The sequence below is a fragment of the Triticum aestivum genome, chromosome 4A (assembly GCF_018294505.1).
Source record: "Triticum aestivum cultivar Chinese Spring chromosome 4A, IWGSC CS RefSeq v2.1, whole genome shotgun sequence".
Taxonomy (NCBI): Eukaryota; Viridiplantae; Streptophyta; class Magnoliopsida; order Poales; family Poaceae; genus Triticum; species Triticum aestivum.
This window is the reverse complement of record NC_057803.1, coordinates 369681141-369753229: the sequence shown is the minus strand read 5'-3', so window position 1 is coordinate 369753229 and position 72089 is coordinate 369681141.

Genomic DNA, 72089 nt, shown 5'->3' with positions numbered 1-72089 from the left:
GTATCTCCGCCAACAGCCCCGGTCCTTCCTCTCGAGGGATACACTTCAATTTCACACCGTTCGGCCTCTTTCTGTACAGGACGTCATCGACGAACTGGTACATAGTAGAGCGACAGGCTACTTTTTCCGCTTCTTCCTGCTCCTCAGGAAGTTCCCCTGTTTGGAGGAATCAGACAGTATGCTGTGCCCACGCTGGAGCCTGGGGCTCGACGGCGAGGACTAAAGGCATTTCCTCCTCTATTGGAGCGGCTATCTCCATGGTAAGAGCTTGATGCTCTGTCGGAGCTAGCCGTCCAGCGGCGGGCTCAATGTCTCCGGCAACATCCTTGCCGGCGGCTTCGGGGAGCTCGGCGGGAAAGTACTTGCCGGATCCCTAATTTTCTCCTCTTGTTATGCTCTGTTGATGGATCAACGGATGGCTGAGTTAGCCTAAGCACAAAGGTACCTGGTTCCACAGGTAGCTTGAGGGCAGCACGTTTCGACAGGTAATCGGCGATATCATCCTCCGCTCGGGGAACGTATTCTGCCTGTATACCGTCAAAACGCTCTTCCAGCTTTCTCACTTCATCAACGTAGGCCTTCATCAACGGGCTCTGGTAATCCTTGTTGACTTGCTTGATGACAAGTTGCGAGTCTCCTCTAACGACTAGTTTCTTGATTTCGAGGTCCGCCGCGATACTAAGACCGGCAAGCAGCCCTTCGTACTCAGCCGTATTGTTTGTTGACACCTCCCTGGGGAAGTGCATCTGAATCACGTTCTTGAGGTGCTCTCCGGTGGGCACGACAAGCAGTACGCCAGCCCCGGCGCCCTGTCAGGAGAAAGCTCCATCAAAGTACATGATCCAGTCGCAACTTGCCTTCTTGCCGAGGAGAGCAGTCTCTTGGGTTTCTTCGTCAGGCGTCGCGGTCCATGCTGCAACGAACTCCGCCAGGACTCGGCTTTGAATCCTCGAGGTACTCTCAAACTTGAGGCCAAAGCCAGACAGTTCCAGTGCCCACTCTACGATCCTTCCCGTTGCGTCTGGATTGTGCAACATCCGTCGCAGAGGGAGGCCAGTGACGACAGTGATTTTGTGCGCCTGGAAGTAGTGACGCAGCTTCCTCGAGGCCATAAGAAGGCCGAAGAGCAGTTTCTGCACACCGGAGTACCTCGATCTAGCCCCCTGCAGGAGGGAACTAACAAAGTAGACCGGGTGCTGCATCATTTTCTTCATCGGCGGCACTTCAATTGGCTGCTTCGTCTCGGCATCGGTGGCATCAGGCTCCGTCGCTGCTATTACCTCATCATCAATTTCTCTCTGCGCCACTAGTGTGGCGCTGACCACCTGGTTCGTTTCCACCAGGTACAGTAGCAACGGTTCATGTGGCCTAGGCACAACTAGTATTGGCGCAGAGGAGAGGTACCTCTTCAAATCTTGCAATGCTGCTTTGGCTTCTGGCGTCCACTCCATCGGGCCCGCCTTTTTCGAAATTTCGAAAAAGGGAAGGGCGCGCTCGGCGGACTTGGAAATGAACTTGCTCATGGCGGCAACGCAACCAGCAAGCCGACGCACATCTTTGACTCGCTTGGGCGCTTCAATCTGCTCTATAGCTTTGATCTTGTCCGGATTGGCCTCTATCCCACGCTGTGACACAAAGAACCCGAGAAGCTTGCCCGATGGGACGCCGAAGACGCACTTCTCAGGGTTCAGCTTGAGATTGATCTTGTGTAGGTTTGCAAATGTTTCTTGTAAATCTGATATGAGGGTTGCCCTGTTCTTGGTTTGGACCACTATATCATCCATATAAGCTTCCATATTTCTATGGAGCTGCCCTTGCAAACGTTGAACCAGCACTCTTCAACCCGAAAGGCATCCGTATAAAGCAATATGTACCACATGGGGTGATGAATGTCGTTTTCTCTTCATCTTCCCTTGTCATGAAGATCTGGTGGTAGCCGGAGTAGGCATCAAGGAATGACAACAGATCACACCCAGCTGTGGAGTCAACAATCTGGTCGATGCGCGGCAACGGGAAGGGGTCTTTGGGACAAGCCTTATTAATATCTATGTAATCAATACACAGCCTCCACTTCCCATTAGCCTTGCGCACTACCACCAGATTGGCCAACGACGTTGGATGGAGCACTCCTCTTACCAAACCCGCTTCTTCCAGTTTCCAGATCTCTTCTGTGATGAACTCTTGTCATTCCAAAGCTTGCTTTCTGACCTTCTGCTTGACGGGCCGCGCATGAGGACAGACAGCAAGGTGGTGCTCAATCACCTCCCTGGGAATGCCGGGGATGTCGGATGCTTGCCATGCAAACACATCGACATTCGCCCGCGGGAAGGTGACGAGCGCGTCTTCCTATTTGTCATCAAGGGTGGAGCTTATGGTAAAAGCTCCTCACGTGCCGTCCTCCTTGACAGAAACCTTCTTGGTTCCCGGTGATGTGGCCCTGGACTTCTTGTTTCTGTCGGCGGAGCTCTCTGGCACGTCCTTGACGGGAGAGCTACACTCCGAAGAGGTGCGCTTGCCGGAGTGGGTGCCTGAGGTCTCACCGGTCTTCTTCTTTTGCCTTCCCGGGGCTCCAGTGGCAGGAGCAAGTGCCTTAGTAGTGGCGGCTGCTGCAACTGCTTGTTGGTAGAGTTCGTCAGCGCAAATTAGTGCATCCTTCTTGTCTGATGGGACGGTGATGATCGTCACAGGCCCCGACATCCTTAGGATGTTCTAGGCGTAATGTGATGCCGCCATGAACTTGGCCAGCACTGGGCGGCCAAGGATCCCGTTGTAAGGCAAGGGGATCTTGGCAACGTCGAACACAATCCTTTCTGTCCTGTAGTTCAGATCACTCCCAAAAGTCACGGGCAACGTGACCTTTCCCTTTGGTTGACTTCTTACCGGGTTGACCCCCTGAAACGTGCCCGTCTCTTTGAGGTCTTCATCAGGAATCTGCAATTTCTCGATCACGGCAGGCGAGATTAAGTTCAGACTGGCCCGCCATCGACTAGCATCTTTGTCACCTTGAGGTTGCGTATTGTTGGTGAAACCAACAATGGCAAGCACCCGACTGCAGTAGTGCGATCAGGGTGATCCTCAGTGTCAAAAATGATAGGTGTGCTGGACCACTTCAGCGGCCTTTGGGCATCAAACGATGGTTCCGCCGCTGTAATATCACACGCCCACTGTTTAAGCTGGTGGTGAGAGGTATGCAGCAAGGTGCCACCATCGACGCACATGGCCTCTGTAGCTTTCTGAAATTCATGGTCACTAGACTCATCGTCCTCTTCGTGATCATCGTCTTCTGGCTTTTTGTCACGGCCCCGGGCGGGCCTCTCCCACTGTTTATCTTTGCCGCGACGGCCAGCCTGGCCGTCACGCTTCTTGTCGGACCCCTCAGCACCGTCCTGGCCTTTCTCCTTGTCCCGACTCTCATATTCAGCCCTTTGCTTCTCAGCAAGGAGCTCAACCCGTCGGCAGTGCTGGCAAGTCACTTTACCCGTACTGTAATGCATGATCCCGTGATCAACCACTTGGTCACATTGATCTCATTATGATGATGCATTACCGAGTGGGCCCAGAGATACCTCTCCGTCATACAGAGTGACAAATCCCAGTCTCGATTCGTGCCAACCCAACAGACACTTTCGGAGATACCCATAGTGTACCTTTATAGTCACCCAGTTACGTTATGACGTTTGGCACACCCAAAGCACTCCTACGGTATCCGGGAGTTGCATAATCTCATGGTCTAAGGAAATGATACTTGACACCCGGAAAAGTTATAGCAAATGAACTACACGATCTTTGAGCTATGCTTAGGATTGGGTCTTGTCCATCACATCATTCTCCTAATGATGTGATCCCGTTATCAATGACATCCAATGTCCATAGTTAGGAAACCATGACTATCTTTTGATCAACGAGCAAGTCAACTAGCGGCTCACTAGGGACGTGTTGTGGTCTATGTATTCACACATGTATTATGATTTCCGGATAACACAATTATAGCATGAACAATAGACAATTATCATGAACAAAGAAATATAATAATAACCATTTTATTATAGCCTCTAGGGCATATTTCCAACATTCTCCCACTTGCACTAGAGATAATAATCTAGTTACATTGTGATGAATCGAACACCCATGCAGTTCTGGTGTTGATCATGTTTTGCTCTAGGAGAGGTTTAGTCAACGGATCTGCCACATTCAGGTCCGTATGTACTTTACAAATATCTATGTCTCCATTTTGAACACTTTCACGAATTGAGTTGAAGCGACGCTTGATATGCCTGGTCTTCCTGTGAAACCTGGGCTCCTTGGCAAGGGCAATAGCTCTAGTGTTGTCACAGAAGAGAGTCATCGGGCCCGACGCATTGGGAATGACTCCTAGGTCGGTAATGAACTCCTTCACCCAGATTGCTTCTTGTGCTGCCTCCGAGGCTGCCATGTACTCCGCTTCACATGTAGATCCCGCCACAACGCTTTGCTTGCAACTGCACCAGCTTACTGCCCCACCATTCAAAATATACACGTATCCGGTTTGTGACTTAGAGTCATCCAGATCTGTGTCGAAGCTAGCATCGACGTAACCCTTTACGACGAGCTCTTCGTCACCTCCATAAACGAGAAACATATCCTTAGTCCTCTTCAGGTACTTCAGGATATTTTTGACCGCTGTCCAGTGTTCCATGCCGGGATTACTTTGGTACCTTCCTACCAAACTTACAGCAAGGTTTACATCAGGTCTGGTACACAGCATAGCATACATGATAGACCCTATGGCCAAGGCATAGGGGACGACACTCATATTTTCTCTATCTTCTGTCGTGGTCGGGCATTGAGCCGTGCTCAATCTCGTACCTTGCAATACAGGCAAGAATCCCTTCTTTGACTGATCAATATTGAACTTCTTCAATATATTGTCAAGGTACGTACTCTGTGAAAGACCAATGAGGCGTCTCGATCTATCTCTATAGATCTTGATGCCTAATATGTAAGCAGCTTCTCCAAGATCCTGCATTGAAAAACACTTGTTCAAGTAGGCCTTTATGATTTCCAAGAATTCTATATCATTTCCCATCAACAATATGTCATCCACATACAATATGAGAAATGCTACATAGCTCCCACTCACTTTCTTGTAAATGCAGGCTTCTCCATAAGTCTGCGTAAACCCAAACTCTATGATCCTCTCATTAAAACGAATGTTCCAACTCCGAGATGCTTGCACCAGCCCATAGATCGAGCGTTGGAGCTTGCACACCTTGTCAGCATTCTTAGGATCGACAAAACCTTTCGGCTGCATCATATACAATTCTTCCTTAAGGAAACCATTAAGGAATGCCGTTTTGACGTCCATTTGCCATATCTCATAATCATAGAATGCGGCAATTGCTAACATGATTTGGACAGACATCAGCTTCGCTACGGGTGAGAAAGTCTCATCGTAGTCAACCCCTTGAACTTGTCGATAACCCTTAGCGACAAGCCGAGCTTTATAGATGGTTACATTACCATCTGCGTCTGTCTTCTTCTTAAAGATCCATTTATTTTCTATGGCTCGCCGATCATCGGGCAAGTCAGTCAAAGTCCATACTTCGTTTTCATACATGGATCCTATCTCGGATTTCATGGCTTCCAGCCATTTGTCGGAATCTGGGCCCGCCATCGCTTCCTCATAGTTTGAAGGTTCACCGTTGTCTAACAACATGATTTCCAGGACAGGGTTGCCGTACCGCTCTGGTGTGGAACGTGTCCTTGTGGACCTACGAAGTTCAGTAGAAACTTGATCTGAAGTTTCACGATCATCATCATTAACTTCCTCTCTAGTCGGTGCAAGCACCTCAGGAACATTTTCTTGAGCTGTGCCACTTACCGGTTCAAGAGGTAATACTTCATCGAGTTCTACTTTCTTCCCACTTACTTCTTTCGAGAGAAACTCTTTCTCTAGAAAGGATCCATTCTTGGCAACAAAGATCTTGCCTTCGGATCTGAGGTAGAAGGTATACCCAATAGTTTCTTTAGGGTATCCTATGAAGACGCATTTTTCCGATTTGGGTTCGAGCTTCTCAGGTTGAAGTTTCTTCATATAAGCATCGCATCCCCAATCTTTTAGAAATGACAGCTTAGGTTTCTTCCCAAACCATAATTCATACGGTGTCGTCTCAACGGATTTCGATGGAGCCCTATTTAAAGTGAATGCGACAGTCTCTAAAGCATAGCCCCAAAATGACAGCGGTAGATCGGTAAGAGACATCATAGATCGCACCATATCCAATAGAGTGCGATTACGACGTTCGGACACACCATTACGCTGAGGTGTTCCAGGCGGCGTGAGTTGTGAAACTATTCCACATTTCCTTAAGTGTGTGCCAAATTCGTGACTCAAGTATTCTCCCCCACGATCTGATCGCAAGAACTTGATTTTTCTATCATGTTGATTCTCAACCTCACTCTGAAATTCCTTGAACTTTTCAAAGGTCTCAGACTTGTGTTTCATTAAGTAGACATACCCATATCTACTCAAGTCATCAGTGAGGGTGGGAACATAACGATAGCCACCGCGAGCCTCGACACTCATTGGACCGCACATATCAGTATGTATGATTTCCAATAAGTTGGTTGCTCGCTCCATTGTTCCTGTGAACGGAGTCTTGGTCATTTTATCCATGAGGCATGGTTTGCACGTGTCAAATGATTCGTAATCAAGAGACTCCAAAAGTCCATCCGCATGGAGCTTCTTCATGCGTTTGACACCTACGTGACCAAGGCGGCAGTGCCACAAGTATGTGGGACTATCATTATCAACCTTACATCTTTTGGTATTCACACTATGAATATGTGTAAGATTACGCTCGAGATTCATTAAGAATAAACCATTCACCAGCGGAGCATGACCATAAAACATATCTCTCATATAAATAGAACAACCATTATTCTCGGATTTAAATGAGTAGCCATCTCGAATCAAACGAGATCCTGATACAATGTTCATGCTCAAAGCTGGCACTAAATAACAATTATTGAGGTTTAAAACTAATCCCATAGGTAAATGTAGAGGTAGTGTGCCGACGACGATCACATCGACCTTCGAACCATTCCCGACGCGCATCGTCACCACCTCCTTCACCAATCTCCACTTATTCCGTAGCTCCTGCTTTGAGTTACAAATGTGAGCAACTGCACCGGTGTCAAATACCCAGGAGCAACTACGAGTACTGGTAAGGTACACATCAATTACATGTATATCACATATACCTTTAGTGTTGCCGGCCTTCTTGTCCGCTAAGTATTTCGGGCAGTTCCACTTCCAGTGACCACTTCCCTTGCAATAAAAACACTCAGTCTCAGGCTTGGGTCCATTCTTTGACTTCTTCCCGGCAGCTTGCTTACCGGGCGCGGAAACTCCATTGCCTTCCTTCTTGAAGTTCTTTTTACCCTTGCCTTTTTTGAACTTAGTGGTTTTATTCACCATCAACACTTGATGTTCCTTTTTGATTTCCACCTCTGCTGATTTCAGCATTGAATATACCTCAGGAATGGTCTTTTCCATCCCCTGCATATTGAAGTTCATCACAAAGCTCTTGTAGCTCGGTGGAAGCGACTAAAGGATTCCGTCAATGACCGCGTCATCCGGGAGATTAACTCACAGGTGAGTCAAGCGGTTATGCAACCCAGACATTTTGAGTATGTGCTCACTGACAGAACTATTTTCCTCCATCTTACAACTGAAGAACTTGTCGGAGACTTCATATCTCTCGACCCGGGCATGAGCTTGGAAAACCATTTTTAGCTCTTCGAACATCTCATATGCTCTGTGTCTCTCAAAACGCTTTTGGAGCCCCAGTTCTAAGCTGTAAAGCATGCCGCACTGAACGAGGGAGTAATCATCAGCACGGGACTGCCAAGCGTTCATAACGTCTTGGTTCTCTGGGATGGGTGCGTCACCTAGCGGTGCTTCTAGGACATAATCTTTCTTGGCAACTATTAGGATGATCCTCAGGTTCCGAACCCAGTCTGTATAGTTGCTTCCATCATCTTTCAGCTTGGTTTTCTCTAGGAACGCGTTGAAGTTGAGGGCAACATTAGCGTGGGCCATTTGATCTACAAGACATAGTGTAAAGATTTTAGACTAAGTTCATGATAATTAAGTTCATCTAATCAAATTATTCAATGAACTCCCACTCAGATAGACATCCCTCTAGTCATCTAAGTGAAACATGATCCGAGTCAACTAGGCCGTGTCCGATCATCACGTGAGACGGACTAGTCAACATCGGTGAACATCTTCATGTTGATCGTATCTTCTATACGACTCATGCTCGACCTTTCGGCCTTCCGTGTTCCGAGGCCATGTCTGTACATGCTAGGCTCGTCAAGTCAACCTAAGTGTATTGCGTGTGTAAATCTGGCTTACACCCGTTGTATTGGAACGTTAGAATCTATCACAACCGATCATCATGTGATGCTTCGAAACAATGAACCTTCGCAAAGGAGCACAATTAGGGGGAACACTTTCTTGAAATTATAACGAGGGATCATCTTATTTAAGCTACCGTCGTTCTAAGCAAATAAGATGTAAAACATGATAAACATCACATGCAATCAAATAGTGACATGATATGGCCAATATCATTTGCTCCTTTTGATCTCCATCTTCGGGGCTCCATGATCATCGTTGTCACCGGCATGACACCATGATCTCCATCATCGTGTCTTCTTGAAGTTGTCTCGTCATCTATTACTTCTACTACTATGGCTAATGCTTTAGAAATAAAGTAAAGTAATTACATGACGTTTATGTTGACACGCAGGTCATAAATAAATTAAGACAACTCCTATGGCTCCTGCCGGTTGTCATACTCATCGACATGCAAGTCGTGATTCCTATTACAAGAACATGATCAATCTCATACATCACATCCTTTTAGCCATATCACATCACACGGCACATGCTGCAAAAACAAGTTAGACATCCTCTAATTGTTGTTGCAAGTTTTTACGTGGCTGCTATAGGTTTCTAGCAAGAACGTTTCTTACCTACGCTAAAACCACAACGTGATATGCCAATTTCTATTTACCCTTCATAAGGACCCTTTTCATCGAATCCGATCCGACTAAAGCAGGAGAGACAGACACCCGCTAGCCACCTTATGCAACTAGTGCATGTCAGTCGGTGGAACTAGTCTCACATAAGCGTACGTGTAAGGTCGGTTCGGGCCGCTTCATCCCACGATGCCGCCGAATCAAGATAAGACTAGTAGTGGCAAGTAAATTGACAATATCGACGCCCACAACTACTTTGTGTTCTACTCGGGCATAGAAACTATCCATAGACCTAGCTCATGATGCCACTGTTGGGGAACATAGCGGAATTTTAAAATTTTCTATGCATCACCAAGATCAATCTATGGAGTCACCTAGCAACGAGGGAGTGGGGAGTGCCTCTACATACCCTTGTAGATCGCGAGCGGAAGTGTTCAAGAGAACGGGGTTGATGGAGTCGTACTCGTCGTGATCCAAATCACCGATGACCTAGCGCCGAACAGACGGCACCTCCGCGTTCAACACACGTACGGTTGGGAAGACGTCTCCTCCAACTTGATCCAGCAAGGGGGAAGGAGAGGTTGATGGAGATCCAGCAGCACGACGGCGTGGTGGTGGAAGCTACGGTGATCTCGGCAGGGCTTCGCCAAGATCAGGGAGAGGGAGAAGTGTCACGGGAGGGAGAGGGAGGCGCCAGGGGCTAGGGTGCAGCTGCCCTCCCTACCCCCCACTATATATAGGACCCCTAGGGGGGCGCCGGCCCTAGGAGATGCAATCTCCAAGCGGGACGGTGGCCAAGGGGGGTGGAGTGCCCCCCAAGCCAAGTGGGGCGCCCCCACCCCTAGGGTTTTCAACCCTAGGTGCAGGGGGAGGCCCAAGGGGGGCACACCAGCCCACTAGGGGCTGGTTCCCCTCCCACTTCAGCCCATGGGGCCCTCCGGGATAGGTGGCCCCACCCGGTGGACCCCGGGGACCCTTTCGGTGGTCCCGGTACAATACCTATTACCCCGAAACTTTCCTGATGGCCGAAACTTGACTTCCTATATATAAATCTTCACCTCCGGACCATTCTGGAACTCCTCGTGACGTCTGAGATCTCATCCGGGACTCCGAACAACTTTCGGGTTACCGTATACTAATATCTCAACAACCCTAGCGTCACCGAACCTTAAGTGTGTAGACCCTACGGGTTCGGGAGACACGCAGACATGATCGAGATGACTCTTCGGTCAATAACCAACAGCGGGATCTAGATACCCATGTTGGCTCCCTCATGCTCCTCGATGATCTCATCGGATAAACCACGATGTCGAGGATTCAATCAATCCCGTATACAATTCCCTTTGTCAATCGGTACGTTACTTGCCCGAGACTCGATCGTCGGTATCCCAATACCTCGTTCAATCTCGTTGCCGGCAAGTCACTTTACTCGTACCGTAATGCATCATCCCGTGATCAACCACTTTGTCACATTGAGCTCATTATGATGATGCATTACCGAGTGGGCCCAGAGATACATCTCCGTCATACGGAGTGACAAATCCCAGTCTCGATTCGTGCCAACCCAATAGACACTTTTGGAGATACCCGTAGTGTACCTTTATAGTCACCCAGTTACGTTGTGATGTTTGGCACACCCAAAGCACTCCTACGGTATCCGGGAGTTACATTATCTCATGGTCTAAGGAAATGATACTTGACATTCGGAAAAGCTATAGCAAACGAACTACATGATCTTTGAGCTATGCTTAGGATTGGGTCTTGTCCATCACATCATTCTCCTAATGATGTGATCCCGTTATCAATGACATCCAATGTCCATAGTCAGGAAACCATGACTCAATGAGCTAGTCAACTAGAGGCTCACTAGGGACGTGTTGTGGTCTGTGTATTCACACATGTATTATGATTTCCGGATAACACAATTATAGCATGAACAATAGACAATTATCATGAACAAAGACATATAATAATAACCATTTTATTATTGCCTCTAGGGCATATTTCCAACAATGAGATGCATGACAAAGGCAACAACACACAAAGACAAAAACCCGACACCGATGAAATAAAATAACTTAGCGCCAGAAACGGCAAGAGTTGGAGTACAGATAAGGTAAATTACATCCGGGATGTTACATGGGCCAACCCAGCCATTGCGCCCCATGGAGCCGCTGGCCCTCAAGCGCCTCCACCGCATCACCATGTCATCCAAACGGCTGGTTCGCAACAGCGCGGGTGCGACGCGGGTGTGATGCAGTCGCCGCCGGCACAATTAGAAGTCGGGAAACGATGCGGTGTACATCGTCATCACCAATGCCAAGCACTGCTATGGAGGCCATGGCGCTGGCCCATCTACTGTTGAGGTTCCCATTGGTAGCTGATCAGATGGATGAGTGGAGAGCCACAATTCAGAGTCTGATTGGCTTCGCCGAGGCTCGGGGCTCGCAGCAAGCTGGCTCGCCGCGGCCTCCCCAGACAACGACGGCAACTCGTGTTACTGGCCATGCGCAAGGGGCCACCCTCACGGTGCAGTCCCCGCCACGGCAGACAGCATGGGAGCCACGAAATCAAGAACTCGACGACGTCCCGATGGCTTCTTCCAACCCTCGAGCACGTCAAATCCAACGGTGAGCCCCAGAAATTAGGCGGAGGGAAGGCACATGCGTCATTGTCGAGCGACGCCGTGATGACCACTGCCGGACTAATGGGTGCGATGGCCCTGACATTGACGAGCCCGCGCTCGAGGATGGCGGGTGTCTACCTTTCGACGTTGGGTGCCTTGCCTTCACTCGTGAGTTGCGGCAAGTCCGTTGGCCGTCCGCTCGCACGTTCAAGCCATAGATACCTAAGAAGTATGATGGGAGGCTGAACCCGGCGGAGTTCTTGAGCATCTACACTATCGTTGTTCAAGCTGCCGGGAGAAGAGATGAGAAGGTGTTCGCCAACTACTTCCCTTTAGCACTCAAGTCCAATGTGAGGTCTTGGCTGATGCACTTTCCGGAGAACTCCATTTCGACATGAGCTGACCTGTGTTATGAGTTCCTTGGCGCCTTCATGAGCGGCCATACTACAACAACAACCTACATATAGCAACAGATGCTTGGCAACGAAATAATTATGCGTTGGTCAAGCCCACCTTGCCATGCCTAACTATTTACCCACGAACTCCCTTCACAAAAATTGCTTGTAGCCACGAACCGATTGTCGGGGGTTTGGTGCGACATATGCCAACGGATGGCTTATCATGGTGGGGGCGAGTAGAACGTCGCCGGTGCCTGGAAACGGGATGAGGCGAAGGCATGCACGCCGGCGAATCTTACCCAGCTTCAGGGCTCTTCGGGGAGATAATACCTCTACTGCTGCTCTGCGGGGTCTCCGCATGGTCACTATGGCAAAGCGTTTACACGGTTGCTCCTTGAGTTGTTTCTTGGAGGTAGGAGAGGGCAAGGCTAGCTCTCTCCCTTCTATATGATCTAGCCTAGAGGTAATGGGTTCCAACCCTTTGCATGGGTGCCCTGTGGGGTTTATATAGGCCTACCCCCCAGGGGTACAATGGTAATCCGGCTGGACGCGGGCCCAGCTGTCAGCGCCTCTGGACTCCGTCTTCTCTGCCGACCGGTGGGGCCCGCCGGCTGGCGTGCCCTGCTGACTGGCCTGGTACGGAGCCGACAGGCCGTGTCTGCTGCGGGCGGGTCTTGTCGGCTGCTGATTACTGTAGTCGTGCTTCTGATGACGCGGGCTTGATCATGAGGTCGTGGCAACAGCCCCGCCGCCTGGCGGGCGATCACTATTGCCACTCCCCATCACATCTTGATTAATGGCGCGTTGGCCCCGGGGGAGGGCTTGGCCGACTTCCTCGGGCCGACTCCCGACGGGTCCGACTGGTGGTCCTCTTGCCGTCTCCTGAGGTCTCACCGACTGGTGGGACCTGCTGCCTCTAGGCCGTACGGACAAGCCGTCGTGGGTGCAGGATTCGGTCCTGCGGTGCTGATGTCAAGGTTGGCATGGCAACAGTGCCATGCTGCACGGAGATCTTCCGGGGTACGACGTGCTGTAGCTATGCCTGCCCTTGGTAAGAGGCAGGAGCGGGCTTCATTATTGCCACTCCCCCGTCCTATCCCACTTGATGAGGTCGTGGGGGGTGTTGGAGTTGCAGGCCGACTCCCCGAAGCCAGCTTCTCTGGAAGTCGTCAGTCAGGAGTCGGCTCTCCCTGAAGTCGTCCCTGGGACTCGGCCGTGAGTGGTCAGTCGGCCACCTTTGTCGTTGGCTTCTTGAAGGCGGATCTTTGTCCTGGGATCTTAAGGGGCGCAACCTGCCCCGATGTCTTGAAAGGTTCTGGGCCTCGGGTTGGCCTACCCGTGGCCCATTACTCCGACAGTAGTCCCCGAAGCTGGTTAGACGCCGCGGACGATCGGCCGAGAAGCCTCGGCAGTTTCTCTTTCCGGGTGCTCAACACATGGTCTTTGGTTGACCTCTGCCAGGCCGACTAGGAGGATTCGGACTCGCTCAATTCGGACTCACTTAATTCCGACTCGCACAATATTCCGAACGTCACGGCGGGATCCAAGTGGTGTGCTAACTAAGCCTCCAGGCCGCCGCCCGTCCTAGGCCTGTCACGCGATGGCATGTGGCTGGGCCGTCCTGCCAGCCTACGTGCGCGATGGGACAGGCCCATAGGCGGGGCCCGCCACTACCGCGCCTCGGCGCCCGAGCGGATCCGCTACGGCCCTGGCGGACGGTTGGGATTCCCGTGGAGTTACTGCACGCAGTAACTTTATCGTGGAACGTGGGGGTCGTGGGGCCGTGGGCGCAGTAAATCCCCACGACGCCCCCTCGGCTTCGCAGCCCACAAGGCTATAAGTAGGGGGAAGAGGGGGGCACGCGCGCCCCTACTTCCCACTACTCCTCGCTCTCTTCTTTCTCATTGCTCTTCGCTCTCCTCCTTCTTCTTTTTTGCTCTGCTGCGCGCCCAAGCTCCGGCAAACGCCGCGGCGACAGCTCGCGATGAGTTCTTCCTCCACCGTCGCGCCTCCCCCGGTGCGCTCCGACACTTGGGACGGTTCCGAAGTCCACGACGACCACATTGAGTTCCTTTGCCGGACTCGTCGGCTCCCCGGCGAGGATCACGTGCGGGTGCGCCTCACGTCGAAGGGGGAGATTCCCCCCACGCCGCAGGAGGGCGAGCGGGTCATCTTCCGCTCGCACTGCCTGCGCGGGTTGGGGCTGCCGGCGAGCAGTTTCTTTCGATCTTTCCTGGAGTTCTACGGCCTCCAGCCGCACCACCTCACCCCCACAACAGTGGTGTTGCTGTCCGCCTTCGTGGCCTTGTGCGAAGGCTTCCTCGGAGTCCTCCCCACCCTCAAGCTCTAGGGGGAATTCTTCTTCTCCAAGCTCGGCACCCAGGCCGCGGGCGTGCCGGCTCAATGTGGCGATTTCATCGCCGTGCGAAGGTCAGGAGCCGACAACCCCTTCCCCTCCATCTCGCTGATAAAGTCGGTGAAGATGTGGCAGAGATCCTACTTTTACGTCAGGAGCGTCTCCGCAAGGGGGGACTGGGTCAACTTGCCGGCTTTCAAAGACGGCCCGCCGGCTGGGCGACTGCCCAACTGGTCGTACCGGGCCAAGTCGCTGACGCCTGCGGGAGCCGGCGCCATCGCGCGACTACGAGTGCTGACACAGTCGGAGGGTCTGACTCCTTCGTGGCGCACCGAGTTCTCCCACTCCAAGGCTGCCCCCATATGATATTCCAGATGAGCGGGCACCGCGACCCGAGTCGGATGTGCACCAAGGACATGCCTCACGAAGAGGTGGTCTTCATGGTGAACTACCTCTCGGACAGCAAGCTCCTGGAGGATTGGCGGTTCGGCAAGGAGCCGTATTCCCGCGCCAACCCCCCGCCTATGGTGAGTCGCCTTTCCTTTCTTTCTTTGGATTGTCTTCTTTCTTGCCGAGTTTTGTTTTGACCAGTCGGCTTTGGTTAGAATCCCCTCCTCCATTCACCAGCCGGCACCTCGGGGCCAGCCCGCGAGTTCCTCGCCGACCGGGCGGAGAGCAACATCGACGACCCCGATTTGGGGGCCGCAGCTCTGGAGGACGACGCCGAGGGAGGAGGAGGAACAACAGGCGACTTCAGGCCTTCGCCCACTTTCGCCGACTGGCCTGACGACGACGCCGAGGGGGAAGTCGCCCCCCGCCATCGGCCAGGAGCCAGCCAGCCTGGTGCGGGCTCTTCTGCCGCGCCGGGTGCTCCAGGCGGCGGGAAGAAGCGCAGGGCCGTGCCGACCTTGTTCGGCAGTCGGCCGAAGAAACCCAAGGGTTCGGCTGTGGCGACCCGATGGGACGAGGCGGCCGCGAAGGCCATCCGCTTCCGTAAGGAAGTGAAGAAGCCGCCATTGGTCTCCGCGTGAGTATTCTGTCTTAATGCTTTGTTCTTTCTTTATGACTTTGTTTGAGTCTTTGCTTGCCCCCCTTGCTTCAGGGCTCCCCTCTCTCTTGAGAGGGTCACCACTGCCATTGTCATGGGGTCAGCAGAGACGTCCGCCACTACTCGGCAGATTGACCCCGCTGCTGACCTCTGGGAGGCGACAGAGCAGAATGTTCAGGAGAAGCGCAATGAAGAAGAGGCCGTTCACCTGGAGAAGGCGGAAGCCGACAGGGAGGAGGCCTCCGCCAAGAAAAACCTGGCGGAGGCCGAAGCCGCTGCCGCAACGAAGCGGCTGGCGGAGGAAGCCGCACGCCGCCAATCGGCAGTGTTCGTCACCCCGTTGAACTCCGCGCCACCGCCTCCGAAGCTCACGGGGCAGACTGGAGAAGCCCGCGGGGAGAACCCCGTCGTGGAGAGGGAGGGCGGCGACCCCTCTACGCCGGATGTGAACGTCCCGCCGCCGCCTCCGCCGCCTTCCGAAGGTGCGCAGGGCGAGCAGCCGGCGGACCCTCCGGTGCCGCCGACCGAAGACGAGGCCGTGGCGAGGCTACTCCTCCAGGTCGGCTCACCAACGCGCTGCCGTCTGGAGAAGGCGACTTCGGCACCCCGCCCCCTAGAAGCCAGTACTGCCAGCTCGGCGATCCCAGACGCCGAAGTGACGAGCGCCGCACCCATTGGGTGGGTGCGAGGAGGCGGCACAGGGCCGCTGAACCAGGCGCTCCTGGACGTCCAGGCGAAGCTTCGTGCTGAGGGCGACGCTCTCCAAAGTTGCACCAAGGCATTCCTAGCGTCACGGGCAGCCGTCCGGGTATGTTTTTTCCCTTGTTTTTTGTTTTCTTGTTCCTCTCTGTGGGGGCGAGCCAGCGCACCCAATGGGTGTAGTCCCCGAGTTTCGGGCTGGCTGCTGAGCAGGCGGCCCGGAAATCCAATTGATGAACTATGGGTATTGACTTTTTGTCTGAAATGCTTGACACGGGATTACCACAACCTCCGCGTCACTGCCTTCAACCATAACGTTGAAGAGTTGTGCAAGCGGGCCACCGATCTGTCAGAGAGCCGGAGTAAGTCCTTTTTTCCTTCTTCGCGGGGGCGCGCTGGCGCACCCGTGGGCTGTAGTCCCTGAGATTCGGACCGTGATGGCCCCTTCTCGGCGGAGTCCGGGAAGTGGACACGGTGTTGGAGTTATGCTTGCGCAGGTTGTTCCTTTAGACTCTCGCTCGCGCTTTGCCTCCTCTTCTCGCTCTCTTTTGCGTATAAGTTAGCCACCATATATGCTAGTCGCTTGCTGCAGCTCCACATATATTTGCCTTACCCTTCCTATAAGCTTAAATAGTCTTGATCGCGAGGGTGCGAGATTGCTGAGTCCCTGTGGCTCACAGATACTATAACTCCAGATGCAGGTCTAGATGATTCCGCTCCAGGTGACGAGTACGAGCTCAAGTGGGAGTTCGACGAAGACTCTCAACGATACTACGTTTCCTTTCTCGATGATCAGTAGTGGTGCCCAGTTGGGGGTGATTGGGACCGTTGTCGCGTGTTGGGTTCTCTTTTATTTTGGCGCCGTAGTCGGGCCATGAGTGTGTTGGATGATGTAATGTTATTTATGTTCTTGATTGACGTGGCGAGTGTAAGCCAACTATGTTATCTCCCCTTTATTGTTCATATTACATGGGATGTTGTGAAGATTGCCTAACTTGCGACATATGCCTTCAATGCGATTATGTCTCTAAGTCGTGCCTCGACACGTGGGAGCTATAGTCACATCGAGGGTGTTATACCCCCGTTCCCAGAACGCTGACAGTAGCCCCCGAGCCCAAGGCGCACCCGGACTTGGCTGTGCAGGGAGGCGAAAGGGCAAGAACGAAGCGCCGCGGGCCCTAACAGCCTGCGGCCTTGGGCGCCGCGTGGCGGTTGATTGGACGTGGGCGTCTCCACTTCCCCACGACGCCTCGGCAACTGCACGGAATGGACAAGTCCCTGCATGCAAAGCAGGTCATGATTACCTGCGATCATGGGGGCCGACGGTTGGCCCTTGCCGGCTATAAGTACGGAGCGGCGCGCGCCCTTCCAGTTCATCCCCCCTTGCTTCTCCTTCTTCTTCATGGCTCCGTCGAGGAGGTTCTCGGCCGCAGAGAAGGGGAAGGCTCGCCAGGTTGAGCCTACCTCTCCCCTGCCCAAGCGCGTCCGAGGGCGCCCTCCCAAACATCCTGTGGCCTCCACGGCAGCTCCCCGCGGCCGTGGAGATGATTTCCTGCACGGTGACGGGCGGACTGCTGTGGCTGGGGGCGCGCTTTGGTCGCGCGTTCCCCTAGGCCGCACTTTCGCGCTGCAGAGGTGCTGCCGGAGTTCGTTGTGTGGTCGGCTAAGCCGACTAGCACCCGGCTTAAACTTCCTCGCTTCCTCCTCGGCGAGTTCCCGGCCGGCGCCCCGGGCGGCCTCTGGCTTCAGGCAGACGGCTGCTGCAGCCGGGCCTCATGGGCTTCACTCGAGGTCTCCGCTGCCGGGAGCCTGGCCTTGACCCGCGGTTGGCAGACGTTTGCCCGCGCGCGTGGCCTGAGCCGTCGGTGCACCCTGCACTTCAAGTTTGACGGCGATGCCACCCTCTATGTGAGGGTGTTTGGGGAAGATGGTCGCCGCGCAGGGTGCTGCCCTGAGGACGACGACCATGGCCGGGGACCCAGCCCCGGCGATGATGGAGAGGACAGCGCTCACGTGATTGGCGGCGCTCAGGGTTCCCCAAGCTTCACCAGTTCTTCTTCAGGCGGCGACTCTTCTAGCGGTGGCCGCGGTCAGCCTCCACACTGTCGTACCTGCTTGGGAGGTGGTAGCGCGTCTGCCTGCCATCGCGCCTCAGTGAAGCGCGAGAGGGAGTCTGCCTGAGCCCCGGAGGCAGCTCGAGTCTTCCCTGCAGGCTGGTGTGTGGCGAGCTGCGCCTGATTTGTTCTTTCTTTTCCTTTTTCCTGCGTAAAAAGACAGTAGCGTGGAGCCCCGCGGGGGCGTGTTTGGGTTATTGATGTTAATCATCGCTTTGCTTTCGTTATCGTGCCTTCCGGCTACGTGCCCGCGCGTGGATAGTTCCCGGTCCCAGTCGTGGGGGGCGACCGACCCAGGCCATGTGTTCGTGTCGCGGTGCCCGTGGGGCACGGACTGGAGGGGTGCTCCTGTAATGGACCCAAGTCGCGAAACCTTTGAACGACTAGGACGGAAACACTCACGAGGGCGCTCGGCTGCCCCCCTCGCGAGGCCTTGCATAAGAGAAATCGAGACAGGAGAGTGAAAAGTCGAAGAACCACAAGTCAAAGACGGCAACAGCTTCAATAAAACTTCGAATGAGAATGAACAAGCCAACTGCGGAAAGCAAATGAAAAAGCCGTGTCCGGCACCTAATCTAGTCTTCGACGTCTTCTCACCAGCGCGGAGCTAAGTGCTGCCACTGGGCGTGGGAGGGAGCCCCAGGGCCTGAGGTCGACGCTCCTGAGACTTCGGGGCGTGTACAGCCCCAACTCATTATTACGTGAGAGTGTCACGGGCGGCGAGCTTCACAGGCGTTGGCCTTCTTCACAGGCTCTGGGCCTTTCTTGGGGGGAGCAGGCTTCACGGGCATTTGCCCTCTTCACAGGCTCCGGGCCTTTTCCCAAACGCGACAGCTTCACAGGCATTCGCCTTCTTCACAGGCTCTGGGCCTTTTCCAAAAAAGATAATCTTCACAGGCATTCGCCTTCTTCATAGGCTCTGGGCCTTTTCCAAAAAGGATAATCTTCACAAGCATTCACCTTCTTCACAGGCTCTGGGCCTTTTCCAAAAAGGGTAATCTTCACAGGCTCTAGGCCTTTTCCAAAAAGGATAATCTTCACAGGCATTCGCCTTCTTCACAGGCTCTGGGCCTTTTCCAAAAAGGATAATATTCACAGGCGTTCGCCTTCTTCACAGGCTCTGGGCCTTTTCCAAAAAGGATAATCTTCACAGGCATTCGCCTTCTTCACAGGCTCTGGGCCTTTTCCAAAAAGGATAATCTTCACAGGCATTTGCCTTCTTCATAGGTTCTGGGCCTTTTCCAAAAAGGATAATCTTCACAGGCATTCGCCTTCTTCACAGGCTTTGGGCCTTTTCCAAAAAGGATAATCTTCACAGGCATTCGCCTTCTTCACAGGCTCTAGGCCTTTTCCAAAAAGGATAATCTTCACAGGCATTTCCAGCTAGGCCTCGAAGTTGGGCAGACTTCCCCGCAAGTGACCTAGTTGCAGGGACGGACCCATGCGCAAGCGTCGTGCCGTTTGGGAGCAGCTCCGTCAGTTGGCGTGAGTTGAGCGGGCAACTAGGTCAAACACATTAGCCGCGAAGGAGTGGATTCATTCAAATAGATGCTGGGAAGGCGGACATCACTAGGTCAGGCCCGAGCGACTTGGGGATGATGCAGCCCGTGGGGAGCCCCCAACAAAGTAAGCTAACAACATGAAATAAAAGGGATACATGCCGCAGGGACGGACCCACGCGGCCTGGGAATAATGCAGCCCTGGGGGGCGCTCCCAGCTAGAAATGAAACTTGAAAGATGTCACCTGATGATGTTGAGGATGAAGGAGTGTTGGTGTAGCAGACTCGGTGGGCTGCGGAAGCCGATCCTCATGAGCCCCCTAGGCCCAGGGGCCTCGGGAGGCTCCGTAGGCGTTGGTGGCTCCTCGCGGACCATCTCCATCTCCGCCAGGGCTGCGGAATGCCTGGCCTCTTGAGCCTCCATGATGCCCCTCATGAGGCGCTGGTACACGGCAGCCGCGTTCGGCAAGCCGTAAGGCATGTGAACGTAGCTGTGGGGTGGACCTTCGCAGCACCCCACTCGCGAGGGCCAGAGGCGCTCCAGAGAGGCGACTCGATTGAGCCCTGGTATGTCGATGCAGACGCACAGCCCACCATCCTCGCCTAGATGGGGAGCCACAGCTGGTAGGCGGCGGCCACCTTTCATGACTCTTGACTCCTGTAGCTCCTAAATGGCCTTGCTGACGAACTCCTGAGGGTCTGGCCCTACTTACCTTACTCCTTCTTGAGGGAAACGTGCTTTGAAACACGCATCCATGTGGTGCCCAAGCGCCTCCCTCGTCACCTTAGCCAGGTCGGTGGCCCTCCAGGGGAGAGCCCCCGAGCCCTGCCTTAGGAGGGTGCCGGGCGCGCTTTCCTATGCGATGGAAGGAGGTTCCCCCTGGGCAGGCGTGGGCCCTGAGGGGCCTGCCTCCTGAGGGGCCGGGCCGGGCGATGTCTTCTTCTTCTTGGGGGAAGTCTCGGGAAGCCTCATGCTTCCGCGATCTGGGTCTTCCAGTGATGCGGCCTGAAAGGCTCGTTCCAGGGAACACACCACGTCCTTCTCTTCACAGGGCACCGTGATGATTTCGCCACTTCCTGGCATCTTGAGGACGTTGTAGCCGTGGTGAGTTACGGCCATGAACTTGGCCAGTGCTGGGTACCCAAGGATGGCGTTGTACGGCAGGCGAATGTGAGCGACATCGAAGTCGATGAGCTCGGTGCGGTAGTTGTCGCGTGCCTCGAAGGTGATAGGGAGGCGGACCTGCCCAATCGGGGCCGTGGAGCCGTCGGTGACTCCGGAGAAAGGCTTGGTTGGCTGAAGCTGACTGTAGGGCACTTGGAGATTGTTGAATGTTTCCACGGACAGGACGTTGAGCCCTGCCCCGCCATCGATGAGGGTCCTGGTGACCACCACGTTGCTGATGATTGGGGAACAAAGCATCGGGAGGACTCCGACTGTGGCCGCACACTTGAGCTGATCTGCTGAGCTGAACATGATGGCGCACGCCGACCACCTGAGAGGGAGCGTGGCTTCGAGCTTGGGGAGGAATGCATTTACTTCACGGGCGAACTGCTTGAAAATGCGTTGAGAGGCTGGGGCTTGAGCCCTGCCCAGGATGCAGGCAATCGCGCGCGGCTCCTGGAAGCCCCCAGCCCCCTCGTCCTGATGGCGGTCCTCGTTTCTCCTTGGCTGCGGCGGCAGCGGAGGGAGGCCTGCGTTGCCTTGCGGGCGATCCTCGCGAGGCTGATCCCTCCAGTCTCCCTCGCGAGGCGGGTCTTGCCAGCGATCCTCGCGAGGTCGAGCGCGCCACCCTTGGCGCGGGCAGCGGTCTTCCCAGCGTCCTGTGTTCCTTCATCCTCCTCGACCGTAGCCCCGGTCACCGTGGTCGGGGTGATGGCCGATCCTTCCTTCTCGCATGGCTCGGAGCTCTTGATATTCGTTGGTGTTGTGGGTGTGGAGGTCGTGGTACACACAGTACCGACTTCCCTTGGAAGATTCGGGCTGATCTCTGCCCCGCTTGGTGTCTGGTTCTGCCGCGAGCACGGCAGCCTCCTTGCGCTTCACATCCTTGGCCTTGGGCTTCTTCTCTTCTGGGTCTGCGGCAGGCAGCTCGAGGAGGGAGAGACGCCCTTCCTCAGCCCTGGCGCACTTGGTTGCCAAGTTGAACAACTCCAAGGAAGTGCACAGGTCTTCATGCATCGCCAGCTCCTCCTTCATCTTGACATCGCGCATGCCGTCGGAGAAGGCTGAGATGATGGCCTCCTCGGTTACCTTGGGAATCTTGAGGCGTGCGTTGCTGAAGCGTTGGATGTACTATTGCAGGGTCTCTCCGGGTTGTTGCTTGACGCGGCGCATGTCGCTCACGGCGGGTGGCCGGTCGCGAGTACCTTGGAAGTTGGCGATGAAGCGGGTGTGCATCTCGTCCTAGGAGGAGATCGTGCCTGGAGCCAGTTTCAGGAGCCAGGTGCGGGCCCCGTCCTTGAGCGCCATGGGAAACCAGCTCGCCATGACCTTCTCGTCTCCGTTGGCAGCTTCGATGCCCAGCTCATAGAGCTGGAGGAACCCCGCAGGGTCGGTCGTGCCGTCGTAACGAGGAGGCAGGTCTGGCTTGAACTTGCCGGGCCACGCGACGCTGCGTAGCTCGGTGGTGAAGGCACGACAGCCTGCTGTGGCCACGGGAGGCCTTGGGTGACGGAGAGCTTGGTCTTGCATGTCCCCACGCACTGCAGCTGGGAGCAGCGCGGGGTCTTGACGTGCGGGAGCAGGAGCATGGTCGCGATGTGCTGGAGCAGGGAGGGCCCGGGCAGCTTCTTGCGGGCGAGGGACTTCTTGGCAGCTCTGCTCTTGCCGCGCTGGCACCTGACGGAGCGGGTTCCGCCCAGGGGCCACGCGCCTTGGAGCCATGGCGCCTTCTTGAGGAGGAGGCGGCTGGGGCGCCCTCGGAGCTTCGTCGCCCGCGCGGGGCGGGGTGCGGTGCAGTGGAACAGATGGCGCAGGAGAGCCCCCTGCGGCACGGACGAGCTCAGCGACGCGGTCGAGCCATTCTTCATAGACGTCATCGACGGGACGGTAGCGCAGGAGCTCGTTTGCCGCGATGAGCGCAGCTCGAGCCTCCATGGGTGCGCGGAGCGCGCGGGACGAAGAACCAGCTGGGGTGAGCGAGGGAGTAGCGGTGCGGCCGTCTTGCCGCATGGACGGATGCTGAGACGACGCTTGCTGCTTGTTTCCCGCCGGGCCGGTGGCGGCGTTGATGGCAGGTGACGAGGAACGGCGAGGACGCCCGCCGACAAGAGCCGTCTGGGCGACGCGGGAAGCGAGAGCGGCCCGGCGCTCGGCGCGGGCCCGACGAGCGTCAGACATGGACGCGATGGTCGGAGGAGAACGGGGTGGTGGAAGACGAATTACGGCGCACCCCTACCTGGCGCGCCAAATGTCGGATTTCGGGTTCCGGCAGACCCTTGAGGTTGGAACACTGGGGTGCGCGCGGAGATTTCGCCTTCTACCTACCTGCACCCCTCCGCCTCGCTAAGATCTAAGCTATGGAAAGAACAGCACAAGAGACACAGGGTTTATACTGATTCGGCCCACCGTTGTGGTGTAATACCCTACTCCAGTGTGTGGTGTGGTGGATTGCCTCTTGGGCTAATGATGATGAGCAATACAAGGAAGAACAGCCTCGTGAGGGTCTGTTCTTTGCTGGGGGGATGAACTGCTAGGAGGAGTTCAGTCGCCCTTCTTTCTCTCTCTGTGTGATGCTACTCGATCCGATCCTAACTAGTTTCTATTTTGGCTTCTAGATTCTCCCTTCTTTATTGCCCCCCTACCCTGGGGTGGCTAGTCCTATTTATAGGCAAAGGCCCTGGGTCTCTTCCCAAATATTGAGCGGGAAGGGCGCCAACAATTGGCCATTTTAAAGGGGAACATCTGGTACACTTATCCTGACTAAAGTTGGTCCTCGCCTGCCAAAGGCTCTGGTGGTGACGCTGGCTTGGGCTCCACAATGACTTCCTCCCTGCCGTTGGACTGGTCTTGGTCTCGTTGCACCAAAACGGGTGCCTTTACTTGATGCTCTCGCCTGCGCTTGCTCCCTTTGCACCAAAGAGGAAAGGAGGACACTGCGCGGGCTGGCGCCCGCCTGGCGCCCTTGGTCGTTATGACTTGCGTCACGGGCACCTCGTGAGGTACCCCGCCTTGATCCCTCCGCCTCCTCGCGAGCCAGCCTGATGAGGCCGTGTTTGAGGAAGCTCCGTGTCATCCGCCCCGCGAGGCTTGGCCCCTCGCGAGGGTGTTGGGTCTGTGTTGATGAAGATGGGTCGTGCTGGGCCCCTCCTCGCGCCACGCCGCAAGCCGCAGGCAGGCAAGTCTGGGGACCCCCGTCCCCGAATGCCGACAGCGGGCGGGTCTTGCCGGCTGCTGAGTACTATAGCCGTGCTTATGATGACGCGGGCTTGATCATGAGGTCGTGGCAACAGCCCCGCCGCCTGGCGGGCGATCACTATTGCCACTCCCCATCACATCTAGATTAATGGCGCGTGGGCCCGGGGGAGGGCTCGGCCGACTTTCCCGGTCCGACTCCCGACGGGTCCGACTGGTGGTCCTCTTGCCGTCTCCTGAGGTCTCACCGACTGGTGGGACCTGCTGCCTCTAGGCCGTACAGACAAGCCGTCGTGGGTGCAGGATTCGGTCCTGCGGTGCTGATGTCAGGGCTGGCATGGCAACAGTGCCACGCCGCATGGAGATCTTCCGAGATACGGCGTGCTGTAGCCATGCCTACCCTTGGTAAGGGGCAGGAGCGGGCTTCATTATCGCCACTCCCCCGTCCTGTCCCACTTGATGAGGTCGTGGGGGGTGTTGGAGTCACAGGCCGACTCCCCGAAGCCGGCTTCTCTGATAGTCGTCAGTCAGGAGTCGGCTCTCCCTGAAGTCGTCCCTGGGACTCGGCCGTGAGTGGTCAGTCGGCCACCTTTGTCGTTGGCTTCTTGAAGACGGCTCTTTGTCCTGGGGTTTTGAGGGGCGCAGCCTGCCCCGATGTCTTGAAAGGTTCTGCGCCTCGGGTTAGCCTACCCGTGGCCCATTACTCCGACACCGATAGAGTTAAGATACCCCCCACTTCGCACCCCCTCAAAAGAAAAGACGAAGTCCTTCCTCTCTAGAATCTCTTCCTCTCTGGACTCTTCTCGATCCCATTTTTTGGTGGCGCTGCCGTCTCCTCCCCGGTCACCCTTCCTTCCCTCCCCGTCCCCAGTCTATCACCTTCCCTCTCCTCCTCTCCTAATGGACCACCATTATAGTGGCGACTACTCGTGACATGTTAGGGCATTTGTGGTTGCTCGTGGAGGCAGATCATGGCAGTATTGGCGGTGGCAGGTCGCCGCTGGATAGTGAAAAATGTATCTATGGAAGTCAACAACCTCCCTCCCCCCTCTCCTCTCTCTCTCCATGAATTTTTCCCGATCTGATTATGCTAATTTGGATTCCCTCTCTTTCTGTTTGTACGTGTATACATTGTTGACATCTGTTTATTGATATTCATCGGCCATGCTAAGTTATGTATTACTGCAGATGGGATTGTATCTTTGACTATACCAGAAGTGAATATGTGTGTCTCTGCAGGTATTTTTGTATTTTTTATGTGCCAGAGGTGTTTGCTCAAATGCCAACGTGGTTTTGTTGTGCAAACTAATTCCAAAATAGACAAGTTCACTCGAAATTTTCAGATTTTAGAATGCAACTAGAAACCCTGGAAGTTGGTATTCGTGTTTCTGCAATGAACTTGCTTGTGCAGCTCATCATCATATTTTCAATTGTCACAATCTTTCTAACGAACAGAGCTACCATGATTTCCATATTTAATTTAATTTATTTTACACATTATAGGTTCTATAAAACTATGTTTAATTCTAAAGAACAGAGCTACCATGATTTCCATATTTAATTTAATTTATTTTCCACATTAGATGCATCAAGTGTACATAGGAATTGCCTTTCGGAAGTTGTACAGATTGAAGAGATAAGCTCCAAGGTAACTAGCAGGCAATTTTCTGTGTATATATTTTGACCCTATATTCATACAATAAGGATACTAACGGACTTGGCAAACTGTTTGGTTGACTGATTTAGTTTGCAGTTGATACATGAGAAGATCAGTTTCAGTCGCATTCACTGTATGATAGCTACAGGTAATATAGAGTCACAATTTAACATGGTTACCTACATTTGTTCGCATGTTTATATCATCTAAAGCTAAATAGACACAAACTTTCAATATATATTGAAGTGGCGTGGCATGGCAGCAGCAGCGTCTTGTGGCAGGGCATTTCAACGGCCATTAGTGTGTGTGCGTACATGTGCTCGTGGTGGTGTTTCATGGCACAAACCTACTAAGCAAGGCACAAACTTTCAATATATATTGCGATATTCCCTGGCTGCATGGCCCCTCCCCTAGCTGTTGTGAGCTATCTTCTTTCATGTCTTATTGACAGCATGATAATTAGGGATTATTTTTTTTGCACACCTTTTGTTAGCCTGTTCTCTTCTGTAAGACTGATAAAGCTGGGGTGCAGAGTTGCAACACGATATCTAGGTCCAGGGCATTGCATACTTCTGTAACGGACCTGCTCACCGCACATTAATCTTAATTAATGTCTAAACGAAGTTGATATTACTTTTATCCTTATACTTTTATCGGATTGGGGAAGGCCACGGGCCATCACGCTGCCGTGCTATGGTGAAGCGGGAGGAAGGCTTAGACTGTGCTTCGGGCATTGCTGGAGCCTGGCCACGGGAGCTGCTACGGTTGTCAGGCATGCTTTTGTTTTTCCTTTCCTTTCTCCTGCATTTGAAAAAAGTAGAGGGCCCTGCTGGGTCTGTAATGAACTGCGGCGCTTGCGCCACTATGTTATGTTTGCTACTTTGATGTTGTGCTATGATACTTGTGTTTCCACTAGATGCGGTCAGGGTAACTTAGCTCGATGTGCTTGTGGTAGTCTCCCATGTCGCGAGGGCGCACCTTGCCTGCTGTATCCCACGAGGCTTCCTTCCCGGCGACTCAGGAGCCACCGATCCTTAGGGGACGTTGTATAGATGCAGAGTTTCTCTTTCTTCTTCAGAAGGCCTCACAAGGCGCCTCGTCCTACCTTGCGCGAGCCGAGCATGGGTTGGTTGTGGCTGGCACACCGCATCGCGCTGCCCGGAGGCACGGACATAAGAGGGTGCGCATGCCCACGAGCTCGTTCAAGAACGTCTCGCGAGGATTAAGGACGCCAAAGCCGGGCGAGGTGTTGTTGCGGGCGAGCCCAGACGACACACCTTCCTAGCCCCTGCGCGCGAGACGTGCAAGGAGGAGCGACGGGCAACTGCCACACTTCCTGGGGCAAGACAGAAAGGTGAACGAACAAAAGAGAAAACTCCAACTCTGGCAAACGAAAGATGCGAAAACTCCAAATTCATTCAAGAAGTCAAAAACCTGATACAGAAAGCAAGCAAAGAACAGCTGTGTCCGGCACCTAGACTAGTCTTCATGTCTTCCCACCAGTGTGGAGCATGGGGCCTCTTGTAGGACGTGGGTGGGAGCCCCCGTGAGGCCCAGGGGTGACCTCAGGAGACTCCGGGGCGTGTACAAAACCAACTCATTATTACGTTAGAGTGTCACGAGCGGAGACCTTCACGGGCGTGGGGCCTTGCTTCATGGGTAGAATTTTCGGAGGTTATGGATGTTTCAGGCGTTCTGGATGGGGATCTTGTCCTGTGTCTCTAGGCGCGTGGCGCCAGGACTAGAGACACGGGCGATCCTAAACGGGCCCTTCCACATGGGCGAGAGCTTGTGAAGCCCTTCCCTGAAGAGGACCCGCCTCAGGACGAGATCACCCATCTCGAGCATCTTAGAGAGGACGTTGCGGCAGTGGTACCGCCGTAGCGCCTGCTGGTACCTCGCAGCTCGAAGCGAGGCTTGGCGGCGGCGTTCCTTCCCCATCACGAGGTCCATCCCTCGTGAGGCGTCCTGGCGTGCCTCGTCAAATGCCAAGACCCGCGTGGAGCGATGCCTAACCTCATGAGGGACAACTGCTTCAGCTCCGTAGACGTTGAAGAATGAAGTCTCACCCGTCGGCTTGGTCGCGGTGGTGTGGATGGACCACAGCACGAACTGGGGCTCATCGAGCCAGCTCCTGCCGTAGGCCTCGAGCTTCTTCTGGAAGGTCCTTGCCTTTAGGCCCCTCAGGACCTCTGTGTTGGTGTGCTCAGCCTGGCCGTTGCTCTGGGGGTGTGCCACCGAGGCGTAGCATATCTGCGGTCCAAGGTTAGCACAGTATGTTTTGAAAAGGTTGTTGGTGAATTGCGAGCCATTGTCGGTGATAATGCAATTTGGAACCTCGAATTGGCTAACGAGGCCCTGGATGAACTTGATGGCTGACCCGGCCGGATGATGCGGATGGTGCGGATGGCCTCCACCTATGCCCATTTGGTGAACTTGTCGATGGTGACGTAGAGGTAGCGGTAGCCTCCGGGCGCTCGAGGAAACGGGCCTAGGATGTGCATCCCCCAGACCGCGAACGACCATGAGAGCGGGATGGTCTGGAGGCTCTGGGAAGGCTGGTGGATCTGCTTGGCATCAAACTGGCAGGCCTCACAGGATCTTACTAGTTCCGTAGCATCATTGATCGTCGTGGGCGAGTAGAATCTCCTGCGAAACCCCTTTCCCATGAGGGTGCGCGATGAAGAGTGACACCCACAGTCCCCGTCATGTATGTCAGCCAACAGTTTGCATCCATGCTCCCTGGAGATGCATCGTAGAGAGACATCATTTGGCCATCTCCGATAAAGCTCACCGTCCTGGATGCAATACGCGGTGGCCTGGCAGGCCACACGCTCTGCATCTTCCTCCTTCTCCGGCAGGGTACCTTGGAGCAGGTACGCTGTCACGCCCAATATGCGACTTTGTCCTAAAGGAACTTGAAGGTCCCACCAAAGATAGTAATCTATGAGCCACGAGGACTCAGTAATCCCATTACCATGGGTATCAAGACTAGCCAAGCCTAATGGGTATGGAAAGGATAAGCGGTGAGGTTGCAGCAACACTAAGCATTGTATGGTGGCTAACTTACGAGTACAAGAATAAGACGAGAAACTACGCAAACGATCGCGAACTAGTAGTGATCAAGAAGTGTCAAACATAACACAACCGTGTTCTCTTCTCGAACTCACTTGAAAAGAGACCGTCATGGTTACCCACGCGGTTGGTGTATTTTAGTTGAGTTTGCTTCAAGTTCTCTACAATCGGATATTAAAAAATTCCCATCTTCCACATAACGACGGGCATGACTCTCAAAAGTTTAAACCCTGCAGGGGTGTCCCAACTTAGCCCATGACAAGCTCACGATCCGCGGAGACAATCCTTCATCGCGGGACCCTCCAATCAGACTCGGAATCCCGGTGCACAAGACATTTCGACAATGGTAAAACAAGTCCGGTAAGACCTCCCGACGTGTCGACACCCTGATAGTTGTTGGGGAACGCAGTAATTTCAAAAATATTCCTACGCACCCGCAAGATCCATCTAGGTGATTCATAGAAACGAGAGGTGAGAGTGTTGTCCACGTACCCTCGTAGGCCGTAAGCGGAACCATTATGACAACGCGGTTGATGTAGTCGTATATCTTCACGATCCGACTGATCCTAGCATCGAAGGTACGGCACCTCCGCAATCTGCACACGTTCAGCTTGCTGACGTCCCACGAACTCTAGATCCAACTGAGGTCGAGGGAGAGTTTCGTCAGCACGATGGCGTGATGACGGTGATGATGAAGTTACCGGCGCAGGGCTTCACCTAAGTACTATGACAATATGACCTAGATGGAAATCTGTGGAGGGGGCACCGCACACGGCTAAGAGATCAACTTATGTGTCTATGGGGTGCCCCCTCCCCCGTATATAAAGGAGGGGAGGAGGACGAGGGCCGGCCTCAAGGGGCGCGCCCAAAGGGGGGATTCCTACTCCTAATAGGAGTAGGTTTCCCCCTTTTCCTAGTCCATGTATGAGAAGAAGGAAGAAGAGGAAAGGGAGAAGGAAAGAGGGGGGCGCCGCCCTTCCCTAGTCCAATTCGGATCAGCCCATGGGGGGCGTGTGGCCACCTCTTCAGGCCCTTCTCTTTTTTTCCCGTATGGCCCATTAAGGCCCACTACTTCCTTCGACGAATTCCTGTAACTCTCTGGTACTCCGAAAAATACTTTAATCACTCGGAACCTTTCCGTTATTCGAATATATCCTTCCAATATATTGATCCTTACGTCTCGACCATTTCGAGACTCCTCGTCATGTCCATGATGTCATCCGGGACGAGAACAACCTTCGATACATCAAATCACATAACTCACAATACAAATCGTCATGGAACGTTAAACGTGCGGACCCTACGGGTTCGACAACTATGTAGACATGACCGAGACACATCTCCGGTCAATAACCAATAGCGTAACCTGGATGCTCATATTGGCTCCTGCATATTCTACGAAGACATTTATTGGTCAAACCGCATAATAACATATGTTGTTTTCTTTGTCATCGGTATGTTACTTTCCCGAGATTCAATCGTCAGTATCCTCATACCTAGTTAAATCTCATTACTGGCAAATCTCTTTACTCGTTCCGTAATGCATTATCCCTCAACCATCTCATTAGTCACATTGCTTGCAAGTGATGTGCATTACCGAGAGGGCCAGAGATACCTCTCCGACAATCGGAGTGATAAATTATATCTCTATCCATGCCAACTCAACAAACACCATCAGAGACATCTGTAGAGCATCTTCATAATTACCCAGTTACGTTGTGACGTTTGATGGCACACTAAGTGTTCCTCCGGTATTCGGGAGTTGCATAATCTCATAGTCATGGGAAAATGTATAAGTCATGAAGAAAGCAATAGCAACAAACTAAACGATCATAGTGCTAAGCTAACGGATGGGTCAAGTCAATCACATCATTCTCTAATGATGTGATCCCGTTAATCAAATGACAACTCGGTCTATGCTTAGGAAACTTAACCATCTTTGCTGAACGAGCTAGTCAAGTAGAGGCATACTAGTGACACTCAGTTTGTCTATGTATTCACACATGTACTAAGTTTCCGGTTAATACAATTCTAGCATGAATAATAAACATTTATCATGATATTAGGAAATATAAATAACAACTTTATTATTGCCTCTAGGGAATATTTCCTTCAGTCTCCCACTTGCACTAGAGTCAATAATCTAGTTCACATCGTCATGTGATTTCACACCAATAGTTCACATCTTTATGTGATTAGTTCACATATTCATGTGACTAATATCCAAAGGGTTTAATAGAGTTAATAATCTAGTTCACATCGCTATGTGATTAACACTCAAAGAGCAATCATGTTTTGCTTGTGAGAAAAGTTTAATCTGCCGGTCCGCAACATTCAGATCCATATGTATTTTGCAAATTTTCTATGTCTACAATACTCTGCACGGAGCTACTCTAGCTAATTGCTTCCACTTTCAATATGTATCTAGATCGAGACTTAGAGTCATCTAGATCGGTGTAAAAAGCTTTCATCGACGTAACTCTTTACGACGAACTCTTTTATCACCTCCATAACTGAGAAATATTTCACACATTACTCAATTTCACACCTTACAACTTAGGCAAGAACTCCTTGGACTGATCCATTTTGAACACCTTCAAAATCTTATCAAGTTATGTACTCATCGAAAGTCTTATCAAGCGTATTGATCTATCTTTATAGATCTTGATGCCCAATATGTAAGTAGCTTTACAGGTAATTCTTTCTTTGAAAAACTCCTTTCAAATTCTCTTTTATGCTTTCCAGAAAATTCTACATCATTTCCGATCAACAATATGTCATTCACATATACTTATCACAAAGGATGTAGTGCCCCCACTCACTTTCTTGTAAATACAGGCTTCACTTCATGTCTGTATAAAACTATATGCTTTGATCAACTCATCAAAGCGTATATTCCAACTCCAAGATGCTTGCACCAGTCCATAGATGGATCGTTGGGGCTTGCACACTTTGTTAACACCTTTAGGATTGAGAAAACCTTCTGGTTGCATCATATACAACTCTTTTTTTAATAAATTCATTAAGGAATGTAGTTTTGATACCCATTTGCCAGATTTCATAATTATAAAATGCAGCAATTGCTAACATGATTCGGACAGACTTAAGCATCACTACGGGTGAGAAGGTCTCATCGTAGTAAACTCCTTGAACTTGTTGAAAACCTTTCGCAGCAAGTCGAGCTTTGTAGATAGTAACACTACTATAAGCATCTGTCTTCCTCTTGAAGATCCATTTATTCTGAATGGCTCACCGATCATCGGGTAAGTCAATCAAAGTCCATACTTTGTTCTCATACATGGATCCCATCTCAGATTTCATGACCTTAAGCCATTTCGTGGAATCTGGGCTCATCATCGCTTCCTCATAGTTCGTAGGTTCATCATGGTCTAGTAACATGACTTCCAGAATGGGATTACCGTACCACTCTGGTGCGGAACTTACTCTTGTTGACCTACGAGGTTCAGTAGTAACTTGATCTGAAGTTTCATGATCATCATCATTAACTTCCTTACTAATTGGTGTAGGCATCACTGGAACTGATTTCTGTGATGAACTACTTTCCAATTCGGGAGAAGGTACAGTTACCTTATCAAGTTCTCTTTCCTCCCGCTCACTTCTTTTGAGAGAAACTCCTTCTCTAGAAAGGATCCACTCTTAGCAACGAAGATCTTGCCTTCGGATCTGTGATAGAAGGTGTACCCAACAGTTTCTTTTGGGTATCCTATGAAGACGCACTTCTCTGATTTGGGTTTGAGCTTATCAAGATGAAACTTTTTCACATAAGCATTGCAACCCAAACTTTAAGAAATGACAGCTTAGGTTTCTTGCTAAACCACGGTGTCATCTCAACGGATTTTAGATGGTGCCCTATTTAACGTGAATGCAGCTGTCTCTAATGCATAACCCCAAAACGATAGTGGTAATTCGATAAGAGACATCATAGATTGCACCATATCTAATATAGTACGATTATGACGTTCGGACACACCATTACATTGTGGTGTTCTAGGTGGCGTGAGATGCGAAACTATTCCACATTGTTTCAAATAAAGACCAAACTCATAACTCAAATATTTGTTTCCACGATCAGATCGTAGAAACTTTATTTTCTTGTTACGATGATCTTCCACTTCACTCTAAAATTCTTTGAACTTTTCAAATGTTTCAGTTATGTTTCATCAAGTAGATATAGCCATATCTGCTCAAATCATCTGTGAAGGTCAAAAAATAAAGATACACGCCGTGAGCCTCAACACTCACTGGACCGCACACATCAGTATGTATTATTTCCAACAAGTCTGTTGCTCGCTCCATTGTTCTGAAGAACGGAGTCTTAGTCATCTTGCCCATGAGGCATGGTTCGCAAGCATCAAGTGATTCATAATCAAGTGATTCCAAAAGTCCATCGGCATGGAGTTTCTTCATGCGCTTTACACCAATATGACCTAAACGGCAGTGCCACATGTAAGTTGCACTATCATTATAAACTTTGCATCTTTTGGCTTCAATATTATTAATATGTGTATCACTACGATCGAGATTCAATAAACCATTTATGTTGAGTGTATGACCATAGAAGGTTTTATTCATGTAAATAGAACAATAATTATTTTTTGACTTAAATGAATAACCGTATTGCAATAAACATGATCCAATCATATTTATGCTCAACGTAAACACCAAATAACATTTATTTTAGGTTCAATACTAATCCTGAAGGTAAAAGGAGTGTGCGATGGTGGCCTTATCAACTTTGGAATCACTTCCAACTCACATCATCACCTCGCCCTTAACTAGTCTCTGTTTATTTTGCAACTCCCGTTTCAAGTGACTACTCTTAGCAACTGAACCAGTATCAAATACTGAGGGGTTGCTATAAACACTAGTAAAGTACACATCAATAACATGTATATCAAATATACCTTTGTTCACTTTTCCATCCTTCTTATCCGCCAAGTATCTAGGGCAGTTCCACTTCTAGTGACCATTTCCTTTGCAGTAAAAGCACTCAGTTTCAGGCTTGGGTATAGGTTTGGGCTTCTTCATGGGAATGGAAACTTGCTTTCCATTCTTCTTGAAGTTCCCTTTCTTTCCCTTGCCCTTTTATTTGAAACTAGTGGTCTTGTCAACCATCAACAGTTGATGCTTTTTCTTGATTTCTACCTTCGCCAATTTCAGGATCGCGAAGAGCTTGGGAGTCGTTTTCGTTATCCCTTGCATATTATAGTTCATCACAAAGTTCTAGTAACTTGGTGATAGTGACTTAGAGAACTCTGTCAATCACTATCTTATCTGGAAGATTAACTCCCACTTGATTCAAGTGATTGTAGTACTCAGACATTCTGAGCACATGCTCACTAGCTGAGCTATTCTCCTCCATCTTGGAGGCAAAGTTCTTGTCAGAGGTTTCATACCTCTCGACTCGGGCATGAGTCTGAAATAACAATTTCAGCTCCTGGAACATCTTATATGTTCTGCGTTGTTCAAAACGTTTTTGAAGTCCCGGTTCTAAGTCGTAAACATGGCGCACTAAACTATCAAGTAGTCATCATACCGAGCTTGCCAAACATTCATAACCTCTGCATCTGCTCCTGCAATAGGCCCGTCACCTAGCGGTGCATCAAGGACATAATTCTTCTGTGCAGCAATGAGGATAATCCTTAGATCACGGAGCTAGTCCGCATCATTGCTACTAACATCTTTCAACAAAGTTTTTCTCTGGGAACAAATCATAAATAAAACGGGGACGCTATACGCGAGCAATTGATCTACAATATAGATATGGAAATACTATCAGGGCTAAGTTCATGACAAATTGAAGTTCAATTAATCATATTACTTAAGAACTCCCACTTAAATAGACATCCCTCTAATCATCTAAGTGATCACTTGATCCATACCAACTAAACCATGTCCGATCATCACGTGAGATGGAGTAGTTTTCAATGGTGAACATCACTATGTTGATCATATCTACTATATGATTCACGCTCAACATTTCGGTCTCAGTGTTCCGAGGCCATATATGCATATGCTAGGCTCGTCAAGTTTAACCAAAGTATTCTGCATGTGCAAAACTGGCTTGCACCCGTTGTATGTGAACATAGAGCTTATCACACTCGATCATCACGTGGTGTCTCGGACGATGAACTGTCGCAACGGTGCATACTCAGGGAGAACACTTGCACCTTGAAATTTAGTGGGAGATCATCTTATAATGCTACTATCGTACTAAGAAAAATAGGATGCAATCAAAATATGTGTCATGATATGGCCATCGTCATCTTGTGTGTTTGATCTCCATCTCCAAAGTACCGTCATGATCTCCATCGTCACCTGCATGACACCATGATCTCCATCATCTTGATCTTTATCAACGTGTTGTCACATGGTCGTCTCGCCAACTATTGCTTTTGCAACTATTGCTATCGCATAGCGATAAAGTAAAGCAATTATATGGCGCTTGCATCTTATGCAATAATGAGACAACCATAAGGCTCTTGCCAGTTGCCAATAACTTTAACAAAACATGATCATCTTATACAACAATTTCTATCTCATCACGTCTTGACCATATCACATCACAACATGCCCTTCAAAAACAAGTTAGACATCCTATTTTTTTTATTTTTTATTTTGAGAAAAGGCGAGCGCCCGACTTTATAAATAAAGCCACCAGGCAGAGTCATAACACTAGCACATAACACCACATAAGTTTAATAGAATAAGGCTAAGAAGTATGGGTACAAGGCATCCAGCCTAACATGGCACGCAGGCCAGAACGTCGAACAGCAGAACCATGTAGGAATCCGTCCTCCTGGAGTGCCGCAGCAAGCAAGAAGCCGTAGATTTCATTTTAGATAGCATATCGTCGAAAGCCTCTAGGTCCCCTTCCTTAGTCAATAATCTCCACTGCTGCAACAAGACATTGGCTTTAAATAAGCAACTTACTGGGTTAGCCGGGAAAATGTGTTCAATAGTGAACTTGTTTCTAGTAGTCCATAACGACCAACAGATCGTAGCCCAGCCCACCAGGAAAACCCTCTTAGACCGGCCTGCTAGAGCATTAATACAACGTCGTAAATCCTTAAAAGAAGAAGGATTCCAATTAACACGAAGCCAAAGTCTAATGCAACTCCAAATGAGTTTATCTAAAGAACAATGAAAAAAAGATATGTTTGGTATTCTCAAGAGCACCACATAGCTGACAGCTGTCAGAGCCCGGCCCGTTCCTCTTCTTAATCTGATCAGCCGCAGGGAGTTTACGACGAAGGGCTTGCCATAGGAAGATTTTAATCTTAGGAGGAATGCGGGCAGACCAAATGTTCTTAAACTTATCAGTGCGACCGCTGGAGATAAGTTTAGCATACGCCGATTTAACAGAGAACCGCCCCAAGGAGGAATGGGGCCAAACAACGGAGTCCTCTTCCTCCGAAAGCAAGGGGAAGCAGGCAGTAAGGCGCTTCCAGTCTTCCAACTCCACAGGGGAAAGAGAACACCGAAAATCTAAAACCCAACCCTAAACCGAGAGCTCGAAGATAGAGATCTCGGGATCAGCACAAAACGAAAACAAAGTCGGATAGGCAGCCGCAAGCGAGGAGTCCCCTACCCACCAGTCTAACCAAAAACGAGTAGATTTACCGTCCCGAACTACAAATTAAGAAGAGACCAGAAAATCAGTCTAATTTTAACAAGCTGACGCCAAAATTGAGACCCACCAGAAGAGGGAACGAACATAGGGCTCGAGGAAGGGAAGTATTTAGCTTTGAGAAGGGCAAGCCAAGCAGGACAATCCTCAAGGTACATTATCTTCCCCCACCATATTAACATAAGGCATTTATTCATGATCCGAGTGTTAATGATGCCAAGGCCCCCCATGTCCTTAGGTCTACAAATGATATCCCATTTAACCATCCTATATTTGCGTTTATTATCGGAAGAATTCCAATAAAAGGCACCCCTGTGCTTGTCGAAACCCGTGTGTATCCCTTCGGACAGTAGATAGAAGCCCATTAGAAACATCGGAAGAGAGGAAAGGCACGAATTAGTAAGGGCAACCTTGCCCGCCTGAGAGTTATAGCGACCTCGCCACGGCAAAACTCTATTGCCAACTTTAGTCACTGCCGGGGCGAAATCTTTCACCAAAAGCTTGAGAGGGGAAATAGGTAAGCCCAGATATTTTAGAGGATAAGACCCAAGAGAGCAGTTCATGAGATGTGCCACCCGCTGCGCTTCCGAGTCAGACACCCCAGTAACAATGACCTCGCTCTTAGCGAAGTTAATTTTAAGACCCGAAAGGGATTCAAAGCAAAGAAGAAGAAATTTCTAATTCGTGAGAGTGTTCTCATTAAGTTCAACCATAATGATGGTATCATCCGCATACTGGAGGAGAGTGATGCCATTAGGGATGAGGTGAGTGCTAACGGGCGAGATGTGTCCAGCAGACGTAGCATGAGAGAGAATGTGAGATAAAGCATCGGCAACAAAATTAAAAAGCAACGGGGACGCCGGATCTCCTTGTCTCAGGCCCCTACAATTAGCAAAAAAATACTAATTTGACCATTAACAGCCACAACCGTGTAACCACCGGAGACGAGTTGCATCAGGCGATGCACCACCGATCCCACAAAGCCCTTAGCCAATAGAACTTGGTGGAGGAAGTTCCAACTCATCGAGTCATACGCCTTTTCAAAGTCACGTTTAAGTACCACGGCCTTAGTGTTCTTACTACGTAGGTCATGAATTATTTCATGTAAGCAAAGCACCCCATCCAAGATGAATCTCCCCTTACTGAATGCAGATTGGAAAGGACTAATGACCCGATGGGAGATCATAGAAACCCTAGTAGCCATGCCCTTGGCGGGAATCTTTGCAAAGTTGTTCATTAGAGCAATGGGCCTAAATTGGGAGATCAAGTCAGCGCCTTTGACCTTAGGGATGAGGGTGAGTACTGCGTAGTTAAGCCTCGAGATGTCAACAATACCCAGCCAAAACCCTTGAGTGATAGCCTTAATGTGGCCTTGTAACTGAGGCCAGAATTGCCGAAAGAAAGGGATGGAAAAGCCGTCAGGTCCTGAAGCAGCACTAGAGTTGGCAGAACGAATCGTCTCAAAAATTTCCTCTTCAGACGGGGGGATTAGCAACCCGTCATTGTCAGTGATCGAAAGTTGTTCAAGAGGGGACCAGAAGGACGGAGCTAGCTTAAAACCCATCGCAGGTTTAGCCGCTAATAGGTTAGAAAAGAATTGAACCACATGACGCAGAATCACCGAAGGGTCAGATAACCTGAAGCCGTCAATAAGAAGACTATCAATGAGGCATCTCCGACGTCTACCATTAGCAATAGCGAAGAAGTAGGCCGTGGGCGAGTCACCCTTTAAGGTCCAGTTGATAGTGCCTCTCTGCTTCCAGTACACTTCCTCCTGCCGATGGATGCCCAAAAGCGCCTCTTCTAAGCCATACCGGGTTTGCCAATCGGCCGTGGACAGCCCAGAAATATCCGCGCGCTTGTCCAGATCGACAATTTGGGCAACCAGCCTGGCTTTGTCTCGCCTTGACTCAGTATAGCGATTTTTGGACCAACCTCTAAGGAATCTACGGAGAAAATAAGAGCATTGATGCCAGTCATCCATGGGGCCAAAAGATTGGTGATTAGAGGCTAGGAAAGTCGAAATCTTTCGCGTCAACAAGTCAGTGAAACCCTCCACCTGTAGCCAGGAAGCATCAAACTGAAACCGCGAGAAACCAGCCGAGCGCGCGCCATCGTCAAGAATCAGGGGGGTGTGATCAGATCCCACACAGGAAAGGGCTCTGAGACTAACACGGGGGAGTAGAGGGTCCCACCTAGGACAAACAAAAACCCTATCAAGTACTGAGCGAATGGGAGAAGTTTGATGATTAGTCCAAGTGTACCAGGCTACAACCCTAGGAATTTCATGAATAGCCATGTCCCTAATGAAAGCATTGAAAGCATCAGCCAGGGGCCAAGAGAAATTAGAGGAGCTCTTATCAGAAGGAAACCGCAACAAGTTAAAATCGCCCCCAATCAGGAGAGGCAGCTGACAGGACTCAATTTTAGTACTAAGTTCGTCCAAAACGACGTAAGACATAGAGTGGTCAGTCGGACCATATACCACCATGATTTCTAGTAAAGAGTTGAGAGATCGGTGAGATACCACCGTGCTAGCCCAAAAGATGCCATGGTCAAAAGCAACAAAATCAAAAATATCTTTTTTGGTACCAAGGAGAATACCACCCGAGTGACCATCTGAGGCCACAAAGTTCCAATTAAATCTATCTATCCCAGCAATGGCCAATAGTTCACTAGAGGAGAAGGAAGATTTGATAGTCTCGACATGGCCAATAAAATCCACATTTTCAGACCGCACCAAGTCTTTAAGCTGGTCCCTGCGCCCCCTAGCGCCGAAACATCTAATGTTCCAGAATAAGGCCCTCATCTGTAGGATAAGTTTTTAATTCTAAGACTCGACCTGCTCGGAGCCAAGCAGGGTTTAGCACGCCTCCCAGCCCCACACTTAGAAACCACCGGGGGAGCCTGACACCTATCATCCCCCCCTGATCCCCACCGGCCACAACTAGTGGGGCAATCGATCTCACCCCAGCCTCCTTAGCCTTGGCAATATCAGCCTGAGCTATTTTATTAGCCCTAATAATACCAAGTACAGAAGAAGGAGATCCCAAACTACAGTCTAGACAAATACCCACATCATCTAAAATTTTAAGCAAGTGATCATCAGATTGCGATGGTAGTACTAAACGAACAGGTGAGATAACCTCGAGAAGGGAGGGGAAGGGGACTGGGAGCGAACTTGAAGGAGGCAGATCTTGAGCCGCGGCACGCCGAGCGGCCCGATCGGCCACCCGCTCACCACTATTGGAGACGCGGCCGCTCTTGCGAGCCGTGGAGGCAGGCGAACGCACAGGCACAGGGTGAGCACGGCAGGGGGAAGCCGCAACAGAAGACGGCCCCGAGGCCTCGCCCAGGTCAGCGTCAAGCCTGCGACAAAGCCCAGCCGCAGACTGCCTAGATTCTCCAGAAGCCCGACTCTTTGCAGAATACTTCTTGACTGATGACTTCTTCTTCTTCTTGGACGCAGGGGGCTAGCCGGGGGCAAATCCTCAATGCCAGAAAGGGAAGGAGATGCGTGCCGGGCAGGGTGATTGGAGCACACCGCCGAGAATGGCGTGCCCTTAGCCCCACCAGAAGCCGCATCCCCTCCGCCCAAATCAGGCACCGAATCCTGGGCCCCCTGCCAGCAGGCGCATTCTCCTTCAACATATCTTAATCTTCGGGGGATAGCCCATCCCACTCCGACTGGGTAAAACGAGGATCAGTCCCATGCATGGAGTCATCAGGGCATCCATCCCCATCTTTGCTCTTGTCGCCATTGCCGGAGGTCGGGGCGGGGGAGGAGGAGGGGGCGACACCGGGCCCGAGGCTCCCTCCACGCGCACCCGGAGCCGAAAGCCACCAGCCGCAGGGAAGACGTCAATGGATCCACGGATGCACAGGGGGTCAACACACCAGACCCGGAGACGAGTCAGCCCTAGGATGGCTAGAGACCCTTGGTCCACCTCAATAGGTTTCTCGATGAGAACCCCGAACGCCAGGAGGAACGCCGTGGTGCGCACGTTAGGAGGAACATCTTCAACAAGCACCCACACATCAGACAGAGAAGAGATCGCATTGGATCCATTAGAAGCAGCTTTGACCGAGACCACCAGTTGATTCAGAGGAAGCGTAAAGCTAGAGCAGGACGAGATCATACGGAGACTCGCTTTGGACGGGAATGTCGCAGCAAACTCGAAATCAGAAAGTTGGCGGATTTGCCAATCCCAACCACCCGCGTCCCACTTCCGAAGCTCGTCAAGAAGGATCTGGGGAGAGATGCATTTAGACTGGACCGAGATGATGCCAACATTGGACAACGACGGGATAGGAGCTTCCTCAGGGATCTCCCTATCTAAAGTGAAAAAGAACATCCTGGAAGACCGGTACCATAATGAACAAAAGCTGGAGGTTTGAGATGATTGTGGCAGTCCACCGTGAGGTGACTGTCTTCCCTGCATATGAGGCAGAAGGGGGGGTCACATCGATACTGGAAGTGACCGGGGCGATGACAAGCAAAACAGGTGAGGATGGGGTTGGAGACCTGGGATTGGGGAGGGATGCGACTAGGACCACGAGGAGGGGGAAGAATACCATCACCAGACGGGGTTGACGAACCGGAGCCCCCGACGCGCCACGGGGAACGAATCGGGACGGACCACCACCAGCCACCGCCGGAGCCCGCAGCGGCCCGCCACCCCGAGGAGCAGCACCTAGCGGAGGAGACAGCAGGGCCGGCCCCGACGAGCCCGCCTGACTGCCCGCCGCCGCCAACTCCCAGGGGTCGACAGCAACCGCAGAGCGCCATGCACGGGGGGCAGAGGGACCGACGGGCCAGATCCAGAGGCGCGGGGGGACGCACCAGCCGACGCCGCCGCAGATCCCGCATCCGGGGCGAGCGAGGCCTAGAGCTTTGCACGAAGAGCAGCCTCATACTCCAGATCACCGGAGACCGCCTCATTGGAGGATGCACGAGAGCGATCCATCACAGCCACCACCACGAAAGAGATGAAGAGGGGAGGGGGAGGAGTAGATCTGACAAAACAACGAATGGGCAGGCGGCGCCGACGCAAGTCGGAGGAGAAGGCAGGGAACCCTAGAAATGGAGGAGCCACACCCTTTCGCACCCATAAATACCCGGAGCGAGCCAGGCCCGGCTCGATAAAAGGCACCACAGGAGGGGGGGCTGGGCCTGGGCCACCCGCAGCCCAGAAACCAAAGAAGGAAGGGGGATCAGAAAGAGACGCCAAAGCAGGGGCCGAAACAGGCCCACCAAGCCCAACAACATCCACCGGGGCCCGCGGCCCAAACGAGGGCACTAACGCCGTCCCCGATCCCAGATCTAGGGTTGGCCCAGCGCCGTCGCCGCCAGAGAAGCGTTGGCCACGACCGAGGGCGAGCAAGTGAGGAGATCCACCGGAGAGAAGGACGGCGACACCGACGCCGCCCCACCAACCCCACCGGACACCAGCGACACCTCATCAGGAGACCAGACCGACGCACGCCGACGACGACCACGGGAGACACGAAGCCACCCATCCACCTCCACGGCAGGCCCGACGAGTCGCCCCCGCCCACCAGGCGCAAACTTACGCTGGCGACCCGCTGCCAAAGCCACAGGGAAGCAGCCCATAGTATCCGGTGAGAGGGGGAAGAGGGGGCCTCGGAGTCCGACCCAGAGCCATCCGAATCGAGCGCCCAAAACCTGTTGGCCCGGGGCAGAGGGAGGGGGACGGAGCGAGACAGGGAGGCCAAAGAGCAGAGGGGCACGAGACGCGTCGCCCGAGATGAACCCAGAGGAGTCCGCGAAGGGGAGGGGGAAGGGGAGGCCTGCACGGGGCAGGGACGCCGCCGGGGAGGAGCCAAAGGCAGGCGTCGCCGTAAGAGGGAGGGGGAGAGGAGAGCCATCATGCCATAAAGAAAAGGGATCCTATATTTTGTTGTTGCAAGTTTTATGTGGCTGCTAGGGGTTGAGCAAGAACCGTTCTTACCTACACATCAAAAACCACAACACGGTATAGTGGTTGCTTTTTGATCTTTGGAAAGAACCCTGTTCATTGAATCTGATTCAACTAAAGTTGGAGAAACTGACACCCACCAGCCACTTATGTGCGAAGCACGTCGGTAGAACCAGTCTCGCGTAAGCGTACGTGTAATGTCAGTCTGAGCCGCTTCATCCAACAATACCGCTGAATCAAGAATCAACTAGTGACAGCAAGCAATATGTATATACCAATTCCCACAACTCCTTTGTGTTCTACTCATGCATATAACATCTACGCATAGACCTAGCTCAGATGCCACTGTTGGGGAACGTAGTAGTTTCAAAAAAAATTCCCACGCACATGCAAGATCCATCTAGGTGATGCATAGCAACGAGAGGGGAGAGTGTTGTCCACGTACCCTTGTAGACCGCAAGCGAAAGCGTTATGACAACGCGGTTGATGTAGTCGTACGTCTTCACGATCCGACCGATCCTAGCACCAAAGGTACGACACCTCCATGATATGCACACGTTCAGCTTGGTGACGTCCCACGCAGTTTAGATACAGCTGAGGTCGAGGGAGAGTTTCATCAGCACGACGGCGTGATGACGGTGATGATGAAGTTACCGACGCGGAGCTTCACCTAAGTACTACGACAAATATGACCAAGGTGGAAATGTGTGGAGGAGGGCACCGCACACGTCTAAGAGATCAACTTGGGTATCTATGGGGTGCCCCCTCCCTCGTATATAAAGGAGGGGAGGAGGAGGAGGGTCGGCCTCAAGGGGCGCGCCCAAAGGGGGGATTCCTACTCCTAGTAGGGGTAGGTTTCCCCCTTTCCTAGTCCATGTAGGAGAAGAAGGAAGGAGAGGAGAGGGAGAAGGAAAGAGGGAGGCGTCGCGCCCTCCCTAGTCCAATTCGGACCAGCCCATGGGGCGCGCGTGGCCACCTCTTGAGGCCCTTCTCTTTTTTCCCGTATGGCCCATTAAGGCCCACTACTTCCCCCGGCGAATTCCCGTAACTCTCCGGTACTCCAAAAAATACCCGAATCACTCGGAACCTTTCCAATGTCCGGATATAGCCTTCCAATATATCGATCCTTACGTCTCAACCATTTCGAGACTCCTTGCCATGTTCGCGATCTCATCCGGGACTCCGAACAACCTTCGGTACATCAAATCACATAACTCACAATACAAATCGTCATCGAACATTAAGCGTGCGGACCCTATGGGTTCGAGAACTATGTAGACATGACCAAGACACATCTCTGGTCAATAACCAATAGCGGAACCTGGATGCTCATATTGGCTCCTACATATTCTACGAAGATCTTTATCGGTCAAACGGCATAACAACATACGTTGTTCCATTTGTCATTGGTATGTTACTTGCCCGAGATTCGATCGTCGGTATCCTCATACCTAGTTCAATCTCGTTACTGGCAAGTCTCTTTACTCATTCCGTAATGCATTATACCGCAACTAACTCATTAGTCAAATTGCTTGCAAGGCTTATAGTGATGTGCATTACCGAGAGGGCCTAGAGATACCTCTTCGACAATCGGAGTGACAAATCATAATCTTGATCTATGCCAACTCAACAAACACCATCGGAGACACATGTAGAGCATCTTTATAATCACCCAGTTACGTTGTGACGTTTGATAGCACACTAAGTGTTTCTCCGATATTCGGGAGATGCATAATCTCATAGTCATAGGAACATGTATAAGTCATGAAGAAAGCAATAGCAACAAACTAAAAGATCATAGTGCTAAGCTAACGGACGGGTCAAGTCAATCACATCATTCTCTAATGATGTGATCCCGTTAATCAAACAACAACTCATGTCTATGCTTAGGAAACTTAACCATCTTTGATTAACGAGCTAGTCAAGTAGAGGCATACTAGTGACACTCAGTTTGTCTATGTATTCACACATGTACTAAGTTTTCGGTTAATACAATTCTAGCATGAATGATAAACATTTATCATGATATAAGGAAATATAAATAACAATTTTATTATTGCCTCTAGGGCATATTTCCTTCAATAGTAGCCGCGCGTATCTCATCTCAGGCCACGACAGATGAGATATGGTTACAACGACCAAAATACCCCAAGTTGCCAAGGGGCGGCGCCGCGAGCTGCTCTAGTTTGGGACCAACACCATCAGCACTGGCCCCCTGTTTATGTAGAAAGAATTCTCGGGTTCAGTACGCCTTATGCCAATTAATTAGTTAGTTCAGTATTATTATGGCAAATGTTACAACCAATGTTGGGCCTTGCTGGAAGAATTTTATTCAAAGTGAACTGTCAAGAGGGGCCTATAAACCCTCACCGTGTTAGGCACGCAAAATCAAGGAACATAACGACGGTATGGCGGAAACTAGGGCAGCAAGAGTGGAACAAAACACCAGGCAAAAGGTCGAGCCATCCACCCTTTACCAAGTATATATGTGCACTAAATAAATAAGAGATATTTTGATATCCCATGATATCCATGTCTTAACGTGGAACAAACTGCGACTGCACCTGCAACTAGGAACGCTATAAGAGGGGCTGAGCAAAGCAATAACATAGCCAAACAACGGTTTGCTAGGAAGGATGAAAAGGTTATAGGCTATCATGGCAATTTGGGAGGCTTGATAAACAAGTGGTAGGTAGCGCGACGTAGCGATAGCATCGAGACAACTAGCATAGCAAAGATAGTAGTGAGATCCAAGGTGACAGTCATCTTGCCTGAAGTACCGCTAGGAAGAAGAACGAGTCCATGAAGAAGATGAAGCCACGTAGACAAACCAAATGTAGTCGAACGAATGCTCACAATCGCAACTAAACAGGAACAAACGAGAAGAAGCACAACCGGAAAAAAGCAACCAACATGGTAAACACAAAACACATAAACATGACATGATGCTCAACCAAGTATGATACATGTCAAATCTAAATGATTCTGCTCATGGCAAGAGATGATGCATACAAGAACAACACATCAATGCCAGTTTACATGAGGCCGGAAACAACATATAACTATTCCGGAAACTCACCATATGCAAATTTCGAATTTGGTCCAGATCTGAATAACACATTATGTTGAAGTGGTTAAACATCAAGTTAAAGTGCACCAAGATGATCTAGATGGTTTTCTAGTCAAGTTACATATAAAGTTCGTTTAATTCGGAGCTACGACCTAGAAGATATGAGCAAAACAAGTAAAACAAGGCATTGATGCAATTGCAAGCAAAACACAATCACAAACACTCCAAAACAAGGATGCAACAAGGTAACATGAAACTATATGCAAAACGAAGCAAGTTTCATATAGAGCATGCTCAAAACGGAGCAACGGTTCAACACGTACACTCAATACAAGTTTCAAACACAATCTGCCCAAAACAACAACTAAACACTTTGCAATCAAGGAAACAACATGCTACAGGAAACATATTGACACATACTTGATATGCACTCAAAGTACAAATTACATGCTTCAAATATCATCAAGGTTCAGGTTCATATGCATCAAGATTAATCCAACATGAGCAAAGCAAAAGGCAACTGTATAACATAGATTAGGACTTAGTGAAAAACAGGGCATATGCATGAGCAGAGTTTATACGATGACATGTTGGAGGCAAGAAATAACTAAGCTATAGTGCAAGAACATGGCAAGCAAAAGCATGGCGTGCTAGTACATATCAAGGAGCTCAAAACGCATAACATGGCATAACCATACGAGCAACAGGTTCATGTGAATCACCAAGACAAGATGCAACATGATATATGATGATTCTCAGACATGGTTGGAAATCTGGGAATGCAAAACAATAAAATTATGATGCTGAATTTGGAGGCACATAACAGCAAGCATAGCAACTTTAATAATTATGCAAAAGACATGGGCTTGTAGTAGACATGATATACTTGTACTTATTCCATGGGCACAAGTTCATATGATGCATGGAGTAATTACTATGATTCTTGCATAGTGGAACATATTGTTAACAAGTTGACAGATTTGGCATGATGGCAACTTGAGAGTATGAAAGAGACAAACTACAGCAAGTTATATGGCAAGCAAGGGCATGGCATCAAAGTATACATAACAAAGAGAAAATAACATCAAGGCATCATAACCATATGGCTCATGGACTAGTGGGAAGCATCAAGACAAGTTTGAATGTTGTAACAATTTCAGCAAGTGTAAAGCAGCAACATCATCATAGCATGTTTGCAAGCTTGGAATAGTGGTTATATGAAGTCCAAAATAATCAAACTTGGCATGTGGGCAAAGTAATCATAGCATGCTTCAATTCATATAATTGGAGTATCTTCAAAAGATGCATAGATTAATCAATAACATGCTCACAACATGGCATCATGAAGTTAACAGAAAACTGGAACATCATTTAGGCATGTTCATGGCAATGAAAACGTATTCTATAGGACATATGTGAGGCATCAAATGGCATGGCATGATAGAGCATAACATGCACATCAAAACATGTCAACTAGGCATCTCTAGATTATGCATGGATACGATGGTAGCATCAAGTTCACATGGCAACATAACGTAGCAGATTCAGACAACAGAAAAACACTAAGTATCTGAAATCAGCAATGACAAGTACCATACTTTGCATGCTTGTGCTAGTCACCACAAGGCACATAAAAATACATGGATTGCACCAATGTAAAGATGGCATGAATATGCTCCTAAAACATGTTCAGATGATGCTCAAAAGATAAACACATAAAATGCTATGAAAAAGAAAAAATCAGCAAGTTCCAACATTTTCCAGCAGACAACATCATTTTGCACTTTTGCAAGGAGGATTAAGGCATCAAGATTAGCAGTAACATGCATGCAAACTATACCACCATGTGGAGCACTCAGAGATGAACAAGTTGACATATTATGCACGTAAAATGGAGCAATATGCACAAATTTACACCACTCCTAATAATGCAACATGATGCTGGAATTCTAGGGACTCATCCATTTTCTGAAGAAAAAAACCAAGTGCAAAATAACTAAGTGGTGCACAGGGAAGGGAATAATGGGCGGCTCACCACGTAGGCTTGGCTCAATTGAGGAGGAGAGAGGCCAGGGCAGACAGGCCAGGGCAAACGGGGGAACCAGGCTGGGCCGTGGGTGGCTGGCCGAGCCGGAGCGCCCCCCCCCCCCCACGCGGGCGCGATGCGGGCGGGACGAGTAGCTCCTCTGCTCATCCCCGAGCAGGGGCATGGTGGCGGCGGTCCATTCTGGTGACTAGGCGGGAGGATGGCGGCGGGGACAGCCAGATCCGACCGACCGGTGCCGGATCCGGGCAAGATGGCGGCGGATGGTGACCGGGGAGGCGCAGGTCGCGGGCTGGTGGCGGGGCGCGCGGGCAGCAGCAAGGCTGGCGGCGGTGGTGGCAAGCGTGCTGCAGGCGGCGGGGTGCGCCGGCGAGCGTGGCGAGAGGCGATGCAGCGGCGAAGGCGGGCGGCGGCGCCTCGGGTGAGCCACGTGGGCGCGGGGGAGCCAGGGAGGCTCGGGCGGGGTCGATCTGGGCCCGTAGGGCCGCGCTGAGGTGGGGCGCTGGCGGCGGTGACGTGGCGACGCGTGAGTGGCCAAGGCCGCGGTGGCGGACATGTCCGATGCGGGTGGACATGTCCGGCGGTGCGAGGAGGAAGAGGACTAGGGTTTGATCCGATTTTTGAACGGGAAGAGCCTATTTATAGGTAGAGGGAGCTAGGAGAGGGCTATTGAGGTGCGGTTTTCGCCCACACGATCGTGATTGAACGGCGAAGAGCATGGAGAGTTTTGAGATGGGCTAGCGGGCTGTTGTGGAGGGGTGCTGGGCTGCAAAGAGAAAGGGGTCCGGCGGTTTACGCGGTTAACCGTTGGGGCATAAAACGACCTCCAAATGGAACGAAATTTGACAGGCAGTCTACCGATGATATAGCAAGGCCACTCGACAAATCTCGGCCCATTCCGAGAACGTTTTTCCTGCGCTCACGAAACGAGATCTAGAAGGTGCAGTGGGTGAATGAGAGAGTGTCGGATGCTGAAACGGATAACGGGGAGAACTGGGAGACCTGAACGCATGCAAGTTTTGAAAACATGAGGATGCATTGCACATGTTGACATGGCAAAGTGAAACACGCAAGCAAATGACATGGCAATGACGGCAAACAACTGGAAGACACCTGGCGCATCAGACTCGGGGCATCATAACTCTCCTCCACTAACAAGATATCTCGTCCCGAGATCTTAGGAACGAGACGGAAGAGAAAGAGGATAATGAGGAATAAGAGCGCAAAAAGAGAAGATGACCAAGGTCAAGAGCACTCATGTAGAAATCAGAAACGGTGATTATGACAAGAATCAAAAGCTCAAGGAATGAGATAGACTCTGAAACCACTCCGGTTAGAATAAGATAGAAAAGGAATAAGAACGAAAGAATTGTGATAGCATCCCGGTTAAACATGGAATGGAATAGAACTTGAACTTGACAAGATTGAACGATACTTGACGAGACGGACAACACAACACCTCCGAAAGAATTGAAAGTGTGGAACGAAAGAACGAAGAAGAAAAAGACATCTTCTACCACAATTGAGTTTGAAAGCATCCTTGCGAAGAAGGTTGAACGAAGTTGTTGGGAATTCACCAACGAAAAGAATAAGCTTGTTGTGGGCTTATGGAAAACATCTCAAAATTATGAGGTGACAACCAGCCACAACGGAAATGATTGAATAGATGAGAAGAACGAAGAAATGCAAAACTCCACTTCAAAAGAATATGGAGAATCAATTACACTTCGAGATGCAAGAAGAAAAGATAGTTGAGCTCTAACAAGAATCTTGATGAACACTTCAAGAATGAATTAGATCCTGTTGAACCAACATGAAGAACTCCGGTAACAAAAGGATGATGAGATAGAATTGAAGGATGAAAAGAATAAGATTAAGCCTTGCAATGATTTATATGGAGCTTCGTGATGAGACAAGTGAGAAAACTTGGAACTCCAGAAAAAGAAAAGATGAACAACTTAGAACCAAGAGACTATTCATCATGAAAAATCTCCGAAGGAAGGAATTAATCAACTTGATGAAAGAAGAATAAGAATTATGTTATGCTTATCCTTCATAAATTAAATTGACGGGAAGCAATGGATTGCATACAACTTATTCACGTTAGAAAAGATTAAGGGTGGATATAGCGCAAAACTTGGGAAGGTCTTCCTGAACCACTGGTAGGACTGGAAGGAACGAATGAATTGATATGATAAGAACGGAAGTGAAATTCTTGAACGAACCACCGAGGCAATGAAAACGAACAAAGAGAAGAGAATGAATCGCCGAAAAGTATTAGAAAATGAACAATGATACTTGAGTGAATCAAGATGCAAGAGAACGAAGAGATCGCGAACCGATTAAAGAATGCTTGAATGAAGCATCAGTACAAATATGGGAACGAACGAAGCTGAAAACTTGGAACGAAGAAATATTTTCACAATGGAGGCCTCCGGATAATCAAAACGGAAAACAACTCCTGAAATACTCCGGATGGGTAAGAAAAGAATCGCACGATTGAAAACAATTTGAGAGGATAACATCAAGCTAGCACCACAAATTTCCGGGAGAACGGACAAGATTTAGAGGAAAACTCTTCTTCGGTCTTCAAATGTTGAGAATGACGACAAGGAACACCACCAAACTTGTTGAGATACTCCGGGAGAATGAAAAGTGGAGAGGTTGAGCAAACAATGAAAATAATTTGAAATCAATCTTGGAAAACACCTGACTAATGAAATTCATTCTTACATCAAATTTCAAAAAGAATTTGAGAATAACTCCTGGAAAATTAGAAGAGTCGGCTAAGATCCTGGGAAAAGACCTATGGGTTAGGGCCCACTAAAAGAAAACACCGTTGGACAGGATTGTTGGAATGGGAAATGATGCACCGGAACGATTGAAAAACTTGAATGAGGTGACAACCTTGAATTAATGTCAGAGTAATTGGCCATGGATACCCCGAAGACGGTGAGACAATAAATCAAGACATCGGGGCTAGCAAAGCCCCTCAGTCCGACTGCCAGGCCGCTCCTGCCGGCTCCCCGTCCGGCTGCCGGCTACCGACTGCACCAACCAGCCAGCTGCCGACTGCAGCCCGACTCGACACCGACAAGACACCAACGAGACGGCTGTACCTGAGCACTGTTCATGTGTCACCCCAGCCATCATGTATAGTGTCACTTGTTCCCTGACACTATTTATGAAGTGACCCAGGGGACAAGCATGGCACCCACCATGCCTTGCCCATGCCACCACTTAACTTAGATAGTAAGCTAGCCACACTATATATATGAGTATCCATCCATCCATCCAGGAGGGACACACCCTCACGCATGCATACTAGCCAGCAAGATAGCTAGCTAGCACATACACATACCATTCGGTCACTGGAGCTTGCATGCTCATCTGACCATCCACATATATACAAGGCCAGATGCCTATGACACTAACCTCAGATATAGATCAATGAGCACTCTGTATCAGATATATCAGATATACTCTGACATGCAGGAGTAGGGGTGTTATCTTTCCGGAGAGCCCCGAACCTGGGTAAACTAGCGCGTGCTACTCGCATACCCGTCCCTGAAAATTCTGGCAGCAGTCTTGCCCTCACACTCAGGCCACCTTGTGGCAATTGTCGACTTGCACCCCCCGTGAGAATACCACGACAGTTAGCGCCCACCTTGGGGCGGTACTATGCTACCGCGCCGCTCCTGGTTTCGCAGTCCGGGCGGGACCATCTTCGCCATCACCGCCGCGGCATTGTGACGTATCTCCGGTAGCACTCGGGGGCTCGACTTCGACCCGCCCCCGTAGCGGCCGCGCGGGACCGCGCATCCTCATCGTCGGCCTCGCCGCCTTCGTCATCACCACCATTGCGACGTCAGCCATCCGTCCGCGCACACGCCGCGCGCGCGGTGCCTCGCTTCGGTCGACCCCATCCGTGCGCGCCCCATGCCCCGTCGCTCGCCTCTGCTCCAGCCCGTGAGGAAGAAGACAAAGTAGTTGCCGGCAGATCCAGCCCGACTGCTCTGCAGTCAGCCCGAATCTCGAGGGCTACACCTAGTGGGTGCGCTGGCGCACCCCCACGGAAGATTGCAAGAAACAAAAGCAAGAGACAAGAGAAGAGTTTTGTCCGGCTGCCACCAGCCGGCAGAAGAAGAAAAAGGATGCTGCAAGACGACTCACCACCTGGCCGGTCGAGGCTGACCGGCCGGGACCCCCTTCGAGCACCCGGATGCTCGAAAGCTACACCCAGCAGGTGCGCCGGCGCACTCCGCGAGCGCCGAGTCGCGCCGACTGTCATCGGCAAACTCCGTCACGCCTACACGAAAATCAATGTGAGCTCCTCACCCGCATATTTTTGCACCACGCAAGCACGGATAACCCTGAGCGATGCTCGGGGAACTATCTCCGCATTTCATTACGGTTGCATCACTGTTCGCCCCGGTGCCAACCATAGTTGGCCCGGGGGCTGGCCGCTTGGCCTGTGATGTTAGTTCCTGCAGACGGCTTAGTAGTGTGCGCTGTACCAAAGGCCCACTCTTAGTCACAGACCGCAGAGCGGCTGCCCGACTAACAAGAGTGAACGCTGGAGGCCACCCACGCGAAAAACGTCCGGAAAGAAAACTGGTTCGGGCGACCCGACCGTTTCCTTTACAAGTATCTACTCGGTTGAATCTGATCCCACACTCTGAGTACTGCACACTCCACTTCACGTGTAACACCCCGGATGTAACTTTCCCAATTTGTACTCCAACTCTTGCCGTTTCCGGCGTTAAGTTATATTTATTTTCTCGGGTTCGGGTTTTTGTCTGCGTGTGTTGTTGTCGTTGTCATGCATCTCATATCATGTCATCATGTGCATTGCATCTGCATACGTGTTCGTCTCATGCATTCGAGCATTTTCCCCGTTGTCCGTTTTGCATTCCGGCGCTTCGTTCTCCTCCGGTGGTCTTTTCTAGCTTTCTTTCATGTGTGGGGATTAAACATTTCCGGATTGGACCAATACTTGCCAAGAGGCCTTAGTTTACTATCGGTAGACCGCCTGTCAAGTTTCGTATCATTTGGACTTTGTTTGATACTCCAACGGTTAACCGAGGGACCGAAAAGGCCTCGTGTGTGTTGCAGCCCAACACCCCTCCAATTTGGCCCAAAACCCACCTAACTCTTCTCCATCATCTAGAGCGTTCGATCATGATCGCGTGGGCAAAAACCGCACCTCATTTGGACTCTCCTAGCTCCTCCTATGCCTATAAATAGGCCCCCCTCGAAATATCCCGGATCCCCTCTCCCCGAAACCCTAAATCCCATATCCGCGCCGGCCGGACACGTCCGCCCCGGCCGGACGCGTCCGCTCCGCCGCCCGCGCCAACCACCGCCCGCAACCTGGCATCGCGCCGCCGCCGCCGGCGAAGCCCGCCGCGGCCCACTCCCTCCGCCGCCGCGCGCCCGCGCCCTTCTCCTCGCTCCGCCACCACCGAGCCGCCGCCGGCCGCCTTTGCCTTGCCGCGCCGCCGTGGGCGCCATTGCCGGCTGCCGGAGCAAGCCGCTGGCCGCCTCGCGCCGCCACCGCGCCGCCCCGCTGCCCTGCCGCGCCGCCCAGCCGCCGCCGCGCGCCGCCCAGCCGCCGCCGTCGCCGGACCGCGCCGCCTCATCCGTTTCCTCACCGGTGAACAGGGCCTGGCCCCGCCTCGATTTCCGCGCCGGGTCAAACCCTAGATCTCGGGGTGATTTTTTTTCCGTCTAACTCCTCAAATTTTCAGCCCATATGCTCATGTTCGTAGCTCCGTAACTTTGCATCCGTAGCTCTGATTCATGCATATAGCATATCAAAATGTTCATCTCAGAGAGTATATCATTTCATTCCATTGCTTCATTTTCATTTGAGTTCATCTTGATGCCCGAAATGCTGTTAGAAGAGGGCTACTTGAGTTAATTGTCAGATCTGCTACTCCGTTTAGCACTTTTGTCATTTTTGCCATGATTAATGTGTGCATGATATGCCCTGATGCTCTACATGTGTTTTGTTAAGGGTTTTGTCATCTCTCCAGAGGTGCAACCCATGTATTTTTAGGATGAGTTTGGTGACTTGTGCAAGCTTGCAAAGTGGTGCACTTGCTAATTCTGTTTTCAGGGACTTAGTAATTTCACCAAGTCCTGGAGCTGTTTATCTCATGTTGTCATATGTTCATGTTGTTTCCTAGTGATCCGTGCCTCTTTTGACGATGATCAGTAAGGATGTTTTGTTAATATTGTAGTGCTCTATCCATCCATGTCTTTGTTTGCAATATGGAGCACCCTAGCTTGATTCAATCGAGCTCTACTTTTGCTACTTTGTGAATCTGGGCAGATTGTCAACTTGTTTGCAATTTAGCCGATGACGTTGTAGTTGATCCGTGCATCCTATGTTATTGTTATTGCCATGTCTAGCTTGAATTTTATGCCTTCTTGATGGATGTATGCTTGTCTTGCCATGACTTGCACCGTAGTGAGTGCATCGAGCTCGTAAACATGCCTACTTGAGTTATATTTCAGCTTGCTCCAGTTTTTCACTAAGTCTGAAACTGATTATGTTTTTGCTGTGTTCACGTTCTTGCAATTGTATTTTCTGATCCCTTTTGGCTCAAGGTCACTAAGGGACTTTTATTAAGCTCGTTGAGTAGCTCCATGCCATGCTTTACTTTGCCATGATCAGATCCTGTAGCATATAGGTTTGTTGCTCCGAAGAGGGCTACCTGATCTGAAATTCCAGACAAGTGTAAATTTCACTAAGTGTGAGATCTGTTTTCCATATGCATTTTTGCCATGCTTGTTTGAACATGTTAATGGATGAACTGGCCGTAGCTCAGTGCTAGACTTTTGTTAAGCATCTTGTGTGCATCCCTGCCATGTATTTTGTTGTCATGTTTAGTTGCTGTAGCATGTTCATCTCATTGCATTTAGTTGGCTACTTGCTGTAAATCGCAGACCGGTGTCATTTTTGAATCGCTTGCCATTTCCAAACCGTACCTTCGTTTCCGGCATTCTTTATATCGTTTTCAAGCGATTTCGTCTCATATTTCCAATGGCATACTTGGATTTCCAAGTTCAGGCCAGGTTCATGCATTTCCTGTCATATCTTGCATTTTGCATCCCGCATCGCGTCCCGCATATCATATCTTCTTTGCATTGCGTTGTTTGAGTTTGCACGTGGTTGATTGTATCCTTGTTGCTTGTTTGTCTTGTTTGGGTAGAGCCGAGAGACGAGTTCGCTAATGAGGAGCCCGTTGAGTTTGCTTTTGAGGATCCAGTCAACTTTGACAACTATGCAGGCAAGATGATCATACCCTCGAAATCACTACTATATTTGCTATGCTAGTTTTGCTAGCTCTTTTGCTATGCCAATGCTACGATGCCTACCACTTGCTTTCAAGCCTCCCTAATTGCCATGTCAAACCTCTAACCCACCATGTCCTAGCAAACCGTTGATTGGCTATGTTACCGCTTTTGCTCAGCCCCTCTTATAGCGTTGCGAGTTGCAGGTGAAGATTGAAGGCTGTTTCTTGTTGGAACATTTATTTACTTGTTGGGATATCATTATATTATCTTGTTATCTTAATGCATCTATATACTTGGTAAAGGGTGGAAGGCTCGGCCTCTCGCCTAGTGTTTTGTTCCACTCTTGCCGTCCTAGTTTCCGTCATATCGGTGTTATGTTCCCGGATTTTGCGTTCCTTACGCGGTTGGGTTATAATGGGAACCCCTTGATAGTTCGCCTTGATTAAAGCTTTTCCAGCAATGCCCGACCTTGGTTTTACCATTCGCCACCTAGCCTTTTTTCCCATGGGTTTCTGGAGCCCGAGGGTCATCTGAGTGTTGGTCCGACCGAGTAGACTGCGGGGCCACCTCGGGGCAACTTGAGGGTTGGTTTTACTCGTAGGATGTCTCATCTGAGTGTGCCCTGAGAATGAGATATGTGCAGCTCCTATCGGGATTTGTCGGCACATTCGGGCGGTGTTGCTGGTCTTGTTTTAACCTGTCGAAGTGTCTTGAGTAACCGAGATACCGAGTCTGATCGGAACGTCTTGGGAGGAGGTATATTCCTTCGTTGACCGTGAGAGCTTGTCATGGGCCCTGCAGGGATTGAACTTTCTAAAGCCGTGCCCGCGGTTATGGGCAGATGGGAATTTGTTAATGTCCGGTTGTAGATAACTTGAACCTTAACTTAATTAAAATGAATCAATTGAGTGTGTTACCGTGATGGCCTCTTCTCAGCGGAGTCCGGGAAGTGGACACGGTGTTGGAGTAATGTTTGCGCAGGTTGCTCTCTAGTTTCTCGCTCGCGCTTTGCCTCCTCTTCTCACTCTCTTTTGCGAATAAGTTAGCCACCATACTTGCTAGTCGCTTGCTGCAGCTCCACTCATATATTTACCTTGCCTTACCTATAAGCTTAAATAGTCTTGATCGCGAGGGTGCGAGATTGTTGAGTCCCTGTGGCTCACAGATTACTATTACACCAGATGCAGGGCCTGATGATTCCACTCCAGGAGACGCGACTGAGCTCAAGTGGGAGTTCGACGAAGACTCTCAATGTTACTTTGTTTCCTTTCCTGATGATCAGTAGTGGTGCCCAGTTGGGGGTGATTGGGACCGTGTCGCATGTTGGGTTCTCTTTTATTTTGGCGCTGTAGTCGGGCCATGAGTGTTTGGATGATGTAATGTTATTTATGTACTTGATTGACGTGGCGAGTGTAAGCCAACTATGTTATCTCCCCTTTATTATTTACATTACATGGGATGTTGTGAAGATTGCCTAACTTGCGACATATGCCTTCAATGTGATTATGTCTCTAAGTCGTGCCTCGACACATGGAAGCTATAGTCGCATCAAGGGTGTGACAAGTTGGTAATCAGAGCCTTCCCCGACCTTAGGAGCCCCATTGCTTGATTGTTTTTAGCGGCCGAGTCGTGTCTAGAAAAATGTTTTGAGTCCTTTAGGAATTATATATCGGAGAGTTTAGGAATTCTTTTTTACTTCCCAGTCTCCTCGTCGCTCTGGTAAGGCATCCTGACGTAGAGTTTTGACTATTCTCTTCTCAAATTTCACAAAAAAAAATTAGGATCACGCGGGTATCTTGGAATCGTTCCAATGGTTTTATGATGAGAACATTGTCTTGGTGCCTCCTATCAGGGGTTTTGTGGAAGTGTCCCGGGGAGTTGAGCTCTGAGGTGTTGTCATCATAATTTTATCATTGCAGTTCTGGAATACCTGAGTTTAGTACGCTGACATCGAAAATCTCTTTTATGCAGTTCGTTGGTGAGATAACCTCGATGCCACCCAGTACTGGGGCGGGAGTTCGGGAGTATCGCCATAACTTGTATAATGGATGCTTTTCAAAGGTTGAGGTAGATGGTTTCCGAAGGTTTCTTGGTTATGTGTTGAAGGATGGATACAGCTGGATGTAGGATTTGCTAGTTTGGGTGAGATATTATGCTTCCCCTGTATCCCCAACACCTGATTGCATAACCGGAAAGGTTCGGGAGTTTCATAGGTGGGAATTCTAGTAGCTCTAGTTCTTCTTCCACGGATATTGGTTTGAGATTGGGATTTCTTACTGATTATTCGTTCTTGATTCGTACCTTGTTGATTTATTTCTCTACCTTAATTCTACGTGGCTTCTCAATTTATGGATATGTGACCATTTCAAGAGGAATGCATTCGTTCATTTTGTTCGGATGTGAAGACTATATGTTGCAATTTTCATTCTGTTGGATTCAGCTTCAATATTTGTCTGTCTATGTGCTAATGGTGGTCAACCTCTTCAGGATGGCTCCTCCAACGCGCACGACTCCGAATCCTGATCCGCCACCACCTCCACCTCCTCCAGAGGCATGGCAAGCTGTGATGGCCGCAACCAATGCAAACACAGTTGATCATGCAAATTCTTCAAGAGCGCAATCAAGGCAACCAAGGGAATCAAGGCAGCAATCAGAATCACTTTGCTACACTCAACCAGTTCCTTGCTAACGGGCCAAAGACTTTCAGCAATTGTGTTGAGGCAACCGATGCTGACGATTGGCTTGTGGATCTGTGCAAGCATTTCGAGTGCAGTAACGTCAGGCCTGAGGACTTTATTAAGTTCGCTTCCTTCCAACTCAAAGATCAAGCTGCAGAATGGTTCCAGCAGTACAAGGATTCCCGAGGTGGACGTGTTATCACTTGGGATGATTTCCGTCGAGATTTCCGAGCTCATCATATTCCTCAAAGTGTGGTTGAAAGCAAGCGTGAGGAATTCCGCAACCTAAAGCAAGGCTTTTTGTCTGTCTATGACTACAACAAGTTGTTCCAGAAGCTCGCCCGCTTCGCCAAGCAGGACGTCCCTGATGAGAAGAGCATGATATACTAGTTCAGGGGTGGTCTCAGAGAAGAAATTCAGCTAGCTCTTGTCCTCTTTGAGCCCTTGAGATACGATGAGTTCTACAACATGGCACTGAGGCAAGAGGCTGCTCAGTTGAGGTGTGATGCTTCCAAGAAGCGATTCAGAGATGTTACTCCTTCTTCCTCTACTCAAGTGGCCAAGAAGCAGAAGTTTTGGCTTCCTCCTCCTCCGTTTCGTCAGCCGTATCAGCAGAAGAGCAAAGGTGGCAGTGGTTCTTCCCACCCACCCAACCCTCGCTTTCAGAACAAGACTTTCGTCTCAAGCTCCAAGATCGAGTGCTCCGTATCACCGTCTGCTTTCAGAGGTCACGTGCAACAAGTGCCAACAGAAGGGTCACTATGCCAACAAGTGTCTCAACCAGAGGCGTCTTCCTCCTCCTCCTCCTGTCAGGTCGGCAAGTACAGTTGTGGTCAAGCATAATCCCAAGCACGCCAAGGTCAACTTGATGAATGCAGCTCAGGCAGAGGACTCGTCAGATGTGATCATGGGTAACCTTCCTGTTAACGATGTTCCTGCAAAAGTTCTTTTTGACACTGGTGCATCGCATTCCTTTTTGTCATGCCCTTTTGCATCGAAGCACAATGTTGATACCGAGATCATGCCCAAAGTCATGCAAGTTGTTTCTCCCGGCAAGCTTTTGACTTCTAGTTTGGTTCCTCCCGACATCTCTATCACGTTAGGTGACTACAAGTTTCTCTCTTCTCCGGTGGTTCTTGGTAACTCGGATATTGATCTTATTCTCGGAATGGATTGGCTTTCTAAGCACAATGCTCAGCTTGATTGTGCAGCCAGGCAGATTCAATTGACTCATTCGTCTGAGGATGTAATTGTCTTTGCCGCTCGTGATGATACTATCCGTCTGTTTTCTCTCAATGAGAAGGGTGAATTGGACGCTATCTCGCAAATTCCAGTCGTTTGCGAATATCAAGACGTCTTTCCAGAAGAGCTTCCAGGAATGCCTCCGCACCGGCCAGTTAAATTAGTTATTGATCTTGAGCCTGTCACGGAACCTGTGTGCAAGCATCCTTACAAGCTCGGACCTGAAGAATTGAAGGAGCTAAAGAAGCAACTCGATATTCAAGAGAAAATGGGTCTCATCCGGCCTAGTTCTTCTCCGTGGGGTTGTGGTGTTCTTTTTGTGAAGAAGAAGGATGGAACGGACCGACATTGTGTTGATTACCATCCAGTGAACAAGAAGACCATCAAGAACAAATACCCACTTCCCAACATCAATGAGCTGTTCGAACAACTCAAAGGTGCTCGAGTATTCTCCAAGCTTGATGTCCGCACGGGTTATCATCAGATTCAAATCCGTGAGCAAGATATTCCCAAGACGGCTTTCAGGACAAGCTTTGGTTCATATGAATACACTGTCATGTCTTTTGGCCTCGTCAACGCTCCTCCGACGTTCTCTCGCATGATGAACTTCATCTTCAACGCCTACACCAATGACTTCGTTTTGGTCTATCTCGACGGCATTCTGGTTTTCTCGAAGAACAAGGAAGATCATGCCAAGCACTTGCGTTTTGTTCTTGATAAGCTTAGAGAACATCAGTTCTACGCCAAGTTCTCCAAGTGTGAATTTTGTCTTGATGAGGTTCTTTATCTTGGTCATATCATCTCTGCCAAGGGCATTGCCGTGAATCCTGAGAAGGTGTCTGCAATTGTGAATTGGGATCCTCCTCAGAATGTGAAGCAGCTCCGTAGCTTCCTCGGTCTCGCAAGCTATTGCCGAAGATTCGTTGAAAACTTTTCTAAGATCGCGAAGCCTCTCTATAATCTTCTCCAGAAGCACGTCAAGTATGTTTGGTCTCCGGAGTGTGACATTGCTTTCAACACTTTGAAAGAGAAATTGATCACTGCTCCAGTTCTGACTCCGCCTGATGAATTCAAACCGTACGAGGTCTTTTGTGATGCCTCTCTCCAAGGTCTTGGCGCAGTATTGATGCAAGACAAGACAGTTGTTGCTTATACATCTCGCCAGTTGAAGCCTAATGAGAAGAACTACCCCACTCATGATCTCGAGTTGGCGGCAGTTGTGCATGCTCTTTTGACTTGGAGACATCTTCTATTGGGAAGAGAAGTGGACATTTTCACTAATCACAAGAGTCTCAAGTACATCTTCACTCAGCCTAATCTCAACCTCAGGAAAACTCGATGGGTCGAAATGATTCAAGAGTATAATCCAAGTATTGAGTATACTCCAGGCAAGGCCAATGTGATTGCTGACGCATTGAGCAGGAAAGCTTACTGCAACAGTCTGATTCTCAAGCCTTATCAACCCGAGCTTTGTGAAGCTTTCCACAAACTTAACCTGCAAGTTGTTCCTCAAGGTTTCCTCACCAACCTTCAAGTCTCTCCTACCTTGGAAGACCAGATTCGCCAAGCCCAGGTTCTTGATGCTATGGTGAAAAAGGTGAAGATTGGGATTGCCAAGAGTCAGTCCAAGTACAAGTGCTACCGCCTTGATGACAAGGACACTCTCTTCTTCGAGGATCGTATTGTTGTACCCAAAGGTGACCTCCATAAAGTGATCATGAACGAGGCTCACAATTCTCTCCTCTCCATCCACCCTGGGAGCACGAAGATGTATCAGGACCTCAAGCAAGCTTATTGGTGGACTTGAATGAAGCGCGAGATCGCTCAATTCATGAATGAATGTGATGTCTGCAGAAGAGTGAAGGTAGAACACCAAAGGCCAGCTGGTCTCCTCCAACCTCTTGCCATTCCAGAATGGAAGTTTGACCACATTGAAATGGACTTCGTGACTTGGTTTCCTAAGTCCAAGCGTGGCAATGATGCTATATTCGTTGTCATCGACAAACTCACCAAAGTGGCTCATTTTCTGCCTATCAAAGAGTCGATCACTGCAGCTCAATTGGCAGAACTCTATACCTCTCGGATTGTCTCTCTGTAGGGTATTCCTCAAGTGATCTCTTCAGACCGTGGCAGCATCTTTACCTTGAAGTTTTGGGATTCTTTTCAGAAGGCCATGGGCACCAACATCCGCTTCAGCACAACTTTCCATCCTCAAACTAGCGGTCAAGTCGAGCGTATCAACCAGATTCTTGAAGACATGCTCAGGGCTTGTGTGATCTCCTTCGGCATGAAGTGGGAGGATTGTCTTCCTTATGCTGAATTCTCCTACAACAACAGTTTTCAAGCAAGTTGGGCAAGGCCCCATTTGAAATTCTGTATGGCAGGAAGTGCCGTACCCCTCTCAACTGGTCTGAAACCGGTGAACGTCAGCTTTTGGGTAATGACTTAATCACAGAAGAAGAAGAAATGTGCAAAGTCATTCGTGATAACCTCAAAGCAGCCCAATCCCGTCAGAAGAGCTACTATGAAAGTAAGCACCGCAATTTGGCTTTCGAGATCGGAGATCTTGTTTACCTCCGTGTCTCTCCTATGAAAGGTACTCGTCGCTTCGGTATCAAAGGGAAGCTTGCCCCTAGATACATGGGACCTTTCAAGATTGTCAGCAAGAGAGGCGACCTCGCCTATCAACTCGAGCTTCCTTCAAACTTTGCAAATGTTCATGACGTGTTCCATGTCTCTCAGCTTCGAAAGTGCTTCAAGACTCCTGACCGCACCGTCAACTTCGAGGACATTGAGCTCCAAGAAGATCTCTCCTATTGTGAGCACCCAGTTGCTATTCTTGAAGAGACTGAACGCAAGACTCGCAACAAGTCAATCAAATTTCTCAAAGTCAAGTGGTCACACCATTCTGACCGTGAAGCTACCTGGGAACGCAAGGATCACCTCCGTTCTGAGTACCCGGCGTTCTTTCAGTCCTAGATCTCGGGATGAGATCCTTTCGTAGTGGTGGAGTGTTGTAACACCCCGAATGTAACTTTCCCAATTTGTACTCCAACTCTTGCCGTTTTCGGCGTTAAGTTATATTTATTTTCTCGGGTTCGGGTTTTTGTCTCCGCGTGTTTTTGTCGTTGTCATGCATCTCATATCATGTCATCATGTGCATTGCATCTGCATACGTGTTCGTCTCATGCATTCGAGCATTTTCCCCGTTGTCCGTTTTGCATTCCGGCGCTTCGTTCTCCTCCGGTGGTCTTTTCTAGCTTTCTTTCGTGTGTGGGGATTAAACATTTCCGGATTGGACCGAGACTTGCCAAGCGGCCTTGGTTTACTACCGGTAGACCGCCTGTCAAGTTTCGTATCATTTGGACTTCGTTTGATACTCCAACGGTTAACCGAGGGACCGAAAAGGCCTCGTGTGTGTTGCAGCCCAACACCCCTCCAATTTGGACCAAAACCCACCTAACTCTGCTCCATCATCTAGAGCATTCAATCACGATCGCGTGGGCAAAAACCGCACCTCATTTGGACTCTCCTAGCTCCTCCGATGCCTATAAATAGGTCCCCCTCGAAATATCCCGGATCCCCTCTCCCCGAAACCCTAAATCCCAGATCCGCGCCGGTCGGACACGTCCGCCCCGGCGGATGCGTCCGCTCCGCCGCCCGCGCCAACCACCGCACGCCATGTGGCATCGCGCCGCCGCCACCGCCGAAGCTGGGTCAAACCCTAGATCTCGGGGTGATTTTTTTTTCGTCCAAGTCCTCAAATTTTCAGCCCATATGCTCATGTTCGTAGCTCCATAACTTTGCATCCGTAGCTCTGATTCATGCATATAGCATATCAAAATGTTCATCCCAGAGAGTACATCATTTCATTCCATTGCTTCATTTTCATTTGAGTTCATCTTGATGCCCGAAATGCTGTTAGAAGAGGGCTACTTGAGTTAATTGTCAGATCTGCTACTCCGGTTAGCACTTTTGTCATTTTTGCCATGATTAATGTGTGCATGATATGCCCTGATGCTCTACATGTGTTTTGTTAAGGGTTTTGTCATCTCTCCAGAGGTGCAACCCATGTATTTTTAGGATGTGTTTAGTGACTTGTGCAAGCTTGCAAAGTGGTGCACTTGCTAATTCTGTTTTCAGGGACTTAGTAATTTCACCAAGTCCTGGAGCTGTTTATCTCATGTTGTCATATGTTCATGTTGTTTCCTAGTGATCCGTGCCTCTTTTCAGGATGATTAGTAAGAATGTTTTGTTTATATTGTAGTGCTATATCCATCCATGTCTTTTTTTGCAATTATGGAGCACCCCAGCTTGAGTCAATCGAGCTCTACTTTTAATACATTGTGAATCTGGGCAGATTGTCAACTTGTTTGCAATTTTGCCAATGATGTTGTAGTTGATCCGTGTATGCTATGTTATTGTTCTTTCCATGTCTAGCTTGCATTTTATGCCTTCTTCATGTATGTATGCTTGTCTTGCGATGACCTACACCGTAGTGAGTGCATCGAGCTCGTAAACATGCCTACTTGAGTTATATTTCAGCTTGCTCCAGTTTTTCACTAAGTCTGAAACTGATTATGTTTTTGCTATGTTCACGTGCTTGCAATTGTATTTTCTGATCCCTTTTGGCTCAAGATCACTAAGGGACTTTTGTTAAGCTCTTTGAGTAGCTCCATGCCATGCTTTACTTTGCCATGATCAGATCCTGTAGCATGTAGTTTTGTTGCTCCGAAGAGGGCTACCTGATCTGAAATTCCAGACAAGTGTTGATTTCACTAACTCTGAGATCTGTTTTCCATATGCATTTTTGCCATGCTTGTTTGAACCTGTTAATGGATGAATTGGCCGTAGCTCACTGCTAGACTTTTGTTAAGCATCTTGTGTGCATCCCTGCCATGTATTTTGTTGTCATGTTTGGTTGCTGTAACATGTTCATCTCATTGCATTTAGTTGGCTACTTGTTGTAAATCGCAGACCGGTGTCATTTTTGAATCGCTTGCCATTTCCAAACCGTAACTCCGTTTCCGGCGTTCTTTATATCGTTTTCAAGCGATTTCGTCTCATCTTTCCAGTGGCACACTTGGATTTCCAAGTTGAGGCCAGGTTCATGCATTTCCTGTCCTATCTTGCATTTTGCATCCCGCATCGCATCCCGCATAGCATATCTTCTTTGCATTGCGTTGTTTGAGTTTGCACGTGGTTGATTGTATCCTTGTTGCTTGTTTGTCTTGTTTGGGTAGAGCCGGGAGACGATTTTGCTAACGAGGAGCCTGTTGAGTTTGCTTTTGAGGATCCAGTCAACTCTGACAACTGTGCAGGCAAGATGATCATACCCTCGAAATCACTACTATCTTTACTATGCTAGTTTTGCTCGCTCTTTTGCTATGCCAATGCTATGATGCCTACCACTTGCTTTCAAGCCTCCCTAATTGCCATGTCAAACCTCTAACCCACCATGTCCTAGCAAACCGTTGATTGGCTATGTTACCGCTTTTGCTCAGCCCCTCTTATAGCGTTGCTAGTTGCAGGTGAAGATTGAAGGCCGTTTCTTGTTGGAACATTTATTTACTTGTTGGGATATCTTTATATTATCTTGTTATCTTAATGCATCTATATACTTGGTAAAGGGTGGAAGGCTCGGCCTCTCGCCTAGTGTTTTGTTCCACTCTTGCCATCCTAATTTCCGTCATATCGGTGTTATGTTCCTGGATTTTGCGTTCCTTACGCGGTTGGGTTACAATGGGAACCCCTTGATAGTTCGGCTTGATTAAAGCTTTTCCAGCAATGCCCAACCTTGGTTTTACCATTCGCCACCTAGCCTTTTTTCCCTTGGGTTTCCGGAGCCCGAGGGTCATCTTATTTAACCCCCCCGGGCCAGTGCTCCTCTGAGTGTTGGTCCGACCGAGTAGACTGCGGGGCCACCTCGGAGCAAGTTGACGGTTGGTTTTACTCGTAGGATGTCTCATCTGAGTGTGCCCTAAGAACGAGATATGTGCAGCTCCTATCGGGATTTGTCGGCACATTCGGGCGGTGTTGCTGGTCTTGTTTTAAACCGTCGAAGTGTCTTGAGTAACCGAGATACCGAGTCTGATTGGACATCTTGGGAGGAGGTCTATTCCTTCGTTGACCTTGAGAGCTTGTCATGGGCTAAGTTGGGACTCCCCTGCAGGGATTGAACTTTTGAAAGCCCTGCTTGCGGTTATGGGCAGATGGGAATTTATTAATGTCCGCTTATAGATAACTTGAACCTTAACTTAATTAAAATGAATCAACTGAGTGTGTTACCGTGATGGCCTCTTCTCGGCGGAGTCCGGGAAGTGGACACGGTGTTGGAGTAATGTTTGCGCAGGTTGCTCTCTAGTTTCTCGCTCGCGCTTTGCCTCCTCTTCTCGCTCTCTTTTGCGAATAAGTTAGCCACCATACTTGCTAGTCGCTTGCTGCAGCTCCACTCATATATTTACCTTGCCTTACCTATAAGCTTAAATAGTCTTGATCGCGAGGGTGCGAGATTGCTGAGTCCCTATGGCTCACAGATTACTATTACACCAGATGCAGGGCCTGATGATTCCGCTCCAGGAGACGCGATTGAGCTCAAGTGGGAGTTCGACGAAGACTCTCAACGTTACTATGTTTCCTTTCCCGATGATCAGTAGTGGTGCCCAGTTGGGGGTGATTGGGACCGTGTCGCATGTTGGGTTCTCTTTTATTTTGGCGCCGTAGTCGGGCCATGAGTGTTTGGATGATGAAATGTTATTTATGTACTTGATTGACGTGGCGAGTGTAAGCCAACTATGTTATCTCCCCTTTATTATTTACATTACATGGGATGTTGTGAAGATTGCCTAACTTGCGACATAGGCCTTCAATGCGATTATGTCTCTAAGTCATGCCTCGACACGTGGGAGCTATAGTCGCATCGAGGGTGTGACATCACGGCCCACTCTCAGCCATAGACCGCAGAGCGGCTGTCCGGCAAGCAAGAGCACAAGCCAAAAAGCAGAGGGAACACGAAAAAGATTAAGGGGGCTCGGACGAAACCGAGTCGGCCCCCTCCGCATAAACTTGCAATGCTAAAAGCAAACATTTGATATATCTGCATGTACTAACTTTGTCTTTTGCATGATCATTTCCGCGAACACACGCCAAAAAACCTCCGCCCATCTTTACCAAGTTGCCCGGAGGCTTGTGGGCTACTGTCGGAGTCATTGGCCACGGATACCCCGAAGACGACGAGACAATAAATAAAGACATCGGGGCTAGCAAAGCCCCTCATTCCGACTGCCCGGCCGCTCCTGCCGGCTTCCCGTCCGGCTGCCGACTGCACCAACTAGCCGACTGATGACTGCGCCAACCAGCCGGTTGCCGACTGCAGCCCGACCCGACACCGACAAGACACCGACGAGATGACTATACCTGAGCACTGTTCATGTGTCACCCCAACCTTCATGTATAGTGTCACTTGTCCCCTAGCACTATTTATGAAGTGACCCAGGGGACAAGCATGACACCCCATCATGCCTTGCCCATACCACCACTTAGCTTAGATAGTAAGCTAGCCACACTATATATATGAGTATCCATCCATCCATCCATCCAGGGGGGACACACCCTCACGCCTGCATACTAGCTAGCTAGCACACACACATACCATTCGGTCACTGGAGCTTGCATGCTCATCCGGCCATCCACATATATACGAGGCCAGATGCCTACGGCACTAACCTCAGATACAGCTCCAGGAGCACTCTGTACCAGATATACCAGATATACTCAAACATGCAGGAGTAGGGGTGTTATCTCTTCGGAGAGCCCTGAACCTGGGTAAACTAGTGCGTGCTACTCGCATACCCGTCCCTGGATATTCCGGCAGCGGTCTTGCCCTCACACTCAAGCCACCTTGTGGCATCTGTCGTCTTGCACCCCCCGTGAGAATACCACGACAATTAATTTGAACACAAACACAAATCTTCTGAGATGTCAGCACTCTGGAATGATTAAACTAGCGAGAGGCGAATGAGCAAGGGGAAACACTCAAGTCATGGAAAAGAATACGATCAACACCGGAAGCTTGAATGGAATCCACCGGAATAAAATGAGACGAACCATGATGAACTAGACGAGAATTTACTGGTTGAGACAATTGAAGAAAGACTGAAGAGACTCCGCATGAATGAAATTGATGCTCGAATAGAGGCTCAGACTCCGGGAACAAAAGGGGTGTGAGGGCAGTAAAAACAAAGGCAACTTGGAATGGGGAACTGACGAATAACTTGAAGAGAAAAGCATCGATGAAATAATTGAGGAATGAATGCAAAGGCTTCGCACAAGTAGGGTGGATACTTGATTACGAACTCCGGCTCCAAGAAGAAAAGGGTGGGCGGGTGGGAAAAAGAAAGACAACTTCAGATGACATTGTTTATCGTCGGACGAGGAAACAACTTTGTTGAGAAAGAACTGAGGACTGATCTTGCAAAATACAAAGAGGATCGAATCACTCGAAGAGAAGTGCGCCGGATGAAAAGAGCTGACATCGCAACGAACCAAACTAACTGCGTGATCCTAAAAAAATTTGAAGGGGAAGAGGAGTATATCAAAACACCTACATCAAGATTTTTCTCTATAGTGACGAAGGGGCTGAGGAGTAAAAAGAATTCCTACTCTCTGATATAACTAAACTTCGAAAAAGGTTTCCTTCTAGACTCGACAACAGCCAACTACAGACAATCAAGGCGGCTCCTATGGTAGGTCGAGGCTCTCATACCAACTTTTCACGCCCAATATGCAACTCTACCTAAAGGAACTCGAAGGTCCCACCAAGGATAGAACAGCATATTGACACGCTTTTGCAAGGTGGATATCATTACATCGTACCATTACATAATAGTTGGAAATACATATAAAGGCATACATATGCCCATGAATACATCAAACATCATACATGAGACTAACATCCGACTACGGATGAATCACAAACAGAAACTCAAATGACATCCACCCTGCTAGCCCAGGCTGCCGACCAGGAACGTAACCCAAGATCGACGAAGAAGAAGAACTCCAAACAAGCAAACATCGCTCTAAAGTCATGACCATCACATTACCTGTACCTGCAACTGCTGTTATAGTAATCTGTGAGCCACGAGGACTCAGCAATCCCATTACCATGGGTATGAAGACTAGCCAAGCTTAATGGGTATGGAAACGCAAACGGTTGCGAACTAGTAGTGATCAAGAAGTGATCCTAAACTACTTGCGTTCAAACATAACCCAACCGTGTTCTCTTCTCGAACTCACTTGAAAAGAGACCGTCACGGTTACGCGCGCGGTTGGTGTATTTGAATTGAGTCTACTTCAAGTCCTTTACAATCGGATATTAACAAATTCCCATCTGCCACATAACCGCGGGCATGGCTTTCGAAAGTTTAAACCTTGCAGGGGTGTCCCAACTTAGCCCATGACAAGCTCACGATCCACGGAGACAATCCTCCATCGCGGGACCCACCGACCAGACTCAGAATCCCAGTGCACAAGACATTTCGACAATGGTAAAACAAGTCCAGCAAGACCTCCCGACGTGCTGACATTCTAATAGTAGCCGCGTGTATCTCATCTCAGGCCACGACAAATGAGCTATGGTTACAGCGACCAAAATACCCCAAGCTGCTCTAGTTTGGGACCAACACCATCAGCACTGGCCCCCTGTTTATGTAGAAAGAATCCTCGGGTTCATGACACCCAATGCCATTTAGTTCAATATTATTATGGCAAATATTAAAACCAATGTTGGGCCTTGCTGGAAGAGTTTTATTCAAATTGAACTGTCATGAGGGGCCCATAAACCCTCACCGTGTTAGGGACGCAAAATCAAGGAACATAACACCGGTATGACGGAAACAAGGGCGGCAAGAGTGGAAAAAAACACCAGGCAAAAGGCCGAGCCTTCCACCCTTTACCAAGTATATACGTGCATTAATTAAATAAGAGATATTGTGAAATCCCATGATATCCATGTCCCAACGTGGAACAAACTGCAACTACACCTGCAACTAGCAACGCTATATGAGGGGCTGAGCAAAGTGGTAACATAGCCAAACAACGGTTTGCTAGGAAGGGTGAAAAGGTTAGGGGCTATCATGGCAATTTGGAAGGCTTGATAAACAAGTGGTAGGTAGCGCGACATAGCGATAGCATCAAGACAACTAGCATAGCAAAGATGGTAGTGATATCCAAGGTGATGGTCATCTTTCTTGAAATCCCACTAGGAAGAACCAGTCCATGAAGAAGACGAAGCCACATAGACGAACCAAGCGTAGTCGAATGAATCCTCATGATCGCAACGAAACATGAACTGACGAGAAGAAGCACAACCGGAAAAAAGCAACCAATATGGTAAACACACAAAACATAAAACATGACATGATGCTCAACCTAGTATGGTGCATGTCAAGTCTAAATGATGCTACTCATGGCAAAAGATGATGCATACAAGAACAACACATCAAAGCCAGTTTAACTGAGGCCGGAAACAACATATAACAATTCCGGAAACTCCCCATATGGAAATTTCGAATTTGGTCCTGATCTGAATAACACATTATGTTGAAGTGGTTAAACATCAAGTTAAAGTGCACCAAGATGATCTACATGGTTTTCTAGTCAAGTTACATATAATGTTTGTTTAATTCGGAGCTACGGCCTAGAAGATATGAGCAAAACAAGTTAAACATGGCATTGATGCAATTGCAAGCAAAGCACAATCACAAAAACTCCAAAACAAGGATACAACAAGGTAACATGAAACTACATGCAAAACGAAGCAACTTTCATATAGAGCAATGCTCAAAACAGAGCAACGGTTCAACACATACACTCAATACGAGTTTCAAACACAATCGGCCCAAAACAGTAACTAAGCACTTTGCAATCAAGGAAACAACATGCTACATGAAACATATGGACACATACTTCATATGCACTCAAAGTATAGATTACATGCTTCAAATATCATCAAGGTTTAGGTTCATAGGCATCAATATTAATCCAACATGAGCAAAGCAAAAGGCAACTTTATAACACAGATTAGGACTTAGTGAAAAACAGGGCATATGCTTGAGCAGAGTTTATACGATGACATGTTGGAGGCAAGAAATAACTAAGCTATGTTGCAAGAACGTGACAAGCAGAAGCATGGCGTGCTAGAACATATCATGGAGCTCAAAACACACAACATGGCATAACCATACGAGCAGCAGGTTCACGGGAATCATCAAGACAAGATGCAACATGATATAAGATGATTCTTAGACTTAGGAAATCTGGGAATGCAAAATAGTAACATTATGATGCTGACTTTGGAGGCACATAACAGCAAGCATAGCAACTTTAATAATTATGCAAAAGATATGGGCATGTAGTAGACACGATATACTTCAACTTAGTCCATGGGCACAAGTTCATATGATGCATGGAGTAATTACTATGATTCTTGCAAAATGTAACATACTGTTAACAGGTTGATACATTTAGCAGGATCGCAACTTGAGAGCAAGAAAGAGACAAACTACAACAAATTATATGGCAACCAAGGGCATAGCACCAAATTACACATAACAAAGAGCAAATGACATCCAGGCATCATAACCATATGGCTCATGGACTAGTGGGAAGCATCAAGATAAGTTTGAATGTTGCAACAGTTTCAGCAAGTGTAAAACAGCAACGTCATCATAACATGTTTGCAAGCTTGGAATAAAGGTCATATGAAGTCCAAAATTATCAAACTTGGCATGTGGCCAAAGTAATCATAGCATGCTTCAATTCATGTAATTGGAGTATCTCCACAAGATACTTAGATTAATCAATAACAAGCTCACAACATGGCATCATGAAGTTAACAGAAAACTGGAACATCATTAGGCATGTTCATGGCAATGAAAACATGTCCTACAGGACATATGTAAGGCGTCAAATGGCATGGAATGATAGATCATAATATGGACATCAGAACATGTCAACTAGGCATCTCCAGATTATGCATGGATATGATGGTAGCATCAAGTTAACATGTCAACATAATGTAGCAGATTCAGACTTGGTAGAAAAACAGTCTCTAAAATCAGCAACAGCAAGTACCCTACTTTGCATGCATGTGCTAGTCACCACATGGCACATAAAAATACATGGATTGCACCACTGTAAAGATGGCATGAAGATGCTCCTAAAACATTTGGACATAATGCTCAAAATATAAACACACAAAATGCTATGAAAAAGACAAAATAAACAAGTTACAACAATTTCTAGCAGACAACATAATTTAGCACTTTTGGAATGAGGATTAAGGCATCAAGATAAGCAGTAACATGCATGCAAACTATACCACCATGTAGAGCACTCACAGATGAACAATTTGATAAATTATGCATGCAAAATGGAGCAATATGCACAAAGTTACACCACTCCCAATAATGCAACATGATGCTGGAATTCCAGGGACTTTGCCATTTTCTGAAGAAAAAATAACCGAGCACAAAATAACTAAGTGGTGCACAGGGTGGGGAATAGTGGGCAGCTCACCACGTGGGCTTGGCCCGATTGAGGAGGAGACAGGCCGGGCCAGACAGGGTAATGGGGCTGGGCCGTGGGTGGCTGGCCGAGCTGGAGCGGGGCCCATGCGGGCGGGATGCGGGCGGGACGAGCAGCTCCTCAATTGTGGAGGACGGCGACTGTTGGGGATATAACTATTAGGTATGACCCGCCCGGGAGGGGCCGGTTCATCCCTGTAACGATCCATCTCAATGAAGCCCAAGACGCATGTGGCGGTTCATAGATGGGCTTGGTAGAGGGCCCAGACCCGAAGGCGGTTTAAGGCCCCTGATTATAAACCGCCATGTATGTAAACTTGTACTGTAAGGTATATGAGAAAGGTCACCGTGCCAGTCACATTGTATAAACCGGCCGGGACTCTGAGGGCTGTAGGGCGTCAACCCGTGTATATAAGGGGACGACCTAGCGGCAGCGTAGGACAAAAAATAGCAGATCGATGGCCGGATTAAGCGTATTCGCTCCCTGCTCATCGAAACCCTAGCAATACCAACTACAAACTGGACTAGGCTTTTACCTTCATCATAAGGGGCCGAACTAGTATAAACTCCTCATGTCCTTTGTACTAATTAACCCCTTTAAGCTAACCTCATCGCGACGGCTCCACGACTAAGTCCTCACAGTAGGACATCTGCCGTGACAATTCCACGACAGTTGGCGCCCACCGTGGGGCTATCGCATGATGGTTTCGAGTTCTT